We start from the raw sequence: 72,089 nt of genomic DNA on the forward strand, positions 1-72,089 counted from the left end.
GAAAAAATAATGAGTCATAATTTCCTCTCACTATGCACCCTTTCATTATGAATAAGAACTAAAAAATGTAAGTGCAGCAGAAAAGCTCAAGTGTTTCTGACATCACAGGACCCTACTCCCTTTCCATCTGAAGCCATCCTAGAGCAGATCCTCTGAACCAAAAAGTTGCTGTCTATTTTTACAAAAGCCCTTTGTTCATCTTCTTCTTTCAATTAAGTCCTTGCTCACAACTGTGTTTCCTCCTGTTCCAAGGTATGTGGCGGGACATGGCAAGATGCTGGAAGAGATGCCAGCTTCTGAAGCTTAGGGTGATGCAGAGGTTTTGGCCTGTGGAAAGAACGTCGGCTTTGTGCACGTCTGGCTGCAGCAGACCTGTAATTCCCTTCTATATCAAGCAACATTTTCTTCTCTTGGGGCTCCTTCATGTAAGAGTCTTCCAGCCCTTCAAACATAAGCAGAGTATTCTCTTCTTGTGAATTCTCTGACTTGAAGCTAACTTCAGAACAATAACCTGAGTTTACTGTCTCTTTGTTATTCATATCTGTACCTGATTCCCAGAAGAGATCAGGTACATTTGGGTCACATGAAGCAATGTACTCAGAGACAGTAGAAAGAGATATATTCCCTCTGTTTTCCAATGAAGAATAGTTTTGCGTCCAAGGCATTTGAAGGCAAGAGGGGAAGAAGTGGAGGGGATTCACTGAAACACTTCCATTTTGGTTTAGTTGATCATCTGAAGAGGAGTATTCTGTCATTTCAACATTGTGGTCCATATCACCTAGAGAGCACAATTAAATAGAAACACTTGTTTTCTATTTGTATACAGTTTATCTGTTAGTATGCTGGCTATTGGGCTTTGCTTTTGGCTATTTTTATGTAAGTCTTACAAAAGTGAATGGTTAAAGATTGTTTTTTTTTTTTCCCCCTGAAGAACTCTTTGCTGTATCCAATTCTATCTTGGACAACCTGAAGTGAATTGATTAAACTTCTTATCCTTGCTGAATGTCAGGCAAAACTTAGCTCAGTGTTTAGATGAACAACTACCTGTTTCAGATAGTTAGGAGATGGAGCCATTGTCTGGTCACTAAGGTGTATCTTGAAACAGTCCTGATTCTCAGCAAGGAAATATTTCAGAGATTTTTGAAACAAATTGTACTCTTTCAATTGAGTAGCAGAGGGTTTGACTCCAGGGAATCAATCTCTTATTGATCAGAACCTATGATCAGTTTTCTGTATACATTAGGTGTGTAGAGAAACTTAACATTTCCACTCTTGGCTTCCAGTTTCCATTGTTTTTTAAAACCTTTTAATTGAAATTTTAATATCATTCTCCTATTGGGAGTATTTTATTAAGGAGATCATTCAGAGGACTGTTTCAGACAGTAATAAAGGCGTATGCTTATTAGATTGGGAAATCTAACTTTGCAAAACACTTATTAAGAAACACAGTCATCAAAAATCCAGTGATTTTGACATATCAAAGATACCCACAAATGAACTTACACATACCATTTCCTAATAATAACGTGAATTATAAATACAGTAATTAAATGGAGGAAAAGAACAATGGCTTGCAAGAAAATGTTCTGCAGGTCATATGTCAATATTCTGTGACAATGTTCTCAGTGGGGAAGAAAAAGTGAAGAGAATTTCAATGTGGATAAGTGTCAAGGTGAAATTTTCCTTTTGGAATGCTGCTCATTGTTCACACTTTTAATCAGGATATTGGACTGTAATTCACAGTCATTTAACTAATGCAGTGTTTATTGTAAATTATAATTTAAAAATAAACAAAGATGCACTATTAAGAAACTCAGTACTGAAACCAAACACAGACCTACAAGCCACTCCAGTAAAGAAAGTGATGTGCTTCCTCTAATTACCCTTGGACTAGCACATCTTCTGAAGGGACAGAAGCCAGAACAGAAGAGAAATGGAACTACCTTTTCTACTTCTTCTTAAGAGGTTGTGAAATTCTTCTTATGTCAAAATTAGCAGTATTCATTCTTAGCCTGAGGTATTTGTCTGAACAAAGTTTCATCAACCAGCTACAGAATATATTCAGCTTACTTTTTTTGTTGATGCACAGAGGACACTCTGTGACATGTATTTGTGACCATGGATTCCACAAAAGTATATTCACGATGACACGGACTTGTGCATTTCATTGCACAATCCCTGAAGTGCCCAGTGTTCTCTTCAATTACAACTGAACTGTGGACCCGACCCACCTCGTTAGAAGCACTACCTGACTTGATTATAAAGATGAAAGCTGATTTTATGGTGTGGAAAATTTCCATGCAGCAGAAGTTAAAGGGCAATTGGGACATTAAATTAAACCCAGAGTCAATTTAATTTTAAGCCTCTAACACATTAGAAGCAACAAGGTATTTGTTGCATCAGACAGCCAAGGCTTTTCTAGTTTCAAAATAAGGTATGGATTAAGGTAAATTCATAGTTTAAGGATAAAGCCCTAAATAGAAATCTGCTTCTCCACGATTCCGTTGTATAATTATCCCCACAAGGAGACTCTGATGCATTTCAGTAAATATAATTAATTTAAAACCTCTTTCTTATGTAATTTAATGGTACATCAGTAGTGTCACTTAATAGTTGCATTGTACCAGTGTGGCATTTTTTCTTCCTGGACACTGGATAAATAATCTGGAAAAATGTTCACAAGTAACTCAAGGCTTCTTAGCAAGAGAGTAAAAAAATTTTATTCCTTTTAGGGAATTCTGTTACCAATTTTATCATTTAGGACTGACTAACCAGGAAACCTGAAGCATTTTGAAAATGTATGCCTAATATTCTGGTACTTGGAATACTATATTCTTGGCATTTAATATATTGAAGTGAAAACAAAGAGAATGACCCTTATCTGCTGTAAAAGTAGCAAGGCATTGGACCCCAAATAGCTGAACAGCTCTTCTGCAGAAGGAAAACAGAAAGGTGCTTTGTTAATTAAGTCAGAGGGAAATAAAAGATGTTTAGTTGTACAAAGAAATCAGGAAAGAAAGACATTTTCTGAAAGAAGAAAAAACAGAAGAATAAGTTTGCTTCTCAGGATTGATAAGAAGTCTGGTTAAAAAATAAATGTGATAATATCTTTTAAAATATTACATATGTGTTGATTCTGGGAGAAAAGATCTGGGTCGGTCCTCTGGGCCATCTGCTAGCAGGAAGGAATCTGTTGATTTATTGCTGAGCCGGATTGGAGTGAGTCGTCTGAAGTTGTCTGGAGAATATGGGAGCTGCACTCGGGCCCTTTGTGATGGTACCACAGTGTCTTCACCAGATAACCATGGTGAGAACTTCATGTAGATGCTTTGGTCATCATCAGCTGAAAATACTGGGTTATCAATTCCTAAAAAAAATTTCACGAGTGACAAATAAAAGTAATCAAAATAATTTCTTGATAATACAGCAAGATGCTTTATAAAAGGAGAAAAAAATGGGCTGATACACTGGTATGTGTGTGACTAAGTCAATACACAGACCATTACATATAACCACATATACCTTGGTTATAGCTAGATATATACTGGATTTCAATAAAGAGAAAAATTGCTTGTCACATTAGATTTGCAATTATGTTAGGGATATCTTGAGACAAAAAATAAAATGAATAAAATAAATAATCAGTCCACAAGTGGTAAGCAAGAGAAAAAAAAAAGAGCACAACATAAAATAACTGCAAAAAATTCAAATAAAATACATAAAAAAGTAATAAGATATGGAAAAGAAGTGCAAAAACCCCCCAACTTCACAACTCCATAAACAGATGAGTGTGAGGTAGCTATGGCAGGCCACAAAACAGTCAAAAGTAAGATACAGGAGCTTGTTCATAGAGTTATCAAGTTTGACAAGCTTTTACATAAACATTTTGCATCTTGCCATCCACTTATTTCTAGGTGTCTTTATACATACTCAGACATAGAATTTATCATGAAACAGTGTCATGCATAAACTGCATTTAAGGATGTCTGCCACAAAAGTATGGAAGTATGGACACAAGTGTTTTTCTTCACTGTAGGTACCAATTACACATGAAGCAAACAGTGGCATGCTGAAAAAATTTAAACAGAGAAGGGCTTCCAGTCTAATATTTTGGAGTCTTTCAGGGCTGGAAATCAAGGGCATTAAGTGCTCCAGAAATGCTACAATCTGTCCTTTTCAGTGACTTCTATATAAGCCTGAAAGGATCTGAAGGGATTGTGAAAATAAAAGTAGAAATCTTGCCTGAAATAAGAAGAACAAAATTTATCACAATGAAGTTGCAATGCAAGAGAAAAACAATTCCAGGGGGTTAGTACTGGTCTTATGAGATAAGACAATTCTAAAATAACATTTCCTGCTGCTAGACATAATTACTGGCTTTAAAACTGGCTTTAAAGGTGGTCATGTTCACAACTGCTGTCAGTTTCAAATGTGATGTTCTCCATACCTCCAGATGTCCAAAAATCTATATTTTCAGACTGAACACATAAAATCACTCAATAAAAAACCAAACCAAACCAAACCAAACCAAACCAAACCAAACCAAACCAAACCAATTAAAACAAAAAACCCCACCCATGCTAAGTCATCAGCATTTCTAGTACATTTTGTTATATTTGAGGAAAAAAAGATCTTTGTAGGTAATAAATATTTTTGTAGGTAATAAATATTTTTACCAGCAGGAGCATCTGTGAAATTTTGTTTTGTCACATTAGCCAGGAAATCAACTCCTTTGCCTAGATGTAAAGTCTCATAATCATTATTTTCTTCTGATTCAGAAAACTCCAAATCTAGAGGGAAAGAAAAAAAAATTAATTTCATTAGAGACTTGTATCAGTTCTGATAGAAAATGCTATTTCCTGCTGGTTTGATGCTGTCATGGTTATCAAAAATACATCTTTAACAAGGACTTTCATCACTTGACACAGGTCAGCATTAGTATAATGACTAGTTTCAAACCTAATGAGGTCATTGCTGCTTTTACTGCAGTAGAATAAGTTTTGCAATAGTTGCTAAACGACTTGCTAAGTCTGTCTTCCAACTAAACTTTTTTGGTGTTAAGTAGATGATGACATCACTATGCAGAGTTCTTTAATAAGACAATATTGAATGACCTACTCATGAATATTTGGAAGGCTCTTCCCAAGCAAAATAGTTCTAGAATATTACACTTGGGGAGCCAACCTGTACTGCTCCTCTCAGTCAAATAAAAATAACACTCAGTAAATAATTCAAAGAAGGTACATAACGAAAAATGTATTTATTTTCTTGGAGGCACTGAGAAAAGATAAATCCCTCTCTATTTTACTTGAGGTGTGTTTGAGATCAAGGAGTTACAGGAATAAACAGAGGGAAGAACACAAATCAAAGTTAGTTCAGTGGCTTTTAACCACATTTCAGTTTTGAAGTGATGTGTATTATTTTATAATTGTATAACAAACATGTTAGCACCCATCACATCTTGCCATGCCTGACACCAGTGCCAAAAAAATGGCTAAAACAGGAAAGAATTTTGGGCTTTATATGCAAAACCAGCTTTTGCTAGGGATAGTCCCCAGGCTGGTCAGCTTCCAGTTACACTTCCAAGCCTGAGCCATGTGATAGATATGTTCATAGAGGGTGGAGCAGTGCTGGAACTGATCTCTGACTATGTGTTCCTTCCAAAGCTACGCCTTCCTTGAGTTATATCATGCTTGCTTAGCCTTAGCTCTGATTCAGACCCTTCTAAAACAGTGGACTTTAACTCAGATAAGAATGCAATCTCAGCTACTTAATTTTATATGGCTGATGTTTTAGGCAGACATATCCTGCTGTGATGAAAATGTTAGCAGCTCTATGTACCTTATCCAAACAGAAGCTGAAATTTCATTTATATTGTAGCCACTGCATTGTTTTGCTTACAGAATATAAATGTGATATTTTTAAAATGTGAGCAAAAAGGCCAACTAAAATTTTGTTTGTCATCCAGATTCCTAAAAAAACAGGTTCTAAACACTATATTTAAGCATGAAGCAGATCACCACTCCAAGTTTTGAACTATGACTAGAAGTTCCTTTTTACTTTCAGATTTGCTATGGCATATCATAAAATCTTTTCGTGATGCTTACTGGCAATATAGCTAGTAAAATTCAGTCAATGAAAACAGTCTAAGAGTCTTTTTACCTTTTTCCTTCAAAGCAAAATCTTGTACTGGATTTTCTGAAGGAATGTTTCCATTTGGTATGACACTGCTATTTCTCTGAAAAGAAAGCAAAAAATGACCAAAAATACTAATGTCATCAGATAGCAATGGCAGTGACAACCTTTGAAATTATGAGTTCAGCAGAATAAGCCTAAAATCCATTGTATTCTTTGTTTGAGACTCAATACGGATGCCACTGATTTCCCACCTACACTTGAAGTGTGTACAGACAGGGTAAAGAAAGAAACTTTGGCTCTTTCTATACTGTGTGTTCTCTCTTAGTTTCACACAAATTTGGTTGAATGCTCCATGCTATCCTGCTACCTCTATCCTGCAAAATCTCCCCACAGTAGTAGTACTCCCCACAGTAGTAACATGATTCAGAGTCTGTTGTTTTTCAAGTGATCAGAAATCTCTCACTCAGAAGAAGAGTCCCAAAGCATAGAGAAGTGCAGAATGTGAGAAGAAGCCCCTTGAGTTACCTCCTAGTTTTATCTCTTCTTGCTTAGGTCCTCTAAATTCATGAAGTTCTATAGGACAGAGATAAGTGCAGGACACAGGACCCTTCAGAATCCTCCCTACCCTTCCCACCCATTAGTTTGTATAATAGGTGGCTACATCTGGGTCCCTGTGAAAGTATTTTTACCCTTTTTTGGCCCCGGTCTCGTTTGTGGATTTTATTGAGCTTCTTGGAATTGTTTATTCCTAGTTTGGTACTCTTGAAAGATTCTAAGCGCTTCCTCATTGTCCTATGGAAAATCTCCTTGTCTTGTTTGTCATCTTCACTGTGTATGATCTCATGTCGACTGTACAGGTGTTTGTGCTGTGGCCAGGAAGGGAAGACAATATTCATTTACTTAGAAATACAGGTGAAAGCCCTGAATCAATGCGTTCAATCAGTGTAATGAAAATGTAAACAACTCTGTAAGAAAGAATGAACTAAAGACTAGCCTGAAGACATTAATGAAACTCCCATTTTTCTTTTTTCTTTATGAAACAGGTCCAGGATTATTAAGTGTGTAAGAGTGGACTGTTATTCAAAGTAAGTTTCTCCCCTGTAAGTGTCTGAATCCCTTCAGTTGATACACTTCATTTAATCCTGATTAGAACCTTTGCTGTCCACAGTTCTGCATTCCACTGGCCCATTTCAAAGGCACTAGTTTTTAAAATGCCATGTTCTTAAATGAGACATCATACAAAGAGCCTATCTTCCTCAAGGGTGCGGATTTTGCAGTTGATTCTTTCCTTTTGAGTTTCACTCGCAAGTTTGGTTCCTATTTCCTCTTAGTTTTAGATTAGAAAACAGTCCAATGCTAGCCTCTTGCTCTCACCTCCTGCCTGGGTTTATACAGGTACTGCTGTAGAGTGTGATGAGCGAGGGTATCTTCTGTGTCCCGGATACTTTTCCTTCTCTGCTCTAAAGCTTGCATGTCAAGGCAAACTGGTCCTGCTTTTTCTCTCCTGAAGAAAAACACAAACAGTGGTTTTTGAAATCAGTGATTACTGAAAAGGAAGAAAAAACAGGAAGACGAGGAATGAAAAGGAGAAAACAAGATGAAGTTAAAAAAAAAAAAAAAAAGAAGAGGAAGAACTGGCTAAATGACAAAGACTGAGTAAATGCCTAATGGGAAATGTGAAAAGGTCATTGTTTTTTGTCTTTCAGGGGGATGTAGCATTAATTAACTTCACAGTTTACATGACACATAGTCTGTTCAGTAACAGATTCATCAAAAAGTTAAGGAAGGGGCAATTTTTTTCCTTGCCGCTCTCCTTACTTTTTCTGGACCAAACACAGAAATAACATCTAGCCCCGTATATAACAGTTGGTGAACCAAAGGCAAATGAAACAACTTTAATGTGGATGTCTGCATCATCTTACCAGTCTTTACTGGAAAAAACTGTGTGTAAAATATGACATTATAAATCCATACATACCCATTTTCTGTGGGAGAAAATATTAATTAAAGTTCAAAAAAGCAGTGACTGAAGCCCCTGTAATTTGCATTGTTCAATTTTTTTAGCAGTGTTTCATTTTCCTCTCATATACCACCCTGTCAGTCCACTTTACTTACAATAAATAAGAGACAGAGCTTTCCACAGTGCTTGGGAGCGGAGTGCTGAAATCCACATTTACCATGTTGTCTGTACTTGGAGAACGTATAAATGCCAGTGAACCTCTACGTTCTCCCTGGTCATGGAAAGAAACAAGACATATTGCAGCTGTAAAAACCTAGGAAAAAATGCTTTTCAGAATACAGATAATTTGTGAGACTGTATTTATGCAAATGACACAAGAAGCATGGGAGGAGTTGTATCTAGGTAACACATAAAAACCATTATTAGGTTTTATGGTTTCTTTACGTTGAGTGACATTATCCCAACAAACAAAGCAAAGAGAAAATCTATTCCACTCTTAGAAACTGATTTTGAAGAAGTGAATGAATTCCCATGCCTCGGTAGATTTGCAATTTTATTTTGTACAATGCTGCAAGCCAAGAGCAGAGGAACATACATAAGGATGTTTATGTTTCAACACATCAACACATTATCATTAGCATTTTCAAAGACACAACATTAAGTTTTCTGTTCTCTACCAGACTGGAAGCAGCAAATATTAAGTGGTGGTAGAAGTCTACAAGACTATTAAAAAGAGTTTATGGCATGACAAGATGAGATATTGAAGAGATGAGAATTTCTTTCAGTTTTAAAACTGATGTCACAAAAGTGGACTACTGGAAAAGCTCAGTTTATGTCTTGATATTTTTCCATACACTTTAAGTAATCTCTTGTTTAGCTAAAATATATCTCTTGGGTGACATTGTGGTTACACAGGCTGAAAACATCTATGGTTTTGAATCACAGTGGAGAGAAATCACATAGCAGGTCTCTAGATTTTAAGCAGTAATAATCAAGAAAAATCACCTCACTTGCAGAACAGTGATTTTATCTACATTTCTCCAACTTTAACTGTACTGTGTTCCCTTTACATTTTCATATTCATGGAGCAAACAAAAAAAATATTTTCTTTTGATGTGGTAACCCACATACGTATCGCGGTATGTGGATTACCAATGGCATTAAGAAATACACTGTGGCCTCTACAGGCAGAAAACTTGAGATTAATAACATCGAATTCTGGAAGAACATTGTCCCATCCATTCTTTTAAGTGAATCTGACTTTCTTTTTAAATCAAGTTTAGTGTTTCATACATACATCATACCATATAATCAGTGAAGGTATTTTGACCAGAACAAGTTATGAACCATGAGTATTTTAAATCACTTCCCTTCAGTTGCTCTGGGTTATTTTCATTTTTCTTGGCTTAAGTTCTCCCCTCTCAACTGTAAGAAATTTACTTAGATAGGTGCTGAACTCTTTCAATTCTTACTTATTATATAGATGCACCACAGCAGCACAGTTGAACAAAGAAAAAGCTATAAAATAATTTTTAAACTCCTCAGTTTCTTGCAAGTAAGAAGAGAGTGAGTAGCTGGGGGAGGCAAGTCTTTACTTGTCTGTGGTAGTCTGTTATTTTACAGTTGGTTCTTCTGTAGTAGGTTTTAATATTCCTTGTTATAAGTTGGTAATGATTCAGTCTCTGTACCCCATTTGGCTTCCCTAATGGTTCAGTCCTGAGTTGTTTGCCACAGTTTTCCCCACCAAAATGTATGTCAATCCACATGTCGATCCACCTGTATATCTCCCTTGTTCCCTTGTCTTACCCCTGTCTGTCAAAGATATCACACTCCTTTGGTTCTGGAGAGTTGTCCTTCATCCCTTCCTCAAAGCAGAATTGGGTTGTAAGGTTTGCTCCCTCCCCATGTTGGCTTCTATTGGGGAGACTTTACCCTGCACCCCTCCCCTAATGCCCTCCTATTGGTCAACGGTTGTGTCCTCCCCATGTTCCCCCCATTCCTACAAGTCTTCAGGTTCAGATTGGGTTCACTTGCTTTGCCCTGACTTCGACATTAAATGTTTGGAGATTCAGACAAGTGTCCCTCCCTTATTCCTTTGCCTTGGTTTCCTCCTGCCCTGTGCCTCTGCTGTGCCACCCACGCTGCAGCAATCACCGCCACCTGCAACAGTCTCGGCAGAGACTCAGGGGCGGCCATGCGCATGTCTGCCCTGCGGCCACAAGCGGGACAGCGAGCTGGCGAACCTCCATCCTGTGGCCGCCAAGAGCCAGGCGCATTTGTCCTGGAAGAAATAACTTCAATTTCAATGTCAGCTTGTAATTCATAGATATTTAGTTCAAAGATATATTTGCAAAGTGAAGTTTTCTTTTAATACATTATTTGATACATGTATCATTGAAGAAAATATTAAAGTGAGAAAGGTGAAATTACTTTAGGATTCACAACTTAAAATTAATTTCTGCTGGAAGAAAATATCTTGCAAAACTTCTGTAGAACTTGGAGAACTTTCAGTTTCTTTTTCTATTATTATCAGATCAGTAGACATTTGCCGAACTGGCAAATTGGCAAAAATTTTCTGCAAGGAACAATATGCACAAATAGGATTTGGACTAAGGTAACAAAAAGCAGCTCCGTTGTGTTTCATCTCCTAAAAAATTATTAGTCGAATTTTTAGAAATCTGTCTTTACTATATGGGATCAAAGACATTATTGGATAAAAATTCTGACTCTAAATCTGCATGCATTAGTGATCTATAAAGCCCTATGCAACTGTTAAAGAGAAAAAACACTATAATGAATCTACTGAACAGATTCAGCAATGAATCTGAACATGAGCTTCATGGTCATCCACCTCAAAGTCATTATCCAACTTTCTTCCTCTGAGGTGTAACCCACAAAGAATCACAAGAAAGAAAATTAGTTCTTGAGCTCAGATGGTCTAAAAACCAAATGGATAATTTACAAAATCTCAAAAGGAAGAATTTGCTTGTCTTGTTGAACTATTCTCCATCTTCCATACTAACATAATTTCTGAATTTCATCTTGTTTTCTCAGTTCAATCTCCAAAATCATATGTTTCATTTGAAGATGACTGCCTGGCTGTAGCTCATTAAAAAAAAAAAAAAAAAAAAGAGCTTAGCAGTAGTAGTAGTATCAATGATAGTAATAGTTTTTACTTAAATTAAAATAATTAACTGATATATCACCTAACTGTGAAAATTAATTCAATTGAAAATCATGGGCATGGATAGATGATAATTTCAAAGACCACTTTTAAAAATATTCCATTTAAAACTATTCTTTACACTGTATCAATACTGCACTTTTGTGACTGTTTGAACTGAGGTGACTAGTTTCATACTGAAGATTAGGAACTCTTACGCAATTGGGCAACATTGCCGTAGTACTCCTGCAGAAGGTCAGAAACTTTCTTCAAATCTCCTTCACAAGCTTCTGTTGCAAGTCTTAAATTTCCCTAACTTCACAATTCTTTGATTGCAATTGATATTTGTAGTATATTTTGCCCTAATTACTGAATCGTGGGTGTTATGATTCCATTGAATTAAAGTTACACTTTTTTTTTTTTTTTTTTTCTTTTGTGCATGTTACAGTGATCTGGCAGATTGAGATTAGCAGTCCCACTCTTTGGCCACATATGCATATCATTTGGAAGTGAGCTTCTTCAAATCAAATTTGTCATCACATGGAACCACTATCCTGCAGGAGCCAGACCCTGCTGACACATTTAGAAAGATAACACCCCTCCAGAATTACAGTATTTTTTTCATATAATAAATACAGAAATAAAGATATTCAGTAAAATGCAACAGAAATGTACACTGAAGTAAGTACAATATACTAACATTTGGTGATCAGGCACAATATTGAGAATTACAGCTTCTCAAACCAGCAATACTGGCACTCAAAACACATAAAAAATAAATAAAAGCAAAGTGGAAATAGAAATAGTTTTCATTTAGGCATCTTCTGCAATAGATCACTTTTAGGTCATAGTACAAATTCAAAAAAAACAAATTCCAAATGACACTATAATATGTCAACAAGTGTTCATAAGTACCTCAGCCACATAGCTAATTGCATCCTTCAAGTTGAGTTCATGGAAAACATTAAGGATTTGGTCCCTTGATTTTTGAGCAGACCTTCTCATCAGTATTTTTCTGAGGTATTTCCTATCAAAATTGGACCACCTGATAATTTAAACAAACTGTGTTAATGGCAACAAGCAATTTTAGTTTCAAAGCATTTTTAATTTAGCATAAATTATATTTTTTTAGCTAAACACTTTGAAAAAAAGGGTGAACAATGGAAAGTGAGGGATTTGTGTCTTGAAGTTTTTCAATTAGTATGTAAAGAAAGTCAAGGAAAAGCCTGCTACAGACTTATTCAGCTGTCACAAAGCATTTAATCAGTTCACTTACCCAACACTATACAAGAGTGCTATGATTACAGCATCCAATTTTTGAGTCAGTAACACATTTTATACTTTGGGATATTATGCTACCTTATTTTTTCACTTCTGATTATGTTTAATTTTCTTTTCTTGTTGAGAAAGTAATCTGCTTTTTCCCAGGTGTATTGTAGGACAGCCAGACTAGAAAATCAGTTCAGAATGACAGTGCCCTTCCAGAAGCTCTACCAAAGGGCATTATTCATGCCACTGATGTGCCTTTAGGGATAGTAGCTACATGTATTTTCAGTGATTTATACTTCCAAGATTGTCTGATAGTAGAATATCTGCCCTGTCATGTTTAGGGTCCAAAAAAATTAAAGGCTGTTGTAGTTTCTTCCAACTTTCTCAACACTTCATATAAAGGGCATGAGGCAGCTTTGGTGACTACTGCTCAGAATTACTCTATCCATCTCGCCCAATGGCCATTTTGAGCTTTTGATTCAGATTGCTTAAACCTTTTTGTGTTAAATATTATTCACATAATTGATAACAATTCCTCTTCTCTGGCCAGAACATTTGACCAGAAGGCTCTAATTCAGGTTGCCACACCTGAACCCATCAGTTAGGATGCTAGGGGTTGCCATTTCTTTATGGAAGCAGCACTTTCTTGTACATAGAGTCTAAAAGGCAGGCTTAAGACAGACTCATTCAAAATACATTTGTCATCAAACCACATACTCAACCATGAATCTACATTAAGCTATTCCTTCTGTTCTTACTCAAGGGGATTACTTCCTGACATGCAAGATCTCATATGCTAATCTGCCACTTTAAAAATATAGCTCTGTCTTTGAGGCAATATATCAAAACTGGAGACGTATTTGCATGTATCATATATAGCCTACTGAAATTTATTCCCAAAAAATAATCTATAAACTTAGACCAAAATAAAGAAGATGTTCTGTCTGTAGTGCCTCAGAAAATTTTTACTGCATAAATAAATGAAGATCAAAAGGAAAGGAAGGAGATTGTCTCTATAACTGGATGCAGGTGAGCAATTCTGCTTGAGTTCCAGTACAAGCTAGCTTCAGCCTAAGAATTTTATTGTTTTGCATGATAATGTGAAACCTAGGCTAACAGACTCAGCTTCTCAGAAAGCATTAGGGTTGCTCTGCAGAAAGCTAACACAACCACATGGCTTTTGGATTGGAATTGGCATGTTGAGTCAGCAAGAGTTTAGCAGGTCAAAACTGACTCTTTGCACCTATGAAATGACCTGACTTCAGGGAGAGAATGGCCTAACTTGAAATAACACTCTTAAGGATGTCCAGATTTAATGTCCTTTTTTCCACATTTATTCATCTAGGTATGGAAATGTGTTCATCACAAGGGCAAATCTTCACATGTAGGAAGGAAATAGTGTATCTTTCAGCTGAGTAATTCTACTTCTTTCTAGATGAATCAACTATAAACAGAGGGGATCGTTCACTATTGGTTTCAGACTAATAGGCTGAAACTGTCAGAGTAATTTCAGAGCACCCTCTGCCATAACTTTGAGAGGTGTTGAACACATCCTTGTAGAGATAGGATAAACAGCTAGCGTAGTTGTTGGTGAGGATTTTTAGTGCATCCACACATAAATAGTGCTCATGAAATGTAGTAGTACAAAGAAAAATCAACATTTACATTCTAGGTGAAAACTTTTGCAAATAGTCAGTTCTCTAATCTTGAGAGAATGACCCCTGTATGTGAACTGAGGCACCTGCAAAGGCATAATCTGAACTGTGGAAGAGAAAGGAAAGATTCTAGTTGTAAGGGGACAAAAATACACTGTTTTGACAGTTTTTCCACTATTTTCAGTATTTAACCTCTTTAACTACATTTAGCATCCTTGCTTTCCCTAAGCTCACAGGCTTAAAAAGTTATAATGTACAGATAATATTTCCTAGCAGTATTTCAAAGTTCTAAATTGGTTACTACTTACTTGTCTCTCAGATAATGATGCCCTATTTGTCCAGAAATGTCTTCTATAGCAGAAAGAATGTGATCAAAGGCCTAGGAAAGTGAGAGTGGAATTAATATCTTTACAGAAATGAAAAAGCATAAATAGAAAATAGCTCAATTTATTTCAAGTTCTACCATGTGACTATGGAGAATAATTTCATGGCTGTTATAAACTTTTTCCCCCCATTTACAGAAGTACTAACTACTACAGGCTTTTCTGCAAAGGTCCTGAACTTTCTAACCGGTTCTTCATAAAATCACTTAAGTATTCTTGAATTACAAGGGTCTCAGGGAGAAGGTACTTAAACCTCCATTTTAACATTCAATTTTAAAGCTTTTATGGACTCATTTTATCATCTCCATTTCTGCCCTATTAAGTACATCTGCCACTATTAGTGTAGGTGATTATTTCCGTTGAGCAGTTTCCACAGTGATTCTTTTTCAATTTTTCAGGAGTTCATAATCCCCTCAGAGTAGAAGTAGGCACCATTCTTATAATATCTAGGGCAAAATTTCATACTGAGTATATTAGCTGGCTGATAGAAATCTGGAGGCTTATAACTCTTGATTCAAACCAAGGCAGCTGCAGGAACAATTTGGCCTTTTTCTGTGTATGGTTATTAACATTTCACTCTGAACATTGGAATGATTACTGCAGAATATACAGGTGCCAGGTTTGGAACAGCAGGGCTGACATTTGGCACTGGTGAGGCTGTATCTCTAGTCCTGTATCCAGTTCTGGGCCCCTCACTTCAGAAAGGACATTGAGGTGTTGGAGTGTGTTCAGAGAAAGGCAACGAAGCTGGAGAAAGGTCTGGAACACAAGTCCTGTGGGGAACAGCTGGGGGATCTGATGTTGTTAAACCTGGAGAAAAGGAGGCTCACTCTCTATAACTACCTGGCAGGATGTTGTAGGCAGGTGGGTGTTGGCCTCTTCTGCCATGTCTCAGGTGAAAGGACAAGAGGAAATAGTCCTCAGTTGGGCCAGGGAAAGTTCAGATTAGATTTCAGAAAAAAAAGTTTTCCCTGAAACAGTGGTAAGCACTGGAATAAGTTGCCTAGGGAGGTGGTGGAGTCACTGTCTCTGTAAGTGTTCAAGAGTTGTCTGGGTGTGGTACTGGGGGATATGATTTAGGGGTGACTATGGTGGTGATGTGTTGATGGTTGGACAGGATGTTCTTGAAGATCTCTTCCAACCTTGATGATTATGTGATGTCTTATACTCTTCCATCCTTTAACCTATATTTATATTGAAAAGTTATGTTTTCTTTTAATGAATGAAAACTTTATAATGTGGTGTGAAAGTCAATTGGAAGAGTTTGTGTTTCAAAATATTCTAAAAGGGCAAAGAAATCCTGGGACATACAATATTCACACCGAATTAAAACTGTTGTCATTAATCTGGAATGTCAGTATATAATTATTCTGTACTGGGCAGCAGAGTATTTTTCTATGTAATATGCAAGCTAAAAAGCCTGCTTTCATACCTTTCCCAAAAATTAAGTTTTTGAAGAGGAAAAATAAAATTTTTTGGACATGCTTTGCCCTAGCAATCATCAATAATTCTCCTCTTTTAGATGAAGACAAAGAAACATATTCCATCTGCGCTGTTTCCCCAGTACTCACAGCCCCATTGAATTCTCAAGTGAAAGACCAGAACTTTCATTTGAATATCCTCTCATAGGACTCCAATCAAAGAGAAAAACAGCAATGTACAAATAACTTTGGAAATGTTTGAAGGATTTTGCTGTTGAATTTTGATAGGCCACTCCCTTACAAAAAAAGACATTTTCACTAACACTTTTGTTTTCTCTTAAGGTGGTCTGTAAAAATGCAAAAGATACCATGAGTTTTTTTTTAAATATCTTACTCTGCCATGAAGTTTCTCATTCAGTTTTGGTTCTCTGTGTTCAGTTTTCTTCACTTTCAGCCACTGTACCAAAGGTTTGATAGTCAGTCCCTAAGGATTGAAACATGACAATAAATGCTTGGAAGTCCTCTTAGACTTTCCTCCAGCTGGTTAAACAGAAATAAAGCACATTTGTGTTTTATTTGGTGGTTCTCATATTTTCTCAGTTGATTTCTATTCCTTCTAATAGATAAAATAATACAGTACCCTCAGTTCCTATTACAAAGGTTTGAAAAGACAACAGTGGAAAAATATATCATTTATAGGAAAAATATGGTAGTGGGAGAGTAGAAGTGTTTCCTATGCCACTGAATGTGGTATTTTCTCCACAAATCAGGAGTCTGTGAACACAACTAAACTTCCTGTAATACAGTTCAGAAAATATTGTAAGCTGCCATCTACTGACATATTTTCATTTAAATTACTTTTTTTTCATCCAGAAAGTGCTATTTGTTTGGATGTTAAATACTTTCTTGTCCCACTGCTTGCTGCTATTTTTTAAAACAAGGACTGAGGCTCAGGTAGATCAGCTTAATGACTGTATCTGCCCATTAAAAGCACTGTTCCCTATAGTTATTCACATGAGGTGAAGGATGTTTAATCAGATATTAACTTTGCACTATTAATACCATGCAGCTAAGACTGAACAATTTTTAGCACAGAGGAAATTGTGTTTTGCCCCATGTGGTCCCACATGAAAACATAAAATAGGATCTTTGTTACTAAAATTACAAATTCAATTATGCTTTCAGTTCAGTGAAACAATATGCAACCTTCAGCTGAGAACTGCTTAAGCATTCAGTACATTTGAGGGACTCCTTCTCCTTGCAAGAAGCATGCTGGAGAAGTTAAATTACCTGGAATATAACAGTAAAAAACACAACAATGATAGTTGTGCTGACAAACAGGTTTCTGTCTTTTACTTTATCCCCATCCAGAAGTGCAACAAGAGCAAAAGCAACTGCTCCTCGTAGCCCACCGTAGGACATCACCACCTGGTCTATTATCTCCAGCTGGACAGTTCTGTAGCGGTTAAGAATCCACGTCTGTATAATGACACCTGTAACACACGAATGTCAGTATGTCTAGAAGTATCCTTATGGAACGTGGCTTTGAGTAACAGAAATGGTGCCACCAGACTTCCTTTATAACAATCTTCACCACCACCTTCCCCCCCGCCCCCTCTTATCACTGTGTTGCCCACTTGGTGCCTTCTCATTACATCAAGCTGAAGGAATTAGGTGAAGCTGCTTCTGTGAACCAGCAGCTCTTCTGAGAGTGCTGCCCTCTGGCACAGGCACTCCAGGGAAAGTTCTGCCATGTGCTGACCTTGGAAATTCTTTAAGAAAGAACAGGTTTTCTGGTACTGTAACCAGTGATATGCAGAGGGTCACTTAACAGAAACAGGTTAAACCAGCACTGATTTAGGGAGTAAGTGTGGTACCTTTTTGCAAATCACTGAAAATTATGTGTAAGTCATTGTCTTATGGAGGGTTGTTTAGTTATGCTAACACTGTCTCCGGGCCTACAGGTGAGATGCTGCCTGCTGCAGGAGACCTAAGGCTCTAGCTGTCTCAATGTATCCTAGAACTCCCTCCATACAGAGGAAAAACAGCTTCACCACTCCTGTAACGACATGGCATGTGTGTCCCACTGCAGTAGGCCAGGGCTGTTAACCAGTGCAAAACAGATTCCTCTATTTTTAAAGAACTTTGAAGTTGCACCAAGAGAAGTGTCTTGTAACTGTAAGAAGGGCCTCTGGGGGAGGGGACCTTGGAAATGCTACCAATCTGACTCCTCCACGGAATGAGAACTGCAATTATGTAATGCCTAATATCATCAAGTATTTAGTAATTTGTCAATGTCTAAGATCAATTACTTTAGTGGGTGCTTATTGTTATTGCTGAATATTTACTATTTACTTATTGATTACAGGATTGTTAACCACTCATTTGAGGAATATAAAAAGTGTCAAAGACAAGACACTTTTAAAACACCTCAGGTGCATTTGCAGTTACTGAGAGGCAGCTAAATTAACAATGCTTGCAGAATATTTAGAAAAAGAGGGCAAGGAGCTAGGCACTTCATTCAGCTTAGGAGCTTCTAGACAGAATAAGAACACAGAATCTAGGAAAACTGTCATCTAGGTAGATGTGTGACCTGTCATTTGAATTTAAGTCAAGACAAACAGGCAAATAAGCTGGTTTAACTTATTCCCAGGCATAAGTACACACATGAAATTGCCATGTGTGTTACTCTCTACAAGTACTTCATTCTACACCTTTTTTGCGATTTTAGCAAAACTACAGCAGAACTATGTAGCTGGGCATATCATCACTGGCATTTTGAAGTATTTGCAAATTTATATAAACCCAGTAAATTGACAGTAGGTAATCCCTACATGCCACAGCCTTATTTACTCAGTTTTTCATCAGTCGCTGAGAATTATTTCGTAAGCCAGAGAACCTGCAGTGTGATTATGTATGGTCTGATATCATTGTGTGCCATAACCTGAAGTCAGCCGTAACATTAGCTTAAGACAATCTCTTTAGTGCCAAATTGAAAGAGCTGAAGGAAAGATATGGCTGACAAGAGTCACATCTTTTGTTAGGCTGCAAGTTAAAGAACAAAGTCCATGTTACTGGGAGATTTTGCCAATACCATTTGCTGGGTCAACAAAGGTTAGCCACTGCATGATTCATGTTAACTGCTGGGCTACTCATATCTTCACACATCATCAAAAATGACATCCTGCTATATTTTCAGCATATGACAGAACTTACTGTAGAGCTTACTCTACTACTCTAACCCAAATCCAGCAATAAATTCAACTAAAATAAATTGAATGTTTCAAACTGAATAAACATAGAACTCCAAATATTTTTGGTGAGAGGGCTAAAGAATATGTGATTGCATCAACAGTACAATGCAAGGACAGGAAGGTCACTCTCTTACCAATAACTCTATATACAGAGATGAAGACCAGAGTCAACAGAATAAAAGCTGTATTCCAAGTCCAGATATTTGGATCCACAGCTGAAATACCCAGGAACATGAAGATAATAGTTTCTGCTCCACTGGCTAGCATTTTCATAGTATATTTTACAGTTGTAGAAGACTGTTCAGATATGTTAGCCTTGACATATTTCTGACAACAAATGCCACAGAAAGTTATCCTAGAAAAAGAAGCAATTGTTCAGAAAATATGTGTTGCAACATTTAATATTATTTCCATCTGTCTGTCACATAGTGATAAAAATCCACTATTAATTCCTAAGAAAAGATACATTCATGAGCATTTGTGGAGTCTACCCTTGGTAAAAAGCATATCTCAAACATACATGCTGGTGTGACCTCAAGTGGCCTGAAGACAGCATTTCATTAGAACATAACAGACTGTAATTCTCTTTTGATTACCATACTGCTTTCAATGCAAATTTTTGAACCTTGTTTACATTAGTCATAAACTAATGATTTGTTTGCAAAAAGATTTTCAGAACTTGAATACACTTACTACTTACATCTACAAACATGACAAGCAAAACTGAGAAGAAAGGTTTGCTGGGAATCAATGGAGACTAAGAGAAGAAAGACCACAGAGGTACTCAAGCCAAAACAGGCAACATTTAGGCAAACCTTAATGGTCAGCCAAGACAGAGAGAGAACAGAGAATAGTGACATTCACATAGTCCCTTAGAAAAATATTGCTTGAGTTTCTAGTTATAGGGAAAGATGTCATAACAAATGGACAATGGTTAAGTTTGAAGTATTATTAATAACAGAGGAAAGAGTCATGTCTGTATTTTGCGAAGGAGTCCTCATGTTGCTCAGCAGGTACTGGAAAACTTGCATTCCTTTTCAAGGCTGAATGACAGGATTGGCAAACTATAATCTAATGCAGTGTGAACATAGTATTATCCAGCATAAACTTAATGAGTCCCATATAATATTATATATGTATATATACACATATAAAATATATTATACACTTTTAATGTATATAGATATATAGATATATAGATATATAGATATATAGATATAATATAGAGTTGTCCCATATAATTTAGGTTTTCCTTTCAATGTTTTTAAAAACCATATTCCCTTCTCATCTGCTTTGTAGGCAGTAGTAAAAGGAGACTTACGCTAAGATCGCAGAAAGAGAAAGCATCTCTGCTGTGAGGTAGGACAAGTAGGAAATGATAAACACAAATCCAGGTTCAATGATCCTCACGTGCTTGGTGAAACGACTGACCAATGAGAGCAGGAATGCAAAGAAAATGCCAACCAGTGTCCCACCAAGACTCACCACGAAGAATGACACTGAAAAACAAAACACCTAACACAACTTAAACCATAGAAATATAATTGTTTGAACTAGTTCTCTTCCAGAGAAAGGACAGCAAATGGCCAGTAAATCACAGAAAAATTTGGAGGATATGTCAAATTAATTTCTGTAGAAAAACAAGGCTACTTCTTAAGTAAAGAAGTTAAGCCTTACCGTTTTACTTTTATTCAAAACCACTGCATTTCTTTGTACTATTTTTTCCCATGTTCTGTAAATAAATGCTTTTTACAAAAGCATATTATAGAACATGACAAAGTGACTATTAAAACATTTATTCATAAGATAATTTAGTTTCATGCAATGCTTAGAATGGGAAATAGTGGCTAAATTTTCAGGCAAAATTTCTTGATAGCTACTGGCAAACATTGCTTGATGGTGATCAGTGATAAGGAGTGGCAGTGCCTGTATGCAATCTCGATTTTCCTGGAATGCAGGGAGACCATAGGCTGAAATTAAGGAAATGCTATTAAATACAAAGAAAATATATATAGCTGTCAGGTTTGGTGTTCTCAACAAATGAACTCCACATCTCTTGAGTGTCCTCAGAAGAAAACAGATCTGATTAAGTTTCCTAAATATTCTGAAATATTTATTTATTTATTTTCTTAAGACATTTGCCTATGCCATACGAGTGTGTGAATATGAATAATAATGGAAAGGGCTGAAAAACAACAGTTGCCAATAGCATAATAATAATGTTTTGTTTAAAATATTGCATATATACACCAATTCTGTGATACAAAATTAATTTCTACCCACCTATGCCTTTGAGACATTCAATCCCTGTCACATTCGTTGCACCTATCGCAACAAAAGAGTCAAACACATTGTACAGCACCTGGAAAGAAAAGTAGACTAATTTAATAATTGCTCCTGAATTGAGCCTATTAAAATAATCTCCTTAGGGACCTCAACATTATGAAGTCTGAAATTGTGTTTGACTGAGGGAAATTCTATCTGGAGGGAGAATTTTACATTTTCTCAAAATAAAAGAAATGCAGCGGGCCAAGAAAAAACAAAAATTTAAAAAAAGAACACTTCACAACAATACATTTCTCTCTTCAATATGTCACCTATGAAGCATTGTTACATATATTTGTGTTTTCTAAGACACTTCTTGCTGTAAAATCCAAGTATTTGAAAGATTCATTTACTCACATGTATAAGATAAATAAGATACTTAATAAGACAGTAATAAGATGCTAGTAATAAGATGCTAATAATAAGATACTGAATTATGTTGAATATATATAAGTTGAACATAAGAGAGAATATAATAATTGTGCTAAAACTTTTAAAATAATTGATTAGCAGTGATTGAGCTGAAAGTAATGAATTCATCTGATCCATCACCTTATCCTTATATGAGTATAATTTTTGAGACATGCCAATTTAATCTGCTCTTAGTTCCTCCAGTGGTGAATGAGGCTTTCTCAGCTTTCCTTATTGCAGCTAAACTTGATAATTCTTACTGTATTCATGTAGTCATGGTATACCGGCTACTTTTTTTCTGTAACAGTAGTCTTTTACATATTTATGTCTAAAGAATGCTATACCATCCACTTTCTTCTGTCTTCCAGTCTTCCCTTTTTCAAGGTAGTAACTCCACTGTTTAAAATTTCCTCATAGGCTGTGCTTTGTAGCTCTGGATCATACTTGCTCTTCTGTTTTTTCATCAATGAACAATCAAACTTTCTTTTATTTCTAGACTGTTTGTGCTAATTTCACAGTAACAAAATCTCCTTTTCTTCTGAAAGCAGTGATGTTGATACTTGAGCTCATCAGAGGTTTATTTTAATTCTGGCATTACCTCAGAAGTACTACGGATACCAATATCCAAGGGCAATTAGGTTTCTCTGGAAGCAATACTGTCATTTTCAAACTCATGTGAACAGTTAGGCTGCTGTCAATGACTTTAGAGTGCTTTGCTTCCTTGGCTGCAAAAAGTTAAGTCATTGAGCCTCATGAACATGTCTTACCCTCCCTTGAAGATAGGCAGGAGCAGGAATAGGAAATGATCCAAAAGTGAACTGAAGCTCTACAGAATCTTGTTTGCATAGCATCTTTCTGCCTTAGGATTTCCTGGTCCCTGACCACTAGCACTGCATTACAAAAATATTGACAATTTTATTTGGGAAAAAAAAAAAGTGTGAAAAGAAAAGGTGTTTCAATCAAAATATCAGTAGAAATCTGGGATTATTTTACGTCTATTACAGGCTTTCTAAATTTAAAAAATGTTTGCAAAAAAAAACCCCAGAAACTTTCTAAAATATCACACAATTTTTTTTCCAAACTACCTCTTTGTTATATACCTGTTTGATAAACATCTGATCAAAGTAAAACTAAGGGAGCAGGCATAAACACTTTGAAGAGTATTCTCTCTCTCTCTTTCTCTCACTGGCTAAGGTATGCATATAAATTATGAACATAATACAGATATGGAGAAGAATGTATGTGCATTAAAAAATAACAGCAAAGGAAGGCTTAAAACCCCTGGAACTGATTTCATTAAGTCATGAAAGCCCTACTTAAACAGCAAAGGCATATTGAACATGCACCCCTGAAACTTCATTTGAAGTGTCCAATTCAGGACTGTGTGTTTTATGTCACTTACCAGCTCCAAATAGCTTTCAAACTCAAACATCTAATGTTTGTAAGCAAGAGAAAAAACACCATGAGATGCGCTACAGTAGCCCATGAGTAGATATACACAGAGAGTACAATGTTTCTTTAAAGGGAAAAATGTGCTTCAGAAGAAATCCCCTTGAGTTAGGTTGACTTTGGGATATATAATTTACTTACCACAGTTACAGCATCATTCAGAAGGGATTCTCCAAAAACAATGATGAATAGAACTTCATTGACGTGGACTTCTTCAAACACTGCCAGAACAGCTACAGGATCCACAGCAGCAATTAAGCTGCCAAAGAGGAGGAAGTCCAGCAGCCCAGAGTGCAGTTCACCTTCAAAAACAAAGCAAACAAATTATAAGCAGAATAATCTCTGTATTAGCAATAGTACTGACAGACTGGGATATTACAGATAATGCCAAATACTGGAAAATAGAGATGCCAAGATATCAACTGGAAAGCGTGTTACAGTGACTACTTAAAAAGTTCTGCACTGAGTCATGTTGTATCCTACAAGTTTTGTTGGATTCAACATTGGCCCATGTGGATCAAAGTTACTTCTGGGAGCAGAAGCAATACTGGCCTGTTCTTGTGACCAGACAGTTCCAGATCTAAACTAGCTTTCTATTTGTGTGTTGCATGGTTTGTCTAATTTGACTAAATTATCCAAGGATAACTAAGAACTCACAAGATGTTAAGAGGGCCATACCAGCACTTCGGAAGTAAATATTCCAAAATATTTCATGTCACAGGTAAAATTTGACTTTTGGTCACTAAGAACCGCTACAGTGGTGTTTAACTGCACTCAGTACAACTGAATACCCATAGTGGCCTCCTTACTCACTGATAGGTGTGGTTAAGCTCCTTGTTTCCAAATTAGGATTCATGAGGCTGTTAAATTGTCTGCAAGTGGACCATAAAAATAGATGAAGGACCAAAAGGTACCTCAACATGTTTGTGTTGCAGCCCCTAAGGAATTTTGGCAATGATTTCAAAAGTTTTGAAGCTACAAAACTCTGGTGACAGTGTAATTCGGTATTTTTTTAACTTACTTTTAGTTATTAAGGTTATTTTGTTCAGTTATACAAACAGACCAAGACAAGCATTCACTGTCATTTTAAAAGTAGCAGAAAAAGAAAAGAAGCATAGCCACAAAAAATGCTTTACTCAGCTTCCTAAATACCTAGCAAAATCTACACTCTTCATGAAATCAAAGTCGTAACACAGTCATTTTTTTCTAAGGAAAAGATTTCTGAGCAGTGAAATTCCCTTTGTGTTTATTAATGGATGGAGGAAGCAAGGTTCATTAAGAAGTGATGTTGCCAAAAATTATACGAGGAAGAGCAAAGAAGGAACAGGTTGAGAATTCATTCATTATAACACAATGCAGAAGCCCATGCCCACAATTTTCAGGCATGATTTCTATAGGTAGAGAAGAAATTCAACTATTTAAATGGTTTTGAAGCATGAGTCAGACAATGACAGTCAGTAGCCATAGCCACAGCCACAGGATCAGTAGTGCCTGTAAGGTACTTCGAGAACAGCATGGCCACCCCTCTAGAAAGAACTCTGAAAGGTAATTTTTCAAATTCAAAATGGTTTGTGCTTAGAATGTAATTGAAACAGAAACCAGATTCCAAATAGTTTTGAAACAAAATGGCATAGGCTTATTTACTCAAGAAAAGGATACTTACATGGGCAGTCAGAGACAGGAGTAGACAACACCCTGTTATATGTGACAATGCCCAGTACTCTGGTGGAGCTGCAGATGTATATATTCTCTTAGCTACAATCTGCCAATCAGAATATCTACAAGGTTTCCATACAGTTTGTAGGGGGTATGGCCCTGAAAACAGAAATTCATAGCTTGCACAGATGTATTTTTCAAGAAGATAAATAGTCTTGTTCACACTTGGACCTATGGGGCTGTGAACAAGAACTGAGCCTATCAGTTTTAGTGTGTGAGTGGGATTGAGGCAGTGACCTTAAGTCTGTGCCAAAAATTCTGAGAACAGCCTTGAACCTAAATCTGAGCAATGGTTCCACCAAATGTTGTCCTTCTCAGGCAGGCCTAAGGAAGGAACAAGACCAATGACAATAACTATCAATTATCATGATATAATAGAACATAAGATTTGAAAATAAATTGGCTCACTGAGATTGCTTATCTTTTTTATGTGTTACCAATTATAATAATTGGTACATTCTTTGAAGACTTGCAAATCTAGTAAGGAAATATTTATGGGCAGATTAGGACACATCTATTATTCCTACAAAGCACTGTCAAGACGCCTGGAGTTTCTAAATCAGACTTTCATTTAGAGTAATAACAGCATTGATTTTCAATTGGAACACAACCGTGGCTTCCTCCAGCTCATCAGTGACACCTGACCAAGGTAAGTTCACTGGGCCCAGTTTAAGACTTTTAGACACACTCAGCATGTTGCAGCTATCACCTAGATTGTATCAGAAAAACTATTCTGAGCACTAGTTACAACCACAATACTGCAAGTGTTAGTTCTCCCATGAACAGTGAACAGTTCACTGCAATCAGCAGTTACATAATTCTTCCTATTCAGTGGAAGCAGACTGATGGTTAACAGGTTAATGTGCTAGTCTTTTTATTTCAGTTCTAAAGAAGGATTTCTTCATTACCACCTTCTCCATTTTCCTTCTGCAAATTATTATATCTCAAGGGTATTGAATGCCAACAAAGAGCTGCTTTTATGTTTATTTATGTGGGAAATCTATGCAATCCAGTTTGGATTATGCATTCTTATATTGATGGACAGTACTACAAGCTAACTGAATGGCAAAGCTAGAAGTCATTTGGTTTTAGTTCCTCTTAGTCTGAGTGGATTTACATTTCTACATTTTAATGATATTACTTTTATCATTATTCACTTCAATTGTAGAACAAGTGGAATAGAAATAAATATACGCCATGGAGCTTCAACCAGAAGTTTCTTCTAGAATCTGAGCAATGCAACATTCTCCTATCTTCAGCAAGTAACAACAGCAAGGTTTTTCACAGTGTGGTGGTTAGATCTTGTTGACCTCTTCAAAGTCAACACAATAGATTTAGTGGATTAGTAAGTCTGTGCCATGTAGGTATTTTAGACTCCTACTTAGCTTTGCTGGAGAATGACATTGTTTGAATCAGGGGCAGCCTTATCTGGCCTTTTTCACAGCTGGAATTAGAACTCTAGTAGGTCTTCATGGAAAAGACAGGTCCCCACAGTACACAAATAATGCTCTTTATAAACATTGAAGTTTGCCAGACACATCAGTTTATTGTTCGCCTTTATTAACATCCCCCAATTTCTCTTGTAGAGCTTTAGCTATGACCTGTGGTAGGGGCTGATTGTCCTGTGTAGCTGTAAGCTCAGAGTTCTAGTATGCATTGTCACTAAAAGATTTGCATACTGATGAAGCAGAACATATAAACATCAAACCCAGTTTTGCAGCTAGTCATGAGTTGTTTACAGACCGGGAGGAGAAGAATAATTTAAGTGAATTTTTCTCCTAAAATAATGGGTTTTTTTTGGAAAACAGTCAACTTTTCTATTTCACATGTTGTAAGGAAATCAATCCTTTCCCTTTAATGACTTAAAGCAACATATTTTTAAGGTAATTATCATACATTATATTTCTGAGAACAAGTTTTTAAGAAAATATTTTTGGTCATATTTTTAAATTGGTCCAAGCATCTTGGATATTTAAATAAAGAAATCCTTTTTCAATCTGCAGTAGAAATATCCCTGTCATATATTTTCTTTCTGAACACCTGATTTTAATTATAAATGTGATATTGTGCATGAAATATATTGCTTAAAGCACAATAAACCTCTTATCTATCTAAAATTGTCAAAGACTTTTGCATCTGAGCCGTCACCTTTGTATCTTCCTAAGAAAATATTACTGTTTCTAAAATAAGACTTATAACAAGGTAAATATCTAAAATGTATCCACCATAGCTGTCTATATTACAAACTGCAATTATATAACGTGAGTCTTAAATGAAAGTAGTGATTAAGTACTGCTGGTCTGTGCCTCTTCTAGCAGACCTGTGCTCTTACATCACACTGTAATTAAGACAAAGTGTGTCTTAGAATCATAGAATGGTTTGTGCTGGATGGAACTTATAACCTCCAGTACCACTACCTGGGATACCTTCTGCTAGACCAGGTTGCTCAGAGCCCCATCCAACCTGGCCTTGAACACTGCCAGGGATGGGCCATCCACAGCTCCTCTGGGGAAAGCACTAGCAATATGAAACCCTCACTTTTTGGATTTGTGGTCTAGAAAATTGTGCTTCAGCTACCCTTTCAAGCCCCTTTGGATTGCTCCCATTAAAATGGCTTCCTTTTTTTCTTTTTTTTTCTTTTTTTTTTTTTTTTTAGTAAGTCATCTGCTCCTTCATTTTATAAAACCTCTAAATCTTCAGTTACAATTTCCAGATTCAAAAAATGCAAACGAGATATGTAGATGGGTCATGCATATATACCCACTTAGTAGCCACTTAATATTAGATAACACTTATTATAAATAACTCTTAATTGCATTAATAACATTAAATACAGTAATAACATCTATTATTAAATAGCAGTAAAAATAACACATAATACTAAAGCTGACTTCAGGAAGACACTTTCATTTCAGAGTAACTTATAAGGTTTTCTATCACAGCAGAAAGAAACAAGCCCTTTAGTGTGTGTTTTTGTCCAGATGTCCATTAGCAGAAAGAATCCTGAGTTTTATCCTGGGGGTGTGTGCACACATTTAGAGCAGGACAATATAAAAGACATGTATTCAAGTAGCTTTTATACTTTCCTTAGGGAAGATTTTTCCCTAAGGAAAAGATCATTCTTAAATTTGATAAAAATACTACAAACTGCTGCCATTAAAATTGAATTTTTCTGCTGGAAAGTGTTGTTACATTGTAACTTATCACCCATCTAACAGTATATACAGTGGCATTCATAATTGTGTCTTCACAGATCAAACTTACCCATTATTCCTGTCAGATAGACACCATAGAGGGATAAACCAGTTGTGGCAGCATTCCATACTGTCCCAATGACAGCATACAAAAGGATGGAGCCAAGATTTCCAAAGAACAATCTATTTGGCATAAAATACCCAGCATCCAAAACAATGGGGGGCAGCAAATAGAAGAAAAATACGGTTGGTGTCAGGGAGAAGGAGGCAAGGTGATCTGCTGCCCATACAATGCCACCGAGGAAAAGACCAAGGACAATCAGCAGAGCACTTTCTGGTACCACCCGAGTGACTTTGTGGGACAAGTGGAAAACTGCAAGGAAACACAAAAACAGTGAGTCAAAAATTAAATGGAGAAACAATTTGAGCAATGACTGTTGTTTGCTGGCAATTTTGACTCCACACAAATTTTTGCTTTCATTTTGATTAGACCCAAAAGCGTACATGGAATGTTTGGGATACAGACACTTATAGAATAAAAAAAACCAGAGTTGATCTTCAGATTTTATCCAGCATATTTTAACTTATCTGAAGCCAATATTCCATCACATTTATATCCTTCATTGCATTATCTTCTCTTAACAAGATCTGGTTAGGGAAAGATGATGTTCTGTGCAAAGCAGTAAGTGCAAGGCTGAAAAACAATGGAGAAGTCCTGGAAATGGATGACATTATGGTTATAAAAATACACACCCAAAATACACACCCATTATAAAAATACACACCCAAAATCCTAATTATTGTCTTTAAAAATGATCCGTTTATTAACAGGCTTATTGGAAGATATGATAAGGATGCTGAAAGAACTAGTTTCAAGACAACTCTTTTTAAATGTATAAATATTCTGATAATGTAGCCTGCAGCAGAAAAAGAATGAAGCTTATATCATGGGAGATCCCTTTTGGGCCTTTTCTTTAAGACATCCCTAATAATGATTTCGCATAATTCAGAGGCTTTCTGAAAGAAATGAGTCTTTGTGGGGAATGATTCTGCAGTAGGCTGCTTTCTTTTGTATAAGGTGTCACAAAGTTTGTATGTTATGATAGTATGTAAAATCTGTTAATAATGACAAACTATATATGATATACCAAATATCATATGGTATATGATATTTATCACAGCAAAACGTGTAACAGAATGGTGTGGTCAAATTATTAAACTAGCCAATAATTAGAAGTAGGGAAAATTACTGAGTTCTATGAGCAAATCTAAAGAGACAGAGAGATGGCATGACCAGACAGAAAAAAACAAGACTGTTCAAGGTGACAGAAACACAACTAAGACTGCAAATACATGTGGCAACATATGCATTTGATAGGTATCAGATAAGACATATGCATTTGATAGGTATCAGATAAAAGAAACTGTAGTGCATTTGATAGGTATCAGATAAAAGAAAATAAAAAAGCAGAGAGAAGAACAGAGAAGTCAAGTCTACAAAGATAGATAGGAGGAAGAGAAGTCAAGTCTACATAAAAGAGAAGTCAAGTCTACATAAAATAGGAGGAACAGGCAGAAGTGTTTGATAATAAGTAAGGATGGGTGATTTCATTGACTTTCTTGGGATTTCTGTAAGCTTGTCCTTCAGTTTATCCTAAGTAATGATGTGTCCCAGATGGTCTGAACACTGGTACTTTGTGAAACTGACCCAATAAATGTGGCTTTACTTACATAGCTTTGTGTTGAAAATGAGTTACACTTCAGAAAGAAAATTTTAGTAAAAGCCACTAAGTTTCTCCTGGTTTGAACAATAGCTGTGTTGAAGCTGTTACAATGCTAACGCAATTTAGCTAAGAACTAGCTTGGACAAAAATCCATCATTATGAATTCCAGACTATTAAGCCATAGTGGAAGAATATTTCCAATGACCATGCAGAGATCTAGGCCAGATTGCTTTACTGAAAGACCATTGTTTTTCTTCCCATCTAAGTATTGTTCCTTGTCAAACATTTACTAGTTACCTTTTAGGGTGTTTTAAGGGCCCCAGTCCTGAGCTATCAGCTTTTGCCTTGGCTGCATCTACACAGGCACCATCATCATTACAGCAGCCCCACAATAATGTGCTTACTTAAGCTATAGAACCTTCATGGTCTCATCAGAATAGAAAACATAAAAGTCACCACAGCATCCCTAAGCCAATAATGAGCGTGAATGTAGATGCTCCTGAGAGTTTGCAGACAAGACTTGAAAACATGTTGGAACACAGCTAAAAAGTGGGCTTAATACAAAAGCAATCAGACACAAAACCAAACTGCATTCAGTGAAGCTGACTAAACCATGCCAGCTTTCTAAGTCATCAGTGTCATGTAATGAAGAGATGAATGACACTTCACAGAAACAAACACCCTGGTTTTTCTGTTAAGTTTCCTCTCTTTGTTATAAAATCCCATGGGCTTGCATTAAAAAAGAAGAAGAGAGAGGAAATTAAATGAAGAAAAGTAAACTAGCTACTATTCCATGTGTACAAATTGTGGCATTAGCTTCTCAGAAGTCCTTCCTACTAGTCATTCTTGATTCCTTGAATTTCCAGTCAGTGAATTATCAACTAATTTATCACCTCACAGAGAGGGGATTATCTCCTTATCCCTGAAAATGAATGTTGCTGAGCTAGTCTTACTAACCAAAGTCTGTTTTTCCTAATCTTATGTTAGCAGATAAGCCATGACTACAAGAAGTTAAAGTTAAAATTTTAAAATGAACCTGCAAAGACTTTTCAAAACTAGGCATTTGGGAAAAAAAAACAATGTCCAGCTAAAATTTCATATTCTGTAGAATTCTCCCCTTTTCAACCAAAACCAGTTTTGAATTCTGGGAAGCTAATCTGATTTTGGTTATAACATTGTCTCCTCCTAAAAGTTGCATTTTCCCAGTGAATCAGCTCTGTCTGGTCCCCTTTAACTCCAACCCACTGATTATCTGTGCCAGATTTTAATACTATCAGCAATAAATTCTTCTACTCTATTGGTTTAAGGATGCAGGCCATGGACAGGAAAGATATTGCATGAATGGGGTCTAGAGAAGTCTCTTTTCATTTTTGTATTTGGCCCAAGCAAAATCTGAAAACCAGACTGTATTTGTTTTAAGATAACTGCCTAGCTAACTCTTCAGGCAGAAAGCATGCTATATGATTAACAGAAATATGTCTATAAGCATAGAAATAAGTAAAAGGAAAATACCACAGCTGATGAAATTCAATAAAATAGCTTTGGACTGAAATGCAATTGGAACTTAGATTAATGTTTGAGCTCATATTTGCACCTACACAGATTGATTTTTTTTTCTGGCTATGTGTATAAAATATATTTAATCAAGATTGTACATTATGAGTAGTTATTACATTTGTGGAATTTGATAGAGATAGGTTAATTCCAAATTCAATCCTTAATGTTTATTTTTGTAATTCATTATTCTGAAGCAATGTCTCTGATATGTTCTGAGAGTATTACAAACTCACACAATGATAACACTTCCATAAAATTTGTCTTTACTTGTCTAAAAGAGATCCAAAAACTGTCCCACAAAATTAGTTGTGTCTCCATGACAAAGTGTAACTGGAAGATTTAATTACACCTAAATGTAGCATGAGTGTTTCACCTGACTGAGGAGCAAAATACAGTCCAGCAAGGTTTGTAAACTCCTAATGGACAAAGAGTTTAGTTTGATTCTGATGTGAAAGAAATTTCAACTATCAGGAAGGAGGATATCATGCAGTGCTGCTCAGATAAATTACTCTGCTACAGACCCAGAAATGAAATTGTCTACTTTCACGTCTGTTAATAAAGAAAAATACATTAATATATTTTAATGAGGAGAGGAAAAGTCTAAAAGGAAGAGGACCTGTAGATAGTTCATGGCATGGAAGAAATAACTGTGCACAGGGCAATTTTGTGATCTATAAATTTTTACAATTAACATTTAGCATTTGGAATTCTTCTACCTAAGTCTAGATACAATATTAAAGAAAAAGTTAAACATCTGTCTCCCTTCTAGTACATGCTATACCTGGTTTGAAAGTGGGTTGGACTGGCTACAGGGTAAACTGCGTTTAAATTCAAGCTGAGCAACACCAAATTAGAAGCTTTCTACAAATTAAGAAACAGTTGCACAGTATAAACATCCTGTGATTTTTTTCAGGTGCTTCCTTTGAGATCTAGGGAAAGGGCCTGTGGTATTTAAACTATCTGATGAGCAAGACAAAACAAATTAGCAATCTATGATGTGGTGGCTGGAAACACTTTATTTTGACTCAAAGAATGAAACATACTTTAAGAAGTAAATTTGGATTGATGGCCTTTTATAAATGCAGTAACTTAGATTAAATCTTTCTGTGGAATTTACAGCATTCAATGAAGTATCTCTTGCTTTCTAATGCCATCTGTGACTGGTTTGGAAGATGTGATTCAACAGGATAAGCTTTTTCTCACTTACTCAAAGAAATTAAGTCAGGAAGACTGGTTAAAAGAAAGGAAAAATTAATTTAAAAATAATAAAGAAGAGATACTGTACAATTCATCTACAAGTTGTAATATTTGTAGACACCTAAAAAAATTTCTGAAGTAGGGTTTCCGCTTATTTTTTAAATTATCTCTAACAAAACCTATTTTTAATCAATAGTGATTTTTTCATATCAAAGAAAATAATTTAATAGCTTAGATCTAGATTTCTTTTTGCATTATTTTCAGCTGAAATGAAAAATTCAAGATAGATTTACAACCTTTTGAAAATACAGCACTGCAAAAACAAAAATCTGAAACTACCTATTTAAAATACTGCTAAATTTCAGGATTTATGCAGTCATTTCAACACTATTTCAAATGAATAATTACATTTACATTAACTTTGATAGTGTAAAATCAAGTCTCTGAAAACAGTAAAATAATTTTTGCAGCTATTATCACCAATCACAAAACATAGTGCACACGTGCACAGTACACAATGTGTCATGCAGAGAAATCAAGAATTTACATATAATAATGATGATAATTCTCTGCTGATTTTTTCCCATGTATCTTTGGATAAAATCCAAGGACACATAAAATAATTTAGAAAATTAAAATATGATGAGCCTATCATTTCCATAGTTTCTGTGAAAGCATAGATATGAATCCGCAAATATTTCTATGCTCCTCTTATCAGGATCAGTGGCAGGCATGATGTCTCCCATATGCATTTTCACTAGTTGTTCAAACACACACTGACACTCCCTTATTAGTCTGTTTTCCAGTTCTGACTCTTTATTTTCACTTATAAAGTTGAAGTTATCATACTTCACCAAGCCGTGGGTGCTTCTAATTGGAGGTCCAAGACTTTATTCTCTCTAGCTGGTGAAAACCCTTGCCATTGACCAAATTGAGAGCAAAACACTGCAAGCTCCTTTGAGCTTCTTTACTTTTCAGTGATGCAAATAACAGTATCTCCAAGACAGCACACAATCAGATTTTTTTAATAGCACAAGAAACTTTTTAAGAGAAGACATAATAAATTACGCAGAAGAATATTCTGCCCATCTCTCCTCTAAATATTTTCCAGTAGTTGGGCACTGACCGGCAAGCATGAAATTTTTGTATCTTATCTTATCTACCTTCACATTCTCCTTAGCATTATAAAGCATCAATTAAAAAACTGTTAAGTTCTACCATTTTTGCAATTTTTTCAATAGTGCCTTCTGCAGGTACATGTTATTATTTAATACACACACACACAAAATTCCTATAGCATACCTGGAGAAAAATCTGCATTATCTTGCCTGCATAATAGCTCAAAGTATAGTCAAATACTGGTTTGTGACCTAAATTGTATCAACTGTAGCTGGTCAGTAATGTAGTTCAAAAGACTCTGGAAAGCCCTGGTCCATTGCTATTGTGTTGGTTTACCTGAATAAGACATGGCCAAACCCTCTAAAACACAATATAGAGCATACATTTTCAAGAAAGGATAATTTTGCTTCTCTCTTGCCTAAAAGGCATGGATCCCTGGGTACGCTCTTGCTCCATAGCCCCACACTTTAGTTGCAGCCACATAGTGGGTCACAGCTCAGTCTGACCAGCTACATCTGCCATACCAAGAAAGAAGCAGCAGTGCTGTAGAACTACATACAGCCAATACACACCCCTGCATGAGATTGCAGCATTCATGGTGTAGGAACTGTGTGTAGATGCTGCGACAGAGACAATTGTGTATTTTCTATGTTTGTTTTTTTTAGTCTGCAAAGTCCTTTAACAGACTAATATAGATTAGATTAGATTAGATTAGATTAGATTAGATTAGATTATTTGGAGAATGTTTCCCATTAAACTGTTTAAGTAGGAGCCCTGACATCTAAAAAGCAGCTAAGCAGTCACTGTTTTAAAATTACTTCTCACTCTTGGTTTACCAAGGGTCTCATATAATCACTGAGTTTAACTGGCTTCCTCTGGTGTGTGCTGTGGTCCTCTCATGATACTGAGGGCAGTGTATGTCAGTCCCAGTCTGCACATCACCTCGTCCAGTCTAACAGTGATTTTTTTCTTATAAAATGGACAGCACAAAACCCTTAGCAAACTTCCCCATTGCAACGGTTTAGAAAATTGCTTAACAATAATGACCGTTTTTGGTTTAATTTTTAATCATGTTGGCAGTTTTTATTAGCTCTCTTCAATGCTACAGTTACTTTCTCTTCTGTTTATTGGGCAAATTTATTTATACTACCACTTTAATCTCAAATTTCTCCAGAAGTATTGCTGATAAGTCTAATATTTACTTACTCCACTCTTTACTAAGAAAAGGTTTTTGATGCCATTTCCTGTTTAAGAAGTTTTACTTGTTTATAATTCTCCTATCTTTTATTATGGCTCCCTTTACTTCTCAACAGTCATGCCCACCTACTAGTTCCCCAATAAACTTCCTGCACATGCTATACTTGATTTCTTTATACTCTCAGGTCTTCAATTTTCTGCTCTATCCTTGTAATTTTTATTATTTTCACAGATGCACCAGTTTTGCATCCTTCTGTGCACAGACCTCAGTTGTACTGGGTCTCTTTGTTAACATGTTTTTCATGACTTGACTTCCTGAGTTTCCTACTTTAGCAAACACAGCATTTCTTGCCTGCATGGCCATAGGCACACCTTTCAACTAATTACAGCTGCTTATGTAGCCTGCACAGAGTATCTGGGAATTCTCATCAAGAACCATAAATACTAGAAGGGCTATTTGGCTGTTTATCCAGACCTTAATTATCCCACCATCATATTTAATGATCCTCATCTCAGAGGATTATTGCTCCAGCAATAATATGTGAAGGTACACCACCAGCCCTCATCACAGTTAGACACTTCATTCTGATTTCTAGCCTGAACTCATTCACAGATATTTTATGTCCGTTTTCTTTTGTGGAAGTGACACCAATTTTCTTAAATGGCTGGTTTGCCCTAATAATAATTCCTTAATTTTCTATTATATAAGCAGACAGAAAAACATACTTTTTGCTGCTTGTCTCTGGTTTTTGAAAGTAAACTACTTCTTTTCAGTCTTCAACTCTGTCTATTTCAACCTGAGATCACCTTTGTGGATTCAGAGCCATCAGAAATACAGATTGCATTCTGCATGAGTCATAGTAGAAGCAGGTCCAACAGCATTAATAATTTCCTATCACAATCTATAGTTCAGCTACATCCTGGATTCTTTATCACACTGGTGGCTCACAGTCACCCTGTATTCACTTTGTACAGGTGTACCTCTCTTCGCCTTCCCATTCTCATGCCAATTCCTGTCATGGCATCTGAGTGAAACTGCCCTTGGTATTACTGTATTACAACCTGTCCCCTTGTACTCAGGATTATATATTTTTCCTTGTACAATAGCCAGATCTACATGAATACTGATAATGCCTGCAGAAATGTGTCATCAGAAACCTTCAGCAGGAAGGCCCACATCTGTTTAGTGGTAAACCAAAAAAAGAGCAAAACCAAAGCCCTGCATAACACCTGTCCAAAACCTAAACTCTAGTGACTTCCTGTGGCTGAAAAATAATGCTCTTATAGTTCCATACTTTTATCTCATCTTTTCTTTATCCACACAGAAACTATTTTACTCTGTCTTATCTGCAGATGAATTTAGGCTTAAATTAAAGGAAAAATTTCCATTGTGTTCTAAGAGTGGTTCAGTTGAAGAAAGGATTCAAAGCATTAGGGAACTGCATTTCTAGTTTGTCCAGGAAATGTTTGGGCAGACTAGTCAGAACTGAAGCTGATCATTATTATTCTATATTTGCCTTTCTAATCTTTATCAACAAAGTGTGCTCAGATATTTTTCCTGCTCAGGGGACTGATAGCATATTTTATAGTCCTTTGGATTTTGTTCTGTGGACCTTGCAACAACAAAACAAGTGTTGTGAATTGATGTTGCCATTTGGAATTGTTTATATACAACAGGCAAAAATCTCTTAAGAAAACACATTTTAAGGATTTCTTCTATCAATAATCCTTAGACAGACATGAAATTATTTTATTAATCAGAACCTTATGCTTTTACCCGATCTAGAAAAAAATGAGAGATTTATTGAAAAAACCTTGGAGTTATTTTATATCTGAAGAAACTCAGAGATGTAATATACATATATTGTACAACAAGAGGTAAAAGCCACTTTTAGTATTGGATCTTGGTACTGCCTTAAAATATATTACATGAGCATGCTTATTAATATGATTTATACTTAATCTTGGACATATTTTTCCTAAGCAAGGCACAAAAGTCCTTCATATGGAGGTACTGGTTTGAGTTTGGTTTAATCCAGCTCAAGAAAGCTCTCTTTATTTGTCACACATGTAATGGTCACCATTTACAAAGTGTACAGCATTGTAATGAGCTCATTAAGGAGGAAATTTTAGGTAGCTGTTCTCTGTAGGTGAACAATTAACAAAATATGTTAGCAATTAAAAATGCAACCAACATACAGGTCAAGGTTCCCAGCTGATAGGTCATAACATAGTAAGATAGCCTCAAGCCAGACTCAAAGAAGTGTATGAGTGAGCAACTATTACCTCTGTAAGCACTTAGAACATAATGAAGTTTAAACAGTCAGGCACAGTTTATCATAATTATGCTAAATAGTTCTTTTTTGAAGGGGCAGTCCCACTGCACTGCAAGTGTGGTAGCATTTGGCCCTTATGGAACTCAACAGCACTGAAAGAAAAATGGGAACAGTCAAAAATAATATTTCAAAATGAGAGCAAAGTACACATTAGAAACACCTTGAAATATAGTAAAGGATATAAAACAGGACAGTAAAAGAATCATAAAACTGCTTCACTTGCTATGTAAAGTTATTATAATTAAGTTGCAGTATATTGCAACTGCTCCAGCTTTAAAATTGTCTTCAAAGATTCACTGAAAGTTATTTACAGCAGTGTAAGCATTTTTTAGTTTTAAAATACCAAACTATTTTCTAGTAATATGGGTTAAATAAAGAAATGCCAAGAACTGAGTTTCTCGCTATGAATTTTAATTTTTTTTCCTTTCAACCTTCATTTTTATATGATAAATTAATTGAAACTAAAACATCCTCATGGGAAAGTTTTGGCATCTGTTCATACAGATAAAAAACTTCATGGAAATGGGTTACTAGTAATATAGGAAGCAGTTGTTCTGTTGTATGATAAATTATGTAAGGAATTACCAAAGCCTGAATAAAAACCAGAATCAGTTCTCCCTGGTTTAGGTCTACAGTAAATGAAGAAAAAGAAGTTGAGGAAGAAATAATTTAATGAATACTAATAGTAGGCTGAAACTCTGAAAACATCCTTATATGGTAGCGACTTTCTCTTCCTCCCCTGTACTGCTTCCAGCAAGGCTTAGTAAGGATTGTTGCAGCTAGGAAGGGCATGAGGGACATAATTAAACCCTAAGGGCTAGGGCAAATAGTTATGAAGGCTGCTGCAAGTCATGGGGTAGGAAAGTACTTTTTTTCAGGCACTGGCAGACTGGCTTGCTTCCTGCCCCTTGCATTCCACCCTGGTAAGATTTTAATTAATACAAGTGGAATAGAGTGGAATTACAGTGGAAGTATTCCTGATTACAGCAGTAAATTAAATAAGCATTACGGTATTCAAATTCACTAGTGATGCCCACAGACAAAAAAAAAAAAAAAACAAAAACAATCAAGCAAACACACACATGTCAAGTAGCTACTACTGCACCCCCTGAAAAGCTTCAAAGTTTTGCCAGTGATATGTTGGAGAAGAGTCTCCAGCAGCTTGATAAAAGAGTTTCATGGTGGACTACAACTCTTGTACATAATTTCAGAGACTCAAATATATTGTTTATATGTGCCAGAAATTTGATAATCTCAGATTTTCTAGGTGAGATTTTTAACAAGAAAGTTAGAAATACTTTTAAGATAAACACTCCATCTTCACATAAGGTGTCCAGAATGACAACAGATGAAGTCTCTTCGCATGCTCAACACAATTCAGCAGTGTGTGCTCACAGTCTAGAAATCTGCTTGTATCCCAGGCTGCATCCAAAGCAGCATGGGCAGCAGGGCAAGGGAGGACATTCTGCTCTTCCACTCTGCTCTGGTGAGACCTCACCCGGAGTTCTGCATCCAGCTGTAAGGTGCCCAGAAGAAAGGCATGGACCTGTTGTAACAGGTTCAGAGGGGGCAACTAAGTTGATCACAGGACTGGAGCACTTCTGCTATGAAGACAGAATGAGAGAGTTGGAGTTGTTCAGCCTGGAGAAGAGAAGGCTCCAGGAAGACCTTATAGCAACCTTACAGTAGCTAAAGGGGGACTGCAAGAAGGCTGGAGAGGAACTTGTCCTATGGACACATAGTGAAAGGACAAGGGGAAAATGGCCTTAAGCTGAAGGAGGGTAGATACTAGGAAGAAATTCTTTGCTGTAAGGGTGGTGAGGCACTGGAACAGGTTTCCAGAGAGGTTGTAGACTCCTGATCCCTAGAGATGCTCAAGACCAGGCTGGATGCAGCTGTGGGTAACCTGGTCTACGGGAAGATGTGTTTGCCCACGCAGAAGAGTTGGGACAGAATTATCTTTAAGGTCCCTTCCGACCCAAACCATTCTATGATTCCACAATTCTCTAATTTTTTAGGGCTTTGGAAACATATCAGTGAATGGTTTATGATCCCAGAGGTTTGTCAGAAAATGGAGAAGCAAGTAAAAACTTCTGTCTTTAAGAATGTTTTAGACATAACATGTCACCTCTTTCTCCATATACTATTATGGACAATACATTATAGCATTTATTTCATGACAAACTAGCTCTTTTAACATTAGTAGTGCTAGTCAGAAAGAATATGGTAAAGAACTGAGCAAGCTGATTTGTGGGAAAGAAAGAGGCAACAATTTTCATGTTACAATAGTTACACAGTACTCTGTCTATTAAGAAAACACCATTTTCACCAATCAGCCTGTAAGTTTCTAGCAACAGAAAACAAAAAATGTGACATGCTTTGTTACTGAATGCACTCATTCCTGCCCATAAGAAAGCAAATTTGCTCAGAAATACAGATATGTGATTTATGTTCCCTTGGACTTAAGGGCAAGATGCATTTTAGTTTATACCACTCTAATTTTATCCTGCAAATGGCTCTGAGATACTGCTATCATTCAATGTGCTTTAGCTTTTGACTTGACTTTTGATTTTTGTCCCTACAGCTTCTCCAGTTAAGTAGCATATCAACTCTCATACCTTCATTATCTCATTTGAGAGGTGATGTGCACAATGGTGTAGCAGGAAGAACTGTAATTTAATTACAGTCCTTATACTGCAAAATGTAGTACATGGAAAATAGCTTTGATGTTTTGAAAGGCACTAGGAAGGTGGTAAGATGGCTGGTTTTTTCAGTCATGCATTTGTGTTTTTTAATGCATGCACAGGCAAAATGAGAAAAGATAATGTGCAAAGAGAAGTTCAAAAGGAGATTAGTTTAATATTACTTTCCACAGTGGAGAAATAAAAAGGAAGGGAACAAAACAACTGTATTTGAAGGCCAGCTCACAACTTAAATATTTTGAGTACTTAAGATGACTGTTTATTACAAGAAAAAAGGAAGGTAGAAACCAGACACAAATCCCTTCCTAAGTAAAAAAAAATCCCAGAATGCCACATACATAGACTAAGCATGATTCTGTTGTGTGATATATAGTACAAAGTCATATCAACATAGGGTTCTTTTCATTGTAAAATAATGTGCTTCATATAGTTAGAACCCTTCCAACATGGAAAAGATTTTGCATATATTCCTAAAAATATCTGTGCAGAAATTAAATTTTGGGAGCGGTAAGAATTCAGTATGAAACAAATATTACTAAACTATTCACAGTAGTGCCTCTTTTTTACTTTTATTACCACATATATAAGAATTAAACTTCAGTTGAATCCTAAAGTTGTTACAATTTGAAGAGACCTTTGAAGGTCGTCTACTCCAATCCCCCTGCAACAAGCAGGGACACCTTCAACTAGACCAGGTTGCTCAAAGACCCATCCTACCTGGCTTTGAATATTTCCAGAGACTGAGCATCTGTCATCTCTCTGGGTAATCTGCTCCAGTGTTTCACAACCCTCGTCATAAAAAATTTCTTCCTTCTATGTATCCTGAATCTTTTAGTTAACAACCATTTGTCCTAGTTCTATCCCAGCAGGCCCTGCTAAAAAGTCTGCCCTAGTCTTTGTTTTAGGTGCCCTTTAAGTATACTGAAAGACAACAAGTTCTCAGCTTGTCTTAATAGGAGAGGTGCTCCCACCTTCTGGTCATCTGGGTGGCTTCCTCAGGACCTGCTCCAACAGGCCCCTTTCCTTCCTGTGCTGAGGACCCCAGAGCTGGACACAGCTGCTCTCACCAGGGCATAGCAGAGGGAGAATCATCCCACTTTGACCTGCTGGCCATGTTGCTATTAATGCAGCCCAGGAAGCAACAATAAAATAAATCAAGGAGCAATACCAATGCCAGAGCAGTAAAAGAAAAAAGGTGACCGATTCACACGTTATTGTCCACCCCTCAGAAAACCCCTGGCAATACCCTGACCCCCCACTGCCTCACAACCCAACCCAGAGTGGGAACCCTCCCATCCTCCCCAGAAAATTACTTAAAGGGTACAGAATCACCTCCTAGCCATGCCCCTCCTGGCTACTGCAAAAATTAATCCTGCCCTGGCTGGATCCAGGATTCTGTGTTTTAGGCACTACAGCAGAAACCCTACCATTGGCAGTGGTACTTCTTCATCTCCCTATAATCAGAAAACATTTACCACATGAGGGCATATCAACAGGATTCTACTGACTTTCAACACATTGGGGTCCTCCAAAATGCAACAGACAACACAAGCTAGACCAGGCAGCAAGAGGAAAATGTAAGACCATTCTCCTTTACATTTGCATACGTCTTTCCTGACACAAGCCCTTCAGTACCCACATACAAGCTGAATTTCCACTTGCAATGGCAGGTTTATCTTGGATTGCTTTTAATCTTTACTCATAAATCACAATAAACAGAAGGAAACTTCATACTTCCTCCTGCTGTTTTTACATCCTCATACTTTCAAACACCAAACAGCATTATTCAAGTGAACATGCCTTAAAAATTATGGTCTTTGGTAAGGTCAGCTGTGCTGTATTCTTTAAGAAAGGCTAAAGAATTAAGATGCCCGAAAGTAATAATTTTTGTTCAAAAAAAAATTTAGCTTATCTCTTAATTATCATTTTCTTCAGTACAAATATTGAAGATGTGAAAACAAGATATTATTCTGTTTACTGAAAGGCTAGGGAACCTAAGGTTCAAATAAGATTAATGTATTGTGTACTAAAGAATTGCTGCTCTCCTTAAGTCCATGGTAAATGTGACAGTCCTTTTTTTTAAGCTCATGTAAATTGTAATAACCTCACCCTCAGATCAGAGAATGTCTGAAAATTGATTGAATTAACTTGAGCAGAGGAGGGGGAAGGTGAATTACAAAATTTTACTTTTCACTGACTTTGGTGCTGTATCTATCATACTGGAAAAAAAAAATGAATTTTCTGAACTTGTTATGCTAACAAAAATTTTTGAGGAGTGTTGACTTTTTTCCTAAATTTTGTCATGGAGAAATTAACAAAACCCGCCTTCCTTTTCCAGGCACTTCTACTGCTTACGTAATGTAAGTTTTCACTGGTAAAAATTCAGTCTCTGTTACAGATGCTACACAACCATTTAGATATCTAGCCTGAGCGAGCTACTAACCTATCTTTTATTCTTGCCTTGAATCATAAGACTTTGCTCCATGCGGCAATTGGCAGATCCAGCTTCAAATAACCCAGAAGATTTATAGAATTTCTGGAAGCAGGTAGAAGGGTGGCTGCCTCAATTGAAAGAATACTTAGCATGACAGTGAGCTGAAAAAATTGATGCTCAGTGAGTTGATGCCTATTCATCTTCTCTAAGAAATGCTGCCTGTACAGCAAATACACTGTACTCCACAGGATAACATGGACATCTGGCCTCAGGACTCATGATGAATCCTCCTGAGGTCAGATTGCCCAAGAGCAAAAGCAATCCTCTCGAAGCTCTACAGAGCAAAGTCCCAAAAATCTTACATTGCTAACTCATGATAAGACATGATTAACAGACATCTTGATAAAATCTGTCAAGCAGTAGTTTATGACAAAGTCCTTTCAATGAATACAAAATATTTTAACAAAAAACCTTTAATGACAGTCAAATGCTTATCTTTGTGATAATAAAGTAACAGAAATTGAGAAATTAATTAATACATTTATGTGTTTGTTACATTTTTAATGTAAATATGGAGATTCTTTCTGCTCTTTTTCTTGTTCTTTCACAATAAAATTCTAATGTTTCCAATGCTTATGTAATAACACCCTCATCTGTAGCTTCCATTCTGCCCTTCTTCTCATACCTCTTATCATACTTTTTTCATTCTTGATCAGGACACTTCTCAGTTCGAAAGTGTCCATTTTTTTAGATGTAGACTATCTTTCTCAGCTCATTACACCAGAAAGATTGTGCACAGAAGTTCAAATAGTTTTTTGCCTATAAAGTTATTTGTGATTTCTTTTCTGCATGGCTTCTATGGTACCAAGAGAAACAATGGAGAAATATGAGAATAAACGCAGCATTTAAGCAGTAGTTATACTTAGAAAAGAAATTACATTATCCTCCACTAATGATCATCCACAGCAGCTGATCTGACCAAGTAAATGAGTTCAAAATATCTTTATCTACAATTCAGTAATGTTTCTAGACAAAATACCAGTCGAATAGTTGAAATGTCATCCTACCCAGAGTCAGAGTTTACGCAGTTCTTTGTGAAGTAAATGAAGTTAGCTAAATGAGTATAATTTTGGGAAGGAATAGAAGACCATTATGGCCATAATTTAGGGTTCTTTTTTTTAGAAGGACAAAGGCAGTCTTCTTGAGGAAAGCCCGTTAAAAATGGACAAACTGAGATGAGGTTGCAAAGTGCCAGGGCTGCAAGTGAAAGACACAGAAGTAATAGCTGCATAGTACAGAGAAGAACCACACAGGTCTGCTTTTCTGGCGTACAGTTTATGTGCGGGAGACAGATTTGTAGGAAACAGGGTACACTACAAACACCACCTCCGAGTTTACACATGTCCCTGCTGACTCATTTAGTTTCTGCTTGAGCTTGGTACTACCAGTTAACAGATCTCAACTGCATGTTCCCATCAAGTAATACTATTCATTAGAATATCAGTTCATCCTGGAGAAAGCTTTGGCTAAAATAAGAGATGAAACTCACACTGTATCACTAAGAGAAGGCAGAAGGGTGAGCGACATATGAGTGAAATCCATTCATAACAGAAAATTGAAGCCACTCTGATGAGAGTACCTAGCTTAGAGGAGAGATAAACTATGCTGGTACTTTGTCATTTCTATAATTCATGATGGCAAGACCATGTGGCCTCTATATGACCACCTTGTATTCTTCTATTCTCTGTAGTGTGCAATTTTGTACCAGCTAACCAAAGTGTACCAACTGTATACAAAAATGTTGCTTTCTTTGACCAGGTAAGATGTAGATAAAGGTCCACCTATGTATGACCACTGCTAATCCAAGGTTCTGCAGATCTAACCACAGGAGCAACTAATTCGGTAAACAGACTTATGAGGGACAAGAAATTTCTCAGGAGAAGTCAGCAGGGTTCACTACATGAAAGTGCTTGACTAACATGATAACAATAAAGTGATGCACGTGGAAGATGAGGGGAGAGCAGTGTCTGACGCGTTTCTAATGAGCCGTCAATAAGGCCTTTGACCGTGCCTCTCAGAACAGCCTCAGGCTGTTGCTGTAGGGGCTGGATGGGCTGCTGTGGGTGGATTGAAAACTGGATGAATGGACAGACCTTGAGGGTGGTGATCAGTGGTGCAAAGTGTAGTCGGAGGCTGGCAACTAGAGGTGAACCCCGGGGGCTCTGTACTGACTCCAGTCCTGTTTAACATCTTCATTAATGGTCTGAATGATGGGGCAGAGAGTAGCATCAGCAATTTGGCTGATGACACAAATTTGGAGGAGTGGCTGATAGGCCAGACGGTCGGGGCTGCTATGCAGAGGGATCTTGACAGGCTGGAGAAATGAGCTAACAGGAACCTCGTAAAGTTGGGCAAAGAGAAGCACAGAGTCCTGCAACTGATGAGGAACATCCCCGGACACCAGTATATGTAGGGGGTCACCCAGCTGCAGAGCAACTTGGCAGAGGTGTGAGGGTGGCCAAACACTGGCAAAGGCTGCCCAGAAGGGTTGTGGAGTCTCCATCTTTGAAAATAATCAAAAGTTGTCTGGACATGATCGTGACAATGAGCTGTAGGTCACCCTAGGTGAGCTGGAGCATAGGACCAGATACTGCACCTTCCAACTTCAACAAGCCTGTGACACTATTATTTTATGATTCTGTGAACTCTATAGGAGACCCAGTATCCAACGGTTTTCCCCAGTTCACTACTGTCCCAAATTCATTCCCAGAACTAAATAGGATGGAATAGCTTAGAGTTAGAATTATTTCAACAGAAAATCTGGATATTTAATTCAAACCAGGTCTTAGAGCACTTCAAACTCTAGACTGTGCATAGACAAAAGAGCAAGCATTCAGAGACTGCTTCAGTCATTCTGGAATGAGTATTTTAACCACTTAAACCACTAAGTAGCATTTATTAACTGAATTTCCTAAGCATATATCTAAGCTGCCAAGGTCTGAAATTTTACATCTAGATATTCACCAGTTTGGTATTTCACTGGAGTAGCATTGTAGTATCTCCAAACTATACCTATATTTAGTTTTATGTATGATCACATAACAACTCTACCTCCAGTACAACTGTTAATGTATCAATATTAACATAATATTAACATAAAGCTATCTTATACTAACTGGGATATTATATAAATATTCCTAGTCACTATATATATAATATTATTATATCACCAAATCAATGAGAAAATATTAATTTTAATAAAGCAGCTAGCAAGTCTCTCCATCAGTTTACAATCTATTTGCACCTGGGAGATTTTCATTGTGAAATCTGTCTCAAGACCTTTACAGGTTTCTTAATATTTTCCTCAAAGCTTAACTTATGAAACTGGCTGAATCCATAAAGATACTAGTTCAAACTATCCCCCCCGCCCCCCCCCCCCCCCATTTTTAAAAAATTGTAATTGAAGCAGAAATAATCATAGCGACATGTTTTTGAAAACCAATCTACAATCTACACTGAGATTTCCTTCCCTGGTGTGTGACTACTGCTATTTTATATTTGACTTTGGCAAAAACTAAGGCATTTTTTCTTTCAATAGATAAAAGCAGAACTTCTCTCCTAGGCACATTTTAATGAATCCTGAATTACTGCTTCTATTTTCATTTAATGGAAGGAGAAAACTCTCCAGATCCAACTGCTTAAAACACCTGTTATTGTAGAGGCCTTTCAGAATACCTTTCAGTTTTCTTCCTCCATGACTGAACATTAAATATTCGCGCCTTAATTAAAAGTGTTTCCACTTGATGTCTTGCATTCCATCTTGATCAGCTCTTCCTTGTCAGCCTGTAGTTTCAGTATTTATGACTTTACAGTGCTTTACATAGCAGCCAACTGGGTATCAAGTCACTCCTTCCACAGGGGTAAATACTCTGCAAATTGCTTTACAAAAGGAAACAAAGTATTGCAACACAGTCAAACCACCATGCTCTGTGGTTTACCAAGACCGTTTTAAAGGTCTCTCGTTTTTAAACGGTTGCCACTTGACAACAAACTGAATAACAATTAGAGACTCTAGTTCTTCAGGCCATTAGTCTAACGTCACTGCTGCAGAGAAGAGAAAAATCAGAGACATTTTCCTGAAAGAAAAAAGAATACTCAGGTAAGAAATATTCTTCTATGACTTTGGACTCAACATTCCATCTTGGAATAGAGCAAGCCGTACAAAAGATACAGAAGAATTAAGTAATCCACTAGCCCTTTAATTCAGAGCCATTAAAACTCCGGTAAATAGCGGGGAAAAACTCTTTTAGTTGGATTCCAAACATTTCTTAAAGCAACTTGTAGTAAAACTACTGATTTTTGTCAGGCTTCTGGTTGTACGTGTCAAACAAAGTAATAATTCAGGATTTACAGTACCAGCTTCCCTGCTAAACATCTCTAACACACAAAGGTCCACAAAAAACAAAGGGGGACCTCAGAGCCTTTCACTTGAAGTACCTCTGTACGTCTAGAAGGATTTGCTGCTTGGTCTTATTTCTTGTGGGGCTGTGGTCTGCTGCATTACCACATAAGAGATTTACAGTCACTTCGGGGGTTTGTAGATCGATCTTGGTAATAAGTGGCTTGAGCTCTGAAGACAGTAAATCAATGGTTTCAACAATCCTAAAACTACAGTATTAAAAGGATTCCATTGTTCTGCAGAGAACGCTGAGCACTTTGCACACAGGTGCCTGAAAGTAATTGATGGCAGAGATCCTTCCTTAGGTATGCATGCCTGAGCTGCATTCAATTCAGGGCCATTCTCAAAATGCCATTGTTTTCTTATGTAATTCACACAAGTTGCCATTGTACATTTGCTATTTTGCCAGGGCATGTAATCTGAATCTTGTCAAATTATACTATCCTGATATCTTCTTCCCTGCTCTAAATAATTAAGACTTGAGACTTGCAAGACTTGGAGGGGGAGGGGGAAGTATATGTGTGTTACAGAGAGACAGGAAGTATAGGAAAATTATGACTAAGGCACAAGAATAAAATGGAAATAAAATGTGGGAATAGGCAGTCACAGATTATAAATTTAATAAAAATATGGCTTACACAGTTGTTCCTACCATTGGAAATGCAAAGCTATTATTCAGTTTTGGAAATATTATCTTCAGATGCCTAAAACTTATAAAATGTTAGAGACAAAAGGTAATGCTTTAAATGATAGAGATTTTACAATACTTAACATTCCTAGCTCACAGGTATTTTAAACAGCACTTTGGAAAAGGAAACATAGCATCGTACAGAAATGAAGACACTGCAGATATATAACAGTTGCCAGCACAATTTTATAGTGTTTCTATCACAATCCGGGGAGAAAATGCATATGCCTCTGCTCTAAGTGTGCTAACCTGTTTCAGCTTCTACTGACTTCACAATAAAGGTAAAAGAAGCATTTCCCCCGTCTTATCTTTGTCAGGATATGGGGTAGGATAGCCAACTCCAGACTTCTTAAGTCACAATGTAAAGACTTTTTCCATATTATCACTTGCTAATGAAAGCAACCTTTAACAAGATCTACAATCATGATGAGGCTGGTAGTTTAAACTTTGCAGGATCTGGTGATATCATCACCTTTGAATCTCTGACTCCATTTTCAGTTAAATACACCCAGTAAAGTTCTGCTAAGCACCCTTCAACATTTTTTCTAACTATGTTACTGAAGAATTGCCAACAGAAGACCTAGTCTCACTTTTTTTTTTTTATTTTATTAAAACAATACCCTAAATCACTTTCTCTGTGTAACTGACACTTTTCAGTAGCTAGAGTGCCAGGAGGAAAAACTTTGGAGTCAAATGGGCTTTTGTTATGACAGTTTGCTTTGGAAGGAGGGTTATTGATTTCTTCAAAGAAAATATTGCCCCAGGAGTCTAAATTAGATGGGTGGTTAGACCTGCATTTCACAGTTCCTTCTCTAGCCCATCCCTAACATGCTTAAAATTCTCCACAGCAATTGTTTGTGTTAACAAAATACTCTAAAGAGGTCCTTTCTCAGGGTAGTTTGAGACATTGTGAAGGAGCCCAGGCATGCAGAAACTACACTGTTAGTGGGGACCTATATCTCTGGGTTTAGAGATGCACCGTGCTCTGCAGCTTGTGTCCTCCTGGGGTCTCAAGAGCTGATGGACTCAACAAGTCCATCTGACACAATATCTTCACCAGCCTTCTCCTAAGTGGTTGTTCACTGTTATTGAATAATTTCGTCCTCCCTCCTCCAAAGCATTGTAGCATTCCTGAGGACAGATTTACCAGCTGGATTGAAATTTCACTCCCACTTTTTAATTTCATATATAAAAGCCTTTAGAATTAGAATTTATACGCAACAACACAGAAACTAAGGAAAAAACCCAAAACCTCAGCATAACCTATACCAACAAAAACAGTTGGCAAGAAGTTTGACTCAGATAATGAAAAGGCTATGTACCCTTCCTCGTTCCTGTTCATAGTCACTCTCCCACCATTTCTTTCAGTTGCATATCTGCATACACTGAGCAAATCCAGAGGGCCAGACAGACAGAAAGGCTGCTTTGTAGGGCTTTTTTTTACTTTGGGACAATTACCTATTCTTCTGTAAAAAATGTTGAAAAAAATGTTATAAAAATATTGGAGTACAGAAAGGGATTTAATCTGCAAAAAGGAATTTTACAATTACCCCAAGATAATCTCCAATGAAGATATAAATACATTCTCTTTCTGTTTCCTAGGATTCTGAACTAGTATAGAAACATGTACTAGATATCCCCCAAGTAGAAAGCATACATTTTCTTTTTTTTTTTTTTTGTATTGACATGGCCTGAGAAATACTGTCACAAAATTGTATACAATGTTCAGTGTTAAAAAAAATCTTCTCTGAGCCATTTTTAGCTTCTGAGCTCATTATTCCTTCCTTTCTTCTATTTGTTTCCAAAGTTTTCTGATCTTCCACCTGTTTCTACCTCTTTCTGTAGAGTCTTTCCTGCTGAAATATTGTTTGTGTCTTCTATGCATCTATTTATTCAAAGTTTATTTCCAAGATGTTATCCATGACAGACATATAAAGAAGAAGAAGAGCACATGGCCAAGTGAGCTTAGAAAGAATGTGAGAGTCTGGTCAGTATACAAGTGTCTTTCATCTTAAACCAGACCTATATTGTGTAAGCATGTTGCTTAAAAATGGTACATCCTTTACCTACAGCAGGAAATGTCTGTACTGACTGTAGCTATAAAGGCATACATGTGTGCATTAGGAGGTTATTCTTTTTCAGTGGTATTGCTTATTTCATCTGGAGCACTGAGATACCAGTGCATGCCTGAGCTGCAGGATGTGATACTGAGATACCAGGATGTGGACTCCTGAAGTCCACTAGGAGGGCCCTCAGCTGTACCTCATGTACCTTCTTCATGTAGATAAGGTGACTTTCTGGCTTAGATTTACAAATGTAAGTAGTTTATTGGCCCTATCCCACAAGGATACTCCTCTGTAGTGATAAGACAGCCTACCAAAAGAGGAAATAAAGATCATTAGCCAAAGCAGAACATTGTGAACCTTAAGAATGTTTCACTTGAAGGGAAGAATGAAGAGTTGGAATACTTCAGATTAAGAGGATCAAATCAAATAAGTTAGAATATGTTAAACAGTAGACTAAGATGCATCAGAAGCTTTGTGGAAGGCACAATTTTTTAAATTTCTATAATGCATGAAAGCCAATTGTGTGAAGACTCTTTTCCACAGTTTCATTTACAGCAATATTTAGAGTTAATCAATAACTACACCAAACTAAAACTAAAAGAGCTGTTTCCTTCTCCAAAAGCCCAACACTAGGCACTTCCTCATGTATTTGGGATACTTATGAAATTTAACATACAATAGTTTATGTTGGAGAATACCTTGTACACAACATGAACATCAAGCCCCAGAAAATCTGAAAAAATCTCCTAATACAAAATGCTTCCTAAGTCATATAACATCATGAACTGAAACTTGTTTTTTACAAAACCCCTGAACTTCCACAGAAATGAAACAAAACAAATCTTAAAAAAAAAACCCAAAACAACAAAAACCCAAATAAACACAAAACCACTAATGCTATTCTAATTCAAGAGAAAGCAAAGTATTCTCATATACCTTTATCCCCAGGTACCAGCTGTAATTCCTAGAACACTTTCTGCTGACCCAGTTGTTTATCATCCATCAGAAAAATAACTCCCAATCCCTGTAGCCATGGAGAAGAGAGCTTGCATGTGTAAAAACAGCTCCTTCCCTGCTGAAAAACCCACAGCAAAACCAGCACCTTCACTCCACTACAACTGACCTGCTTCAGGTGGTAAAGAAACCCAAGGACAGATGTTCTATATTTTCTTTCTCGGTTCTTTTCTGTCTGCTTTTTGAAAATGTAAACTTTCTTTGATCCAGCACAGGACTTTTGCAATTCAAAATCATCTCATAGATTTCTGATCTACTTTCCAGAACCCTTGACTCACCAAGGCAGACAGAAGGCTGAAAAGCTATTTGTTCTTGAACACCTTCATGATTTCATTAAGAAGGTGTTGAACAGTGAGTGTACATTCTTGCTTTTCTGTGTGTTATTTGTGACTGGTCGGGAAAGCATAGACATTTGTAGGCTCTCAGGAATACAGCAGTTATCCATTTCTTCTTCAGAAACTATGCCCAGAGAAGTGTAGCATCAAAAAATACAAATGTGAAGAGAGAAACAAACAAAGCTTGAGAGCTTTGGGGAAGAAAAGTGATGGAGCTGATGATAGGTATGATCTACTAATGAGTAACATGCTCTGTGCAGCTGTGAAAGTAGTACAAATAATTTAAAAACAGTATGAGCACCACTCAGCTCATGACAGTAAGTGCTTTATCATGAGTTTATATCAAGGACTTCATGGTTAAATGGCTCATATTAATCTCAACTAATCTCAATCCAGGCCATTGCAATTTAAATACAGTACAATCTTAACTGTCCTGTTCTTGGGTTCAGTGGCTTTAGACACAAACTGATATGGTTGTGCACCACTAATATTACACTGTACAACTGGGCCACATGTACCAAACAGCAAAGCCTAAATAGCACAAGGCCTTAATAACTATACTTACTTAGAAGAGTATCTCAAAAAGAAGGTTCACACGAGCAGCCTGTTTATTACTTTGTTCAGCACAGTTTTATAGATACTCAGTGTTGTCAGTTGTTTCCTGTATATGGTTTCTCCAGCTTTCTAATTGCTATAATTCATCAATAAAAGTCAATTAAAACATAATTGTCTCGTATGTAATCTAGGTGATGCAGCACCTGTCTGAAGACAAACTATTTGCATAGTGTAGTCAAACAGGTTCAGATAGAGGTATTTAGTTATATATCTATGGTTAATCAAATAAAAGCCAAGATGCAAATACTGCTGGAAAATTATGTACAATATCACCCCAACTTGTAACACACTACTCTTTAAAATGCTTTTTTTGGGTTTGGAGACAGGATTTTCCATTCAGGTCTTACTATGCTTCTCTTATGTGCTAGACAGGATATACCTAACTATACCTGTTTACATCTTTCATCCTCTGTGGCATGAAAAATCTATGGAATGTGATTCTGGTATAGCAAATAAGTATTAACAGTACAAGTTCAGAAAAGTCCTCAGTAGGATTTTCAGCTGACCTTCTGACATGAGACTGATTATAGAAAAGATTTATTTTAAATGAAAATGGCATTTACAGTATCAGCCAAACTGGAGATGTGTTTTTAGATATCCAGAGGCAAAAGGTCTGAAAGTAATAGCAGCAATCAAGTAAAACACATTCTAATTAAACAGTGACTTTTCTCGTTCAGCAAACTGTATTATTCATACAAGATTGCTTTTGGAAAAGTCACAAAGTTCAGAACACAAGAGTTGCACCATTCATATAAATTTATTTAAACCACACTGAAGTTAGGCAAAGTCCTGGCTTTTCACTTATTCCAATTTCTTGAAGAAAGTTCTGGGTGCTCTAAAGCTTATATTTTTTTCAGCTACATCAGATGGTCTGATAATACGTGTTACCTTTCTCTATAAAGGATGCTCTTTCACTAACCCAGCAATGCACCTCAAAACAGAGATTGCTAAGCTCATATGTGCAGTTTGCGCTGGTTATTTTTGATGTTACCAACTGATACAGCTAACGACCATAACCAGGAGAAAAGCATATCATAAAGTGCAAGAGATGTTGTGTAAGCAGTAAGGCCCGATTTCTGTTTCACTTTTGCAAAGGGTTTTTCCTAAGAGCAAGAGGAATGCAAGGTCTCAAGGAATTGAAAGGGTTTACAAGGAGTCAGATGCAGAAGCCAGAGTCGTGGGCGGTGAAAATGAACTAGGTAACCTCTCGAGGCTGGTGAAAATCATACTGCTAAGCACCGTGTAGGGCAGTATTATGAAATCAGGACAGAGTACAGTAAACCCCCTGAAAACGGGTCAGCGGACTTATGGTAAGATTTCTTCATTTACGTTGGGTGGGAGAAGGACAAGGGGGAAGGGAAAGGGAGAGGACGTATTAATATGTAACTCCATACTCACCGATTTTGGCCAAGCTGGCCACGAGTACCCAGAGTGCAATGATATACGGCTCCTTGACGTGATCCCATTTGAAAGAGACGATGGCAAAGCTTTGGTTGCTATTCTTATGGCTTTCCGAGCTTCTCTGTCCCAGCGCCGCTGGGAGAGCCATCAACCCCAGGAGAAGCGCCACTCCAGATACCTGCCTCATCTTCAAGGCACACTACGAAATCCTGCTTCCCCTTCCCGGAGAGATCCCGCCTCTTCGGAGGTCCTTGGGGGCGAGGTCCTTGTCCTTTCTCAGAGACAAGCCCGACGGCTCAGGACGGCGGGACAGCGGCGCGCGCGGCCGGCGGCGGCAGGGTCTGTCTCCCCTCCTGTCCCGCCCTGCGCCGGCTGCCCCAGGCGTCGCCTGGCAAAGGACAGGTCAGGGGCTCCGTGCACAAGCAGATGCTTCGAGCTGGGGTCCCGTTGCTCGCCCGCATCTGCTTTTATCAGGCTGTTCCCGATCGGGCGGAGGCGGAGCCTCCCGCTGCTCCCGCAGAGGCTGCCGTGCGGGGACGGCGATGCCCTGGCTTACAGAGCGCCCGGGGGTCGCCGGGCAGCTCCGCTCAGCTCCGCTCGGCCGCGGGGCCGGCCACAGGCTCTGGGCTGTGTCCGTGTGGCCGTGGGCAGCTGGGCAGAGAACAGCAGCGGCCCGGAGCTGATTGCGCTTGGAGCCGGGGCTGGGACGCTCCCGCGGGCATGTCCTAGGGGAGCCCGGGGTCCGCGCCCACACCGGAGCCAGGTGCGCGGGACATCCACAGGTCTCCGTTCGGGCACTTTGGATGCTTTTGTATCAGCTTCCCTCTCCCAGCCCCACTCTCCCGACAGATTGTCACAGAGAAAACGCACTCTTTTCTGCTTCTCAACCTCGAGTACCCTTCTGAGGTCGATCTAGCTCACCGAGGGCACAGCAGCACGTTTCTCAGACCAGCTTTTCCTTCTGTCCACCAGAGAGCACCTCTTCCCACGGTGCTCGGGGAAAGGACACCAGCAGGCAACATTAGGCTTTCCACTTAGGTCTGCTTGCAGCTGTTTATTAAGATGTGCTGTATTAAAAACGCTATCTGTGTGTGTTTGTTTGTTTGTTTGTTTGTTTGTTTGTTTTAATGCTTACACATTGAGACTTTTTAGGAAGTTCTACTCTTCCCCTAAAGCCTGCTGATAACATTTGCCTGCTATCCTGGATGGTCCATGTTATCATGGGTCCATGGTGCTGCAGGCAGACGACCCATGATAATCATCACCTTGCAGTAAAAGGACAGCAAAGCATCCTGTTCCGACAGGCAGAGCTGAGGGCGCCTTTCCACACACCTCAGCAACAGCAGCAGCAACACCTCTCCACTCTTGTGTACTTCAAAACATTCTGTATGCAGTCTGCTCCTTCTGTGACTTTATGTTGTAAAACACTTCCTTTTTGTTTTTCTAACATTAGCTGGTTTTATTAGAGGTAAAAAATGAACAGAACTCCTTTAACTCTTTTAAAATTATTGGAAGACAGAGAAATTATTTTAATTATTTCAATCACTAAGGAGAAAACCTACACACTTTTTCATAGTCATCTGTCCTCCACAGACACTCCATAAATAAATCAGCTAGTTATTTAAATCTATAAATTTCCATGGAATGTTATTGTCATTATTACCTCAAAGCAAGTGCAGACCCCAAATTGGACCAACTGTCTTCAAACAATGAAACATCTTGGGGACTTTCTTTCCTTTTTCGTTATTTAAGTGAAAGGAAATTATATGGGAAGTTTTTAAAGTGGGAGTAAATCAGAAGACAGAATTGGCAAGTCTTTTTTTTTTTTTTTTATGACAGATAGCAAAATATCTCCTCATTCAGTAAATGTTGTAGACAAAGACCTGAAGGATTCTTCAGTGTCTAACAACAAATTCCATCTACATTTTTTTTATCTTTTTCAGATCATGACTTGGGCACCCAAATGTTTAGAATTTGCTTCTAAGTTCTGTCACTGTTCTACAAGTGGCTGTAGCCAATGCCTAAGTAACATTTCTGTGGATTGCCAGTCAAGAGAGAAAACTGTAGCTGGAAGTAGGTAGATCATTTGTGTAACCTGTTGCTGAACCCCATGGAGAGTATTAGTTCCTAGTCATTAACATGAATTCTGTTTGCTGCTATTAGGAGAACCACAAACTTCAGTAGAGACAAGCTGTTGGCAACTTGTTCCAAGTAACCTCATACCACAATTAAACATTTCAGCTGCAGTTAATAAAAGGGCACCACAACTGCCAGTATTCCATCTTATATTCATGATTCTTGTCATATTCAGTTCCAAAAAATGCTGACTAGTTAGAAAAAATCTTTCTATTGAAAGTGCTGAAGCTAGCCATGTTGTCCAGATGGTTATTATTAAATGTGTCATAGGTCAAGAATACCTACAGCAGAGCTAGAAAAATGAGAAAACCTTCTCCAGTGGATCTTTTTTAGAGATAAGTAAAGGCTTGGAGGAGCAGCAGTTGAGATCATGCCTCTGATTGCCCGTAGGCAATGTTCTACCCATGACAACATTAACCAAAGCTACATGACAATTCTGAGTTTGCTGGTGGAGGAAACCAGTATTAAGGAAAAAAAAGTTGTCAGTACCATCTTCTAAAAACAAGGTTTAAAACACTGTTAAAATGCCAACACTGTATTTCTTTTAAGAACAACAAGTTAATAGTTCAAAGTGTACTTGTGACTGCTTATGGAATTTTTTTAAGTTGATGGGGTATCAAATGACTGTAGATATCAGGGAATTGTAGTGTGATTCATTAATATTTCAGCAGGACAGAGAGAGAACAGAGGAAGGGACTGACAATCATGAATTTCCAATAGGTATACCAATACATGTACAATAAACCAAGAGTCCACTGCGTACACATGAGCTCATGTACAAAATACGTACTTGTACAAGAATACATTTGCATATATGTATTTATTATCAGAGTCCATTTTCTTGTGTGTTCTTCATGGAAGCCCTTACATAGTTTCCAATAACCTGACTCTGTATCAGTAACAAAAAACATTGGTTGAGTATTATGCTTGTAATAAAGATATATCACACAACAGCTGATACTTCCTGACTTCCAGAAAGATTGCACAAGGAAAATTTCTACTTACTGAAAATATAATGGTGTTGTGTTCTGAGCCTTCTTCTTCTTTTTTTTTTTGGCAATTGACTGAACTCCAGCATTGCCATTTCTGGAAATACTGTGTACATAATGGCTTAAAGAAAAGAATTATGCGTATCTAAGTGTTATACAAGTAGCTTATATACCCTTCACATGACCTGTGTCCTGTAAAGATTCTTTCTTGGCAATTTTTTAAAAGCGGAGGTAAAAGACAATTTCAGTTAAAAAAAATCCCTAAAATTATATCCATTTTCTCCAGAAAGCACTCACAGTTTTTCAGTTATGCTAATTTAGATGTAGAAGCTACAATTAATTTTTAATATTAGCATTTGCCAAAAATCTGTTTAAGGTGATATGAAATTAAGAAGCACATCCCTGTCAAACTGAGAAATCTCATTAAAGGAAAAATAAATTAATAAATAGCAAATATTTGGCAAGTGAAGTGTGAAAAATCTCCTGATGCAATATAAACCATCATAAATCACTTATTATCACTCCTGTCTTTCCTCAAGAAAATGCACTCTTTTTATATTAATGTCTATTAAATGCATAAGCAGGTTAAGATTTGAATGGAATATAGTTCCAGTATATATTTTTATGCCATAATGCCAACTGTATACAAAGTTAAATAGAATAGTAATTATTGTGAATGGCATTGTACCAATAAAACTGCACAAATTTATGCAGATGAATGAAGAACCACACAAATTTATAGTGAATTTACTTGATTCAACAGCTGACATTTTACCAACCACTCTCCAAGTGAAATGAGTGCTGCTGTGCAAGTTTATGCTGCAAGGAGTTGGACAAATACTGCTGGACTAAGTGATGTTGCAGAGCACTGTGTTACAACATTATAAATATGAACCTCTGAAATTGCATTAGAAAATATATTAATTCAGCCCACAAACATTGCTACCAGTGAAGGTGAAAAAGATGAAGACTAGGGTGAGAATGAATTAATCAGACAGTTGGAAATAGATTTGGCTAGGAAGTAAGGTGGAAGAAGAAATTAGTTGAATTCTTCATGACTCATTTCAAGACAAGACTCACTTTAAGGATTGCAAGTGAAAGGGATTTTTCCCAGAACCTTCATTTTTAGCCTCAAATATTTTTTAAATTGGAAGATATTTTAAGCAGATTGTGAGGTTTTTTTGGTGTGTTGTTGCTATTACTGTTTTTAATTAATCCCCCCATTTATATTATATTAGAAGCTAATCTAGCAGGAGTGGGACAGTACAAATGACAAACTGACACAGCCTATGATTTTCACTAAGGGGAGTCCCCCCCATAAGGGATTATTATTATGCCCTCCCATAAGGGATTGTGTGAGCTCTCAGTGCCATGTACGGTGAAAAGGGAATGGGACAGAAAAAGAAGTTCTTACATATCACCAGATACCTGATAATCTGTGTTTTATAATCTATGTTCAGGAAAAAAACCCACATATTTTTACAAAATGTCATGTGTATTAAAAGTACTCTTTATTTCAGTTCCAATTTCAAGTAAAATTCTTCTATTGTTTGTTAGGACTCTTCTGGGCTTGCTACTAGTCAAAGATGGCCACAGAGATTTTCACCTGTGACAGTTTGCACTTCCACACTTTCTGTCTTGTACTCACCTCATTCCCATGTTATTGGCATCCCACTTGTATTTCTCTGTTCTTTGCTCTCCATGTCTCTGCTGTCTTTCCTTTTCATGCATACCTTCTGTCAATACTCACCAAAAATCCCTACTAGTGAGATTGAAGGAACACTCAAAATGCAATTTGTATATGATGTATCAACCCAATACTTAAGATATTATTCTTTCTCTATCCCTTCCAATTAAGCTTTGTAATTTTTCACCACATATACCCCTTCCAGGTACTCACATCAGCCTGACCAACACAAATGTTTATACTAGACACAAGACACAAGCCATAAAGAGATTGTATTAGCTGATCTTTAAAAATCAACATTTTGTTTTATGCTAAAAAAGCTGGAGGAAGACTGGGACAGAAATGATAACCATAGATTTCAGAGATCCAGTGGGCGGAAAAGGAAAATAAAGGTGCATCTCGGCATTGTTTCTGTGTACAAGTATTCAGCTTCCTGTAGCTTAACCTGAGAGGAAAAGCAAAACAGATTGATTTCTTAGGAAAACCAGAAAGTCTCTTAAATAAAAAAGGCAGCTAGGTAGATAATTTCAATTGCTAGCATGATAATTTTACACTTATTTCTTATGTTTATAAGTAGGCTCTGATGTTTCTTGGTCTTAATTTTAGGCTGATCTATGGAGAGGGAATCTTTCCTTTTCTTGACTCTCCATATACCATGCCTCTGTGAAATCCATCATTCATGATTCCCCTGCCTAAATAAATGTGTGCATGTTCACGTGAAAAAGTTTAGCTGATTTCATCTAAAGCTGCTCCAGATTCAATACACCATCCCCAGTACTCCTGTTTCAGCAGGCACATAAATTGATTGTTCAAAAACACCTGTGACACCTGCAGGTGGAGACACTCTGCCAGCCTTGCCAAAGGCCACCCTGCTGTCCCTGCCCTCCATGAATTATGTGCTGAGGTCTGCTTATCTGGCAGCAACCATTCTCCTGCAGTGATTCATGCTTGTTTCAACTGCGAGGCCACGGGGTGGACGTGGACAATTTAACCAGTATGTGAAAGCCACATGAATAAACTTATCTCCTTCTTGCAATCCAAAGCTAATTCCAGAAGATGGTGGTATACCTGGGCTTGAGGGCACTCAGTAACCTGTGAGGACAGGGATTACTTAAGCATCTTGGATCTGATGATAGTTTAAAGCTATTCCTACCTTTAGGATGCTTCCCAAAGTCAAAATGCCCAACCTAAGCCTCCTCTCTTTCATTGCACATAAAGGAATTTTCCTCTAAAATATTTCTACATCTCAAGGTAGTTGAGATTTTGTGAGTGCAAAACTTCATATGTTTTTTCTTTATCTAAATTGTGATAAAGGGAAAAGTGAACCTTGACTGAGGAGAGGCAATAATCTTATAATAATTTGCAATTCCTTTGAACTTAAATCACATAAACCAAAGAGTCAAATAATTAAATTAATTACGATGCAAAAAAAAAAAAAATCTGCCAATACAATTTATGGCTTAAGGTATTGATTATGGCAATTTTATCAAGAAAAAAGACATAAATGGCAGGTGATACTACTTTGTTGTTGACATGTTCTTTAAAATCTGCTGTTATTTAAGAACGATACATTAGATGTAGTGGTGATTTTTATTAGTTAATTCCAGTTTACTAAAATCCAAACATTTAAATGGAACATACATATTTTTATGAATCTTTCCTTTGGAAGTCTTCGCATGATCAGAATGGTATTCCTGGCTAAAGTCACAGAGGAAGGAGAAACTTCAGAGCTGATAACATTAAGAATCTGCCCAGTTTAGTGCAAAGACATAAACTTGAATTTCATATATTTCAGGTGAATGCCCTGAACATGACTCAGAAGATTTTAACATGGTTCTGATTTTATTTTATTCTGCACCAAAGCAAAAGCAATTGCTGCAACATCAATTTTTGAGGGAAAAAAAAAACAAACAAACTTTCCTCCAGTTTGGGTTATTAAAAACAGTTCTTATATTATTACACAAATCTTCACTAAAAGTTACAATCAATTTGAAGAAGTTTGCCAGTGTTATTTCAAATATCAATTTAGAAGGAATGCTGTACTTGTTTTATAGCCCACTGGACAGTAGTGGAGCAGAATGAGAAGAGACGTTCTGTCGCTACTGGTGTAAAAATTGACAGAGATTCTATGAAGTCGAAGGGCACTCCACTTTGAATTGAGAGAATCTGAACTGGATTGCTGCTTATCTCACTGAAGTTCCAAAGGCCACAAGGTGCAGAGTATACATAGCATGCACTTCCACATTACCAAAATAGCAGCCATAAACTAACTGACTAAGGTCAGTAAATGGGTAAGCAAACAAGCAAGAGGGATGTTGTCCAAATATGCAAAATAATTTGACACAATTATATTTTATAATTAACTACATCACTCTGCTATGACAAATTTTATGGCATCTGGAAGCCTTGATTAGAAATATTATTAGTGAATTTTCAAGAATACTGTTTAGAATCAAAACATGATAACTTTAAACTGAAAACAAGAAAGGAAATTATGAGAATGTTACTCTCATGAAGCTGCACAAAAAAAATTAGTCAGTGGATCCAGGTTATGTTAGGCTAATATATTCTAAACTGCTGTTTCCTACAAAGTCTCATTATTGGATATACAGAAAAATAAGCTGAACAGTTGCAGAGAAGAAGTATTAGTTTCATCTCCAACATGAAAATAAGAATCCACATAGTGGATACTTTGGGAAATCTTTCTAAATTTTTCCTGTTTTACCACCTTGTTGACTCTGTTTGATATGATGACACAGGCATGCATCCAGTTTCAGGAGCTGCTGGAAACTTTTTTCCTGGGACTAAGAATTCAATCCTATAACTTGGCCCCTGGGTGCACATTCTCGCAGTTTTCCTTCTATTTCCTTTTTGGACCTGTTCAGGAGCCATTTCTTACTGCAGTGCTGAAGTGAGGCGACACTAAAATCAGAGGTAATTGTTCTGAAAGGCCCTCGCTAGCTTAATCTTGGTTCAGGACATCATCAAGTTTTATGGACTGTACTCTCATCTTAAAATGTGAAAAGAAACCCCATAGAAGTGCAGGTAATACTGAAGAGAGATACATGATGATGCTATGAAGAGAGATACAAGATGAGACTATGAGGACTGCCCTGGTCACTAAATCCAGTCTCCTAGGACTACAGGCACCACGTTGCATATTTCCTGCATACATTTACCACACATTGTCTTGAAAACTTTATCTCAAACAATTTCTGCTGGTTAAGCATATTCATATAATTTCTAGCATAAACTTAATCAGAAAGTTCCTAACTTATTTATTCTTGTATGAGTATTGTCTTTTAATACTGTTTCTTCTTCTGCTGTTTTTTACCCTTTAAAAGGGTAAAAATACACTTGAAAAGAATTATTAATTAATCCTTCTTGAACAGAGTCAACCAGGACACACAGAAGTGAAGTTTTGCTAAGCTTTGTAGGGGCAGCAATACTTCCTCATCACAAAAATATGGCCGGAAGCACAAGTGAATGGTATTTTTTTTCAATGGCTACATCCCAGAACTTATCACAATGCTCACCCCGAGATCCAATATTATAGGCAAGTCCTACTCTTTTCCATGAATTCTAATGAATGAACCTATAGCTAGTTGATTACTGTATTACTATTTTATATCTTTCTTTTCATTATATTAAAATTACATTAGTCCTCCATAACACCATGTCCTTTCAATAGAGTCTTCCTTTATATGGATGGTGACTCCAAACTTTGCATTATCAGCAATCAGTTGTGGATGTCAAAAGCACTAATGAAAATATGAAACAAGATGGGCTGCAGATTGTAGGGTTGAGATATTCTTCTTTGGGTCTTTTTCCAGCATGATTTTCTTTTTGCTTTTTCAATAGTTGTCCCCAGAGATCCTTGCAGTCTACAAAAAACAGCTTAGCACCTTGACAAGATGAACACTGAGAATGTGGTGCACCTGCATCAAGCTGAGGTAAATACTGACATGTCCTAAGCATATTCTCTGCAGGAGTGGGGAAACAGGATCACACTTGGGCATGAAAAAAATTCTACTTTTCCTCTTGTGCCTCTTGTTTCATAAATGTCTCTTAATTTTTCCTTCTCTGAATCCTAGAACTCATAAGTGTCTATCAAAGTAAGCATCAAACATTATTTTAGAGATCCAGATAAATGTATAGACTTACTGTTCTTGATATTAATATAAAGACAGAGTAGGAAACAGTACATAATTAAACTTTTCATTTTTACTTCTGCTTATTTATGTTTCACTTAACTTTTGCTGTGAAAAGAGGAATCACTGAGTACAGCTAATGCTCCTTATTGATATTCAGTAAAATAATTTTAAAACATTTGAAACTGTGATCTCAATATTCTATGTGATTTACTTACTTCTCCTCTTAAATAAATTTAAAATTTCCTTAATCTATTTTTACATGCCCAGTTTTACCTTTTTTTAACTGCTTGTTTGAGAGAGGCAAATAGACAGGGAGAATGCCACTCAACAGTGCAGTATTCCGTATCTGAGGAAACCACACAAGCTACAAGTTTTTACTTCCCTATTGCCTTGTACAACGACTATGACAGTCCATCTATTAGGTCAGGCAATAAATCTTGGTTTATTCTCAATCAGTTTGCATCACCTTGCATCATCATGTTCTGTGCCACTGACAACTATCTTTATCCCGCTCCTCCATGTCAGAGCAGGAGTAAAAATAACCACAGCCATGTTGAGGCAACAGGAACCTTCTAAGGCAATCAAGTAAGCAAGCTTAGGATCTTTAATGCACTATAAACTGTTGTCCCATATAGATGTGCATACCAGCTGCATATTAAAGTTCTCACTCTTCAGCTAAATCTCTTTGAAACCTCAAGGATGACATATTTGTTAATCAAAGGACACTATTTGATTTTCTGGCCCTACATGAACAGACATCTCAACTTGCTAAGAGAAATTATGATGTCCCAATGTATATGTTGTGTTCCTTTGGTAGAGTCCTTAGATAGAACCTTAGTGGCATTAAAAAGCAGATCTCAAAATGCAAGTAGTGTAAGATAAAAATGTATCTCTCTTCTACATCAAAGAATATGTGTTAATTATTTTGGATAATTACTAGTTAAAAAACATAGTGCATAAGGCACTGCATCCTTGACTACTATAGACTGATCACCAAATCTAAGGATGAATGAAGCTGCTTGTCATATCATCTCTTTATTTATTCTGGTATATAGAGTCTTTAGATAAGATTGAATACTCTGGATTATCAATGGTGGTAGATCTACAAGAAATATTAGTAAACATCTCTGTTTATTATTTTTCTCTTGAACAAATGTGTTTTCTTTCTCTCACATAATAAATTATGGTAGATTAAATTTTGCTCTCTTTATATATAAATCGGTTTATCGTGATTTAGCTGATGGTATTAATATGGGGCACTATTCCTAAAATCATATTTACTTTTCAGTTATATCAATGGAAGTATGTTTATAATGACTTGTAGACTGTGGGAGAGAGGAAAGAGGAAGAGGCCCAAATGTATTTCAGTGGAAGTACGTAATGAAAATTCTTTTAATATTCTTTAGACTACAAGCTACATAGAAAGAAGTCAATCCCAGTCAACTACAATCAAAGCACCTTCAAAACCTGCTGGTTGCTCAAAATTGTAACAGGAATTGGAAAACAGCGTTCAAACAAAACTCCAGGAATAAACACACAGTTTCCTTCCAACAAGAAATACCAGGAGCATAACTATCCCGTTCTTGAACTCCTTACTAAGCAACAGGTACTTGCCACTGTAATGGAACTAGGCGACTGGTCTGAATCAGGGTGACCTTTCTTATATTCTTATGTTCATATCTCATTTAGCTCTAGCAGTGGTGCTTATTAGTAACACTTAACATGAAGCTTCATGTCCTAGAAAATAATCTAACAAAAGAAAAAGAAGCTAAACAGTGTCAGTTTCTCATTACAGGAGAGGTTTCTGAAAGGTCAGAAAGTTTCTGAAATAGAAAGCAGTAGTGCATGAGCAATACAGTTTAAAAAGAATTAAAATCCTCAGTAGGGCTGAGTCTAGACAATATTTTGAATTATTAAACTTTACATAAGCAAGATGAAATTTTAATAAAATTAGGAGACGTTAAAGCCTGGAGAGTTGTAAAAAAATTTAAAAGACAGGATTAATATTTACAGAGCAGAGTATTCAGTGATTTTATTATTTACTTGAAATAATGTGACCCATGCCTACATGAACTGACTAACGTCTTTGCCGCTCCTACCTCTAATTATTAGGATTGTAGTTATGGACTGAGTGATTTTTTCCTGTTCATGAGTTTTGAGTTTATTATTCTACAATTTCACAGAATATTTCCTTGTTCCTGTTATTGATAGGAAGAACAAAAGATTCTGCTGTCTTGTTTCCTGTGTTATTCTACCATGCGTCTCTAGCATATACACTCTTACTCACTTTTCTCTTAAGCCATATAATGTTTTGAACCTTTTCTTTAGATGCAAGTGTTTTGCCATGCTTCCCAGATTCCTCAGTGTGGCTTCATTCTGAATTACTACATCAATATTTTGGAGTGGGATACAATTTAATTTAACCTTATGTTATATACCTCACTATAGTTAAGACCATACTCACTTCAGCATTCCCTAATCAATGGAAAGACACAGGCAGTCCATAGGGAAACTCAGGATATTCCAAAATAAAAATTAACTTCTTTCTGGAGATACCTCTTAATGTTAAAAGTAGGGTTAAGTGGTCTATTTTCATAATTCAGCTATCTCAATGATACTCTTATTACATGAGAAGAATGTGGACTGAAGTCAAAGATAGTGAACAAAATATTCCAAATAAGATTGTAATTTCTCTTTTTCTTCTCCTTTTCCTATTTTTAAAAATAATTCTAATTTCTGTTACACACTTGACAGGGTTGTTTCATTTGGGGGGGTGGTTTTTGAGTTGCCAAGAAATTATTATATAAAACCTGTCAAGAAGATGACAAGATTTACTTCAGAATTTTCTGAGTGGTTCCTCACAGTCATGGCTTTCCCTGACTAGTTTCTGTAATGTAATGTCACTTGAATATTTTAAAGTGTATTAAATTGGAAGTTACTACAATTTAAGTATAGTTGAAAACTTGAAATAGAAAGCACTATTTGCAAAGCTAAAATCTCTTTGGATTTTCATAGTTTTATTAAAAAAATACTTGCATTTTCTTTAGAACTGATGAAAATATTATCCTATTTTAGATCAAATAAGACATTGCTTTAGTTTGCAAACTAAACCACAGTCCTCAGTAAACTCAAATTTTGGCAATGTAACAAGTGCAACAACAACAAAGCCACTTCTACATGTTTTTCTTCCTTGCAGCTTTGAGTAACTTCCCATACATCAAACACAAAGCCTAATGTAATCTTGGTCATTCTTCTCCCTCTTGGGGGTCTTTGTAAATAATATTGCTTTAGGAAATTGAATACAGTAACTACCCCACCAAAGATATCACAGAGGAGTGGGGAATACACACTAAGCAAAAAGATCTGTTTACCTGTAGGACTTCTTTTTCCTCCTCCATGTTATCCCTTTGAAGCTATATTGTTACCTAGCATATTTGAAATGTTTTAGCAGAAACTGAAAGCTCCCTAACAAAAGAAAAATCAGACTTTACTGTTATGACACTTCCTCAGAAAAAGTGTTTTATTGCACTTAATTTTATACTGTATATAAATATACACACATGTATTCTATCACGACCATTAAAATACTTTTTATAGAAAATACATTTGAAAGCAGACTGATAGTTCATGGCAGGAAAGCAAATTCTGCACTTGGGACTCTGTGAAGGCAGACAGCAGTATTTTTGCTTGTAGCCTTTGGCAATCTTTTGCTTGGGATCGTAAATGTATCTAGAAATTAGGGCTTTTCTTCAGTGGTTACCTTTGAATTTCCCTTAAAAAATAATCCGTGTCATATTTAGCTATAAATAACAAAGATGGAAATGGATAGCATATATAAAATAATCATTCTATGGAATTGCCCTAAAATTTTTTTTGAAAACAGAATTAATTGTTTTTTATCCTTTTCCTGCTCTGAGTGTTAGCTTTTTGGTATCTATCTATTAATAAGATAGATTCTGATTACAAACTTATACCTGAGTAGGACCCAGATTCCTTTTTTATTTTCACCAGTTGTTTGTAAACCTTGTGGGATAACTTGGTTGGAAGCTGATTGCTTTGTACTGAGTTCATTTTTGGCAATTAAAATTTATTAAGAATCAAATTGTTCCAGTATTATTCCACTAGATATAGTGGAAAATTAAGTTTTCCTGTTATTGATTGTAATACACAGGAAAATAAATGAAATTTCTCTGATCAGTAGGAGCAGTAATGTTTGGAAAACAAACTTCTGTTATATTAATTCCAAATGTTGATCCCTCAACACATATCACATAATTCTTACAATTTTTGATAGGCCTCTAATTAAGTACAACTTGTTATTCTGGTACAGTACCATGTGAAGAAATAAGTGAGCTGAGTTTTAGCATAATACAGAATAAGTTAATTTCAAAATGTTGCTGCCCAGACTGTTAAAACACACTCTGTTCTGAAACATGTGTGAAATACAAGGAGTTGTCAAGTTCCCTGAAAACCAGAATTTGCTTATTCTTGCTTACAATTGGCTGGAAAAGGTCAGACATTCTCTTCAGTTACTTGTATTCGCAGAACCTGAATCTGTAAGGAAAGTGGCTCAGGTGCCTTGCAGCTTCTCAAGGAACTTAAAGCTCAGTAGCTATCTGTTTTCTTCTAACATATTAATAATCAGAATTGACAGGAACAACAATTTCTCTGGGCAACCTGTGTGGGTATCAAAACCTGCCTGCAGGGTAGACCCCCATCTGCAGGCTGCCCAGAAGCCTCAGACCCATGAAACCTATACTAACACTTCATGATCCGTAGAGTGCAGAGGGAGATTAGACTCTTCAGTGCCAAAGGAAAAAAAGCCAGCTGATGTTCTTCACATATCAATATTTTCTGACAAATTTTTGTTTCACTGTAAGGTTTATTACTAATAGTAGTATAAAGAGGATTTACCAGTGAGTGAGAAGTGCCTATGAAACTTCCTCAAGAGATCCCAGGAAAAGAGAACACTGCATGTTCCTCTCTACTAAGGAAAGTTGAGGTGTGAGCTTATTCTTTTGCACCTCCTCACACACTGAAAAACCACAGCACATCACCTATGAATAGTGAGATATCTCTATGAAATAGGGATGCAGAAATTATCACAGTGTCATTATTTAACAATTCAATAACTACAACACAGTAAGAGCCTTGCTGGCATTTCAGGTTTTGTCAGAGGTTTTTGTCAGCCTTGATACATGGGACTAACTGAATATAATTATTCTCACTTTCACACATCCCAGGTTTTAGGGTAGTTCTTAGCTTGAATGACCCCAGTTTTTGCTGTCAAGATCTAGCCACAGGATGCTAATTTACAAAACTTCTAAGAGTGAAAGGAGATACAAATGAGAGAAAGTCAGAAACCTGGTTTTCAGGTATTAAGGGAAGGTACAGTATAAGCAGTCTGAGTAGTAAAGAAAATTGGAAAAACCTGAGATGAAAAATAGGGACATGATGAACACCGAGCAAAATAAAAACACTTGCTTGGGACAGCAGGAAAATGACCTGAAATAGGAAGAGGTGTGTGTGGCGGCCTAGGGACCATGGTTCTGGAATACACTTCATGTCTTGATGACTGTCCATAATTTGATCTCACTGGGAAGCGCCTTTATACTGATTCTTGTACCTGGAATGGCTCTCTAGTCTCTCAGTAGGTCATTGACGGTAAATTTTGCAATGCTAGAGACTGAAGCTGAGAACAGAGGCAGACACAATATAAATAAATGGTTTTTGCCATTCCTTTCACTGTAAGGTTTGTGATACTGTTGTCCAGTTATTACAGCTGAAGGAGCATATCACATTATCAGACTTAGATGGGGGAGAGAAATATCTTTTTTTTTTTTTTTTTTGGTTGATTTTTACTTTATTTACTTTTTTTTTCTTTTACTTTGTCATTAATGTAAATGAGGAGGTGAATATCTGGGCAGATTTGATGAATCCTGTTATCCATGCAAACTCTCTTCAAACCCAAGAAATCATACTTCCTTTTAAAGGTGCAAGCAGGATTCAATAATCCAAAACTAGTCTTCTACTAGGAGAAGTTGTATACTACTTCTGATACTCTAGAGGAAGAAAAGTCTTCTTCAAAAGTCAATGCATACGTATTTGATTCTTTCTTTTTTATATTAATTTGACCTTACTGTAACTTCATTATTTTCAAGAGAGTTCATCAACATGCGGTTTTACGTTATAGGAAAATGGCTTCTTACTGAATTTTCCAGTCTTTGATTTCTTAACAGCAATAGATGATAGTATTTCCATCCAGTCTTTCTCCTCTATTTAACATCCTCCTGGAACTGAATTGCTTCTGTTTGCATTAGACAAGTAGGCTTTGCTGACTGTTTCTTCTACAGCTGTGGTTCATATCTAAAGTAGCTCCGGAGTCCATTAAGAGCCCATTAATGAAAGCAAGATAGTTCAACCATCCCATTCACACACTTTGTATTTTGTGAATGGTTTACTTGCATTTGGGATTTCTCAGCTGGTTTACTCATAGACATGAGAATACATCTTTAGCAAGCATTGTTGTTTAAACTCCTTTTAGCTGCCACTCTCAGAATAGTTCAAACTGCATATCTGAGTACTACAGCTATCCAACAATCTGGTCTTGTCAGGTAGACATTTTTTGGACAGAAAAAATTACCTGAGTAAACAATTTCTAGACAAGAACAAAACAAAACAAAAACAGGACAGCATCAATTATAAAGGGATCAAGACAATGAAAGGATGAATTTTATATTATTATTAAAAATTGTAAAACTGAAAAATGAAATTACAAAAATAACATTAGAAAATTTAAATTATCCTTTCTTATACTACTCACTGATCAAATAAAAAGGGGTCTTACAGCATAAACAATACCAAGTGGTCACTGTTCACCCATCCATTTCAGTCTAAGGGTTTTTCTTTTTAAAACTAGCTTAAATTTCCTTAGGCAAAGCCTGCACTATGTTTTTCCTTTTCCAGAAGCAAAAACTTTGTTGCTCCTGAGATTCCTGCTATTCATTTGACATGTCCTATTCATCACAGTCAAGTCAGAATTTTGAAAAATAGTAGCAGATTAAGAAATTACTGTCACTGAAGAAAGAGAGGTGTGTACATGGTCTGCTGCAGGAGAAATGAAATAGCACTAAGAACCATTCACTTAAACCTTTTTCAGTGGTAAAGTTTCCCACCTCTTGCTGTAACAGATTAAGAGCTCAAATAACCACAAAGTCAATCTATCTTTTAAAACAACTTTAAATGTATATTATGGAAGTATTCTAACCGGACTGAGATTTTGAGTGAATTACTTCAAATCAAGTCTTATGGCTTCAATAAGCCTAGACAAATTAAAGCACTTTGATGTTGGCATTCATGTACACTCAAACCTTTACTTAAAAATAATGTGTAAAAGTGTCTTGACATATTGTAGGTGTGCTGGGAGAATCTGAGACTGAGAAGGAGAAACTTTTTCACAAACTGCAGAACAGAAAAATAAAGACAAGTGCTTTTACATTTGTGAAAAGAAAAAGGAAAAACATGGTTACTGTCAGAGAGATAAGCCACACAGCTACTTGCTTTAGAGCACCATTTAACAGGAGCACAGTGTCAGGCTGTAGTTTCTGAATCTGCTTGTCGAATATGAAAGCAACTGCTAGTGTTCTGCATCTCACTGGGATCAGCTTCCTAAAGAGAGCCTTCACCTTGCACAGCTCCAGGGCTGCTGCTGTCATTTTCTGGGTTCCAAGACTGAACAAACTGGATGAGCTAATGCTGTTCAGAACTCTCACTGTATCCCTGCACTGTGCTGCTCAACACATCTGCTTCCAGCAATGCTGGGTGCAGACAGAACTTTACGCTGGCACAAGCAGAGTCTATTTATTTGAGTCCTGTGCTGTGTTTAATCTCTAGTGTCCATGTATCCTACTCCTGTGAACTACTCATTAACAAACAAGTGAGAATTACTTGTGAACACGTATGGTTGTCTTTATACTGTGCCCAGGAGGAAAACACTTAAGTGCGTTATTTCTACAGGAACAGAATTACACCTAAACCAGACAAAACACATTACTGCATTTCTTAAAGTTAATACCCAGACCCTTGAATAAAGATCGACAGATGCAATGTGTTCTTTCAGTACCCATTAGTAACTTGGTCAGTAACTTGCCAAAGGAGGACATCAAACTATAGTGTCTTTGCTGTTCAACCACATTTATCTGTTAGGTAGGCTCTTGTGGAGTAAGTCACTTCTAAAAATTACTCCCATTTAGTAGCCACACTCACATTCTTCCTTGTGACAGGATTGTTAACAGACAATTTACAGTTTCTTTTTGTGTGGGCTTCTGCTGGTATTTCAGTAAATCTGCACAAACTGGTACACAAGATAAACATATTTGTCATTCACTCTCACCCTTTTATATTTGTGGGTGGACTTGCTATAAAGACTATTTGCCAAATGGGGGTACTTACTTGTTTAATAATTATTCTGACATCAAAGTGAGACAAAATAATAAGAAATTGCTCTCTAGCTGCTGTAAAAGACCAATACATGGATACTCCCATTAGGGACGTGTCTCTGTATATTATCACCTTCCACTGTGCAAAGTTGTTTACCACTTCATTATCTTCTGTATTTCAGGACACTGGAATATTAATGTTGTCAATGAATCAGGGAGTCCTATTAGCCATAGCCTATGATTAACCAGGGGGAGCAAAGGGCCATTTTATGACCTTTGGCTCCTACCTGGGAATCTCTCTCTGAATAAACTAACTGAAGTAATAATACACGTGGAAGTTTAATAACAACTTTCAGGAAGTTCTAGGATGCTAATTTTCATATTGATTGTATCTATTTATATCTTGTAAGTTCCTTAATTGTTTGTATCAGAAGACATGACATTATGTGAAGTCCTCTCCAGCCTACTTCTCAAGAAAAATACTTATGATGTGCCCCAAAGCTTAAAAACTATGCCTGGTAGAAATGTGCAAAGTGAAAAATACAGGGCATTAACTCCACTGCTTTCAGTGACCATCAGCTTACGACATCCAAATTGCCACTGATACTGCAGATATTAAGACACAGGACTTCCTAGTGCCTGTCCCAAGCCATACAGTAGCTTTGAAATGCAGAATAAACAGGACAAAATGAGTCCTGAAGCAAGTTCGATGCCTATACATGCTTTCTAGTTTCAGGCAGACATATTTTTGCACAGTAAAATTCCTGTAACATAGAAATGCCCCACAGAAACCTTGTAGAAAATTATGGCAAATAAGTAATTATTACTGAATATTGTAAGTAACAAATAGCATGGGAAGAATGCATTCACATTATTTTTGAGCTTTATTTGGTCACATATAGAGTCAATCAAAAACTCCTAGAAGGACTTCCCCCATATGTGATGTATTAATTAATGGTACTATACAATGGCACTAAGATATACTACAACAACCACATTAGCAGCCAAATTAAAATCTGAGAAAATATTGGAAAAGTCAAGATATTTAATTACATTTTGCCTCCACAACCACATACATACAGGAAGCAGAGCAGAATCGAAAGTCCATCAGCCAAACCATGAATGCTTCATGCTTTTATTTATGAATCCTATAGAGAATATGTCTTGGAAAGGGAAAGTTTTCTGCAGCCCGGGTTACCACCATCATTTTACATCAGTTATCTTCCTCTTTTATATTCAAAGCTCAACCCACCTCTGGGAAGGCCAAAGCAGCCAAAAAAAATGCAGTGAAACTAAAATGTCATCTGCATCTTTACAAAACTAGAGCTCCAGAAGCCACAGCATTTCACCTACAACCTAGTACAATAATGCAAAATTGGTTCAGGAATATCGGAATACTGGTCATGCTTTGCTTTGCACCCTTACAGCAGAAGACAGGGCCACCACTCCATTTCTTGGCTGACTGCATACAGCTAAGAGCAGAAATAAAGCCTGAATTTCCTT

The 72,089-nt window shown here is 36.8% G+C and overlaps 1 protein-coding gene across 1 annotated transcript; it reads right to left on the reverse strand.

The window, feature by feature from the left end:
• Positions 1-3,119: 3,119 nt before the first annotated feature.
• Positions 3,120-53,369, reverse strand: SLC9A3 (solute carrier family 9 member A3). The gene is made up of 16 exons (XM_053983020.1): positions 53,180-53,369; positions 28,409-28,711; positions 23,570-23,730; positions 21,527-21,605; positions 20,565-20,742; positions 19,378-19,598; positions 17,280-17,482; positions 16,384-16,473; positions 14,494-14,564; positions 12,177-12,306; positions 8,254-8,369; positions 7,513-7,642; positions 6,828-7,004; positions 6,163-6,238; positions 4,677-4,790; positions 3,120-3,367 (listed from the first exon to the last, which is right to left on the reverse strand). Exons 1-16 carry the CDS (start codon positions 53,367-53,369, stop codon positions 3,120-3,122), a joined length of 2,487 nt encoding a protein of 828 aa, XP_053838995.1.
• Between the last annotated feature and the right edge of the window lie 18,720 nt (positions 53,370-72,089).

The sequence above is a fragment of the Vidua macroura genome, chromosome 1 (genome assembly GCF_024509145.1).
Source record: "Vidua macroura isolate BioBank_ID:100142 chromosome 1, ASM2450914v1, whole genome shotgun sequence".
NCBI classification, from domain to species: Eukaryota; Metazoa; Chordata; class Aves; order Passeriformes; family Viduidae; genus Vidua; species Vidua macroura.

What these genes read in the sequence shown, in the direction of transcription:
- SLC9A3 (XM_053983020.1), bottom strand. Translation starts at nt 53,369, where the DNA reads ATGAGGCAGGTATCTGGAGTGGCGCTTCTCCTGGGGTTGATGGCTCTC. An exon ending in ATGAGAAACTTCATGGCAGA is followed by an intron (nt 14,565 to 16,383) that starts GTAAGATATTTA and finishes TCACTTTCCTAG; the next exon opens with GCCTTTGATCACATTCTTTC. An exon ending in CAATTAGCTATGTGGCTGAG is followed by an intron (nt 8,370 to 12,176) that starts GTACTTATGAAC and finishes TTCCATGACCAG; the next exon opens with GGAGAACGTAGAGGTTCACT.